Source organism: Ptychodera flava, chromosome 19, assembly GCF_041260155.1.
Source record: "Ptychodera flava strain L36383 chromosome 19, AS_Pfla_20210202, whole genome shotgun sequence".
In the NCBI taxonomy this organism is placed as follows: domain Eukaryota; kingdom Metazoa; phylum Hemichordata; class Enteropneusta; family Ptychoderidae; genus Ptychodera; species Ptychodera flava.
Genome location: NC_091946.1, coordinates 10,895,598 through 10,965,831, shown reverse-complemented (window position 1 = coordinate 10,965,831; position 70,234 = coordinate 10,895,598). Strand labels below are relative to the sequence as shown.

The window sequence follows — 70,234 nt, the reverse complement described above, 5'->3', positions numbered from 1 at the left end:
ACAAGTCTAAGTTGGGTTACCCCTAGGGACCTGTATACCAAATAACAAAGCTGTCTGACCAGCTGTTATGAAGAAGAAGATTTTTTACCAAAAACACCTTTTTTGGCATTAATTTGCCTATTTTCAACAATATCAAAAAATTAAAAAAAACAGTTTCTCAAAATCGTATTTTTCATCTACACAACAAATATCAAATCAGTAAGTACTGCGGTTCTCAAGATATTTGAGTGGACGGACGCCTCACAAACGGACATACATACATACATACATACATACATACATACATACAGACTGACGCCGGACGCCGGACGGATACCCATCCCAATAGCTTCTATAGACTATAGTCTATAGTAGCTAAAACTGTTCTTATGAATATGTAATGTGTCTGTACGCTACTTTTAGGCAACAAATACCTTTGTACATCTTATGACACGACAGCAAAACAAGTGTCTGCAATACCAAATATTTATACAACATACACAAATCCTAACACAAGTACCATACTGAGCAAGCCAACGTTGTGTTCTCTATAACCAAATCATTTTCATGTCTCCAGCCTTCCTGCAAGGCTACAATTTCAATACCAACTCCAATGCCCTCTTTGATCAAATGCACTAAATGTAATGCTTCGCAGGTCACCAGTGAAATGACAATAGCATTCACTGGATTCATTATCACCACTATTGATGGCAGAAAAACAACCTTATCGTTTACGCGATCATCTCTTGCAAGCTACATTGATACAATCGACCACTGTGCTTACAATTTGTCTGGAAAAAACCCTCATCAGGTTCTTTCAGCTGACAATATAACCTCTACAATACTAACACATGATGGCCTGTTCGAGATAGCATATGATAATATCACCAACACGTACGATTTTATCATTTACCACAAACTAATACATAGGATACATGGGTGTTTTATCCCGACAAGTAATCCTGCACTGACCAGTCATATAAGCAGTTATTTCACATTCAACTTCATGGTCTTAAAGTATAATTTGTACTGTCTTTTCACTCTAGAAATCTCAAATTTTCAGAGAGTTCTGTGATTTGGTCACCTTGATTGTGACAATGTCAATTTGTTCACCTGAAGATGTGTGTTACACAACTGTGCACATGACCTGATAATATTCAAAGACAGTCAAAACTAAAGACTAACTAAAACTTTGCTGTCAGAACGCTTACAAAACTGGTTGGAATAAACCAAAGATTAATTGTCGTGGGCCTATATTTGGAATGTATTTTTTACCGTAGAGTTGCTTGTGATTTGCTGCATTTTTATTGTCCATTGTCATCTCACAAAACACAAAAGATTTCAACCTGGCTGATTCTCCACCATCATCCTTGATTTCTTCTCTTGAACAAATTGCTTTGCATTTTTGTATGATAAGTCCTTAACCCACCGTTTACATTTGTTCAAATCATAGTTACTGGTGATTTCACTATTTTTATTCCATGTGCTATTTTCCCATATATATTTTTTTTTGGGGGGGGGATGTGAAAATCTTAAAACTGTTTTTTTATTTGTAACGATGGACCTCTCTAGACCACAAGGTTATGATGTTGCATAGATGGTAAGATATTTTCAAATGTAAGTGTTGTGTCAATTTGAAACAACGTTATAAAAGGGTAATAGTTAAATAGCTTGTTTGATTGATTTGCTGATGTTCTTGTACTTAAGATAATCTAAATCTGAAACAATATGTTCAACCTTTCATTTATCAGAGTTTTCCCACAGTTCCAAAGAAATCAGCCAATAATTTGCATAAATTGTGCAAATATAGACATGTCTTAATTCACATACTTTGAAGTTCCATTAGCTGTAACAAATAATACATAGGATGCATGGGTGTTTATCCTGACAAGTAATCCTGCACTGACCAGTCATATAAGCAGTTATTTCACATTCAACTTCATGGTCTTAAAGTATAATTTGTACTGGTCTTTTCACTCTAGAAATCTCAAATTTTCAGAGAGTTCTGTGATTTGGTCACCTTGATTGTGACAATGTCAATTTGTTCACCTGAAGATGTGTGTTACACAACTGTGCACATGACCTGATAATATTCAAAGACAGTCAAAACTAAAGACTAACTAAAACTTTGCTGTCAGAACGCTTACAAAACTGATTTGGAATAAACCAAAGATTAATTGTCGTGGGCCTATATTTGGAATGTATTTTTTACCATAGAGTTGCTTGTGATTTGCTGCATTTTTTTTGTCCATTGTCATCTCAAAAACACAAAAAGATTTCAGCCTGGCTGATTCTCCATCATCATCCTTGATTTCTTCTCTTGAACAAATTGCTTTGCATTTTTGTATGATAAGTCCTTAACCCACCGTTTACATTTGTTCAAATCATAGTTACTGGTGATTTCACTATTTTTATTCCATGTGCTATTTTCCCATATATATATTTTTTTGGGGGGGATGTGAAAATCTTGAAACTGTTTTTTCATTTGTAACAATGGACCTCTCTAGACCACAAGGTTATGATGTTGCATAGATGGTAAGATATTTTCAAATGTAAGTGTTGTGTCAATTTGAAACAACGTTATAAAAGGGTAATAGTTAAATAGCTTGTTTGATTGATTTGCTGATGTTCTTGTACTTAAGATAATCTAAATCTGAAACAATATGTTCAACCTTTCATTTATCAGAGTTTTCCCACAGTTCCAAAGAAATCAGCCAATAATTTGCATAAATTGTGCAAATATAGGCATGTCTTCACATACTTTGAAGTTCCATTAGCTGTGACAAACTAATACATAGGATGCATGGGTGTTTTATCCTGACAAGTAATCCTGCACTGACCAGTCATATAAGCAGTTATTTCACATTCAACTTCATGGTCTTAAAGTATAATTTGTACTGGTCTTTTCAGTCTAGAAATCTCAAATTTTCAGAGAGTTCTGTGATTTTGGTCACCTTGATTGTGACAATGTCAATTTGTTCACCTGAAGATGTGTGTTACACAACTGTGCACATGACCTGATAATATTCAAAGACAGTCAAAACTAAAGACAAACTAAAACTTTGCTGTCAGAACGCTTACAAAACTGGTTTGGAATAAACCGAAGATTAATTGTCGTGTGCCTATATTTAGAATGTATTTTTTACCATAGAGTTGCTTGTGATTTGCTGCATTTTTTTTGTCCATTGTCATCTCAAAAACACAAAAAGATTTCAGCCTGGCTGATTCTCCATCATCATCCTTGATTTCTTCTCTTGAACAAATTGCTTTGCATTTTTGTATGATAAGTCCTTAACCCACCGTTTACATTTGTTCAAATCATAGTTACTGGTGATTTCACTATTTTTATTCCATGTGCTATTTTCCCATATATATATTTTTTTGGGGGGGATGTGAAAATCTTGAAACTGTTTTTCATTTGTAACGATGGACCTCTCTAGACCACAAGGTTATGATGTTGCATAGATGGTAAGATATTTTCAAATGTAAGTGTTGTGTCAATTTGAAACAACGTTATAAAAGGATAATACCGGTATAAATAGCTTGTTTGATTGATTTGCTGATGTTCTTGTACTTAAGATAATCTAAATCTGAAACAATATGTTCAACCTTTCATTTATCAGAGTTTTCCCACAGTTCCAAAGAAATCAGCCAATAATTTGCATAAATTGTGCAAATATAGACATGTCTTAATTCACATACTTTGAAGTTCCATTAGCTGTAACAAACTAATACATAGGATGCATGGGTGTTTTATCCTGACAAGTAATCCTGCACTGACCAGTCATATAAGCAGTTATTTCACATTCAACTTCATGGTCTTAAAGATCCATTAGCAGTAATTTTTGGTCACCTTTTCTTTTCCATTTTATTTGTTCTGAGTATCATCTTCTGCTTCTGATTTCAATCCTGTGATTTGAATGATTTCAATTTCTTCTCGAACTCCTCAGCAGTCAAAGTGCTTTGCATTTTAGTATGATACGTCCTTAACCCACCGTTTACATTGGTTCAAATCGTAGTTACTGGTGATTTCACTATTTCTATTTCATGTGCTATTTTCCCATTTTTTGGGGGGGTGGAGGTGGAGGGGGGGTTGAAAATCTTGAAAATGTTTTTACATTTGTAACGATGGACTTCTCTAGACCACAAGGTTATGATGTTGCATAGATGGTAACATATTTCAAATGTAAGTGTAGTGTCCATTTGAAACAAATGTTCATGCAAATTTCAGCGGTTGGTGTTACCACTTCTTAAATGCTTTATACTGTGTCAATGTAGATGTCTCATTCAGTTGATATACTGTCTGTGACACTAGGTATTACATTGCTAAATACAGTCAGTGCATAATAACTGACTCAACCACTACTCTGGTCACCTTTCTCATTCAACTGCCTCTAGACTTGTTCTATGCTAAAGAGTAGTAACGTCACCTACGTACTTTTGTGAATCTCACTGTCATTGGGCCATAATAACAAACACTATGGTTGAATTATGTGGCTTATCTTTTATATTTTGGTACTTGTTCTCTTTAATTTTCCTTTTATTATTAGATTTTAACAAATTTCTCAACATGATATTGTGATATACTTAACTAGAATAAAACCACTGCCATGTGCTTGTAAAGTTCCTGTTCAGTAAAAAATTGCTATGTCCACAAATTGCTGGTTACAAATATCACAAGAAATCAAACAATAGTTCACATGGATTTTGACCCATTTTTACTGAGACCAACCTAGTGTCTTCTACTCTGTAAGCACTTTGACCATTAATGTATACTTCACATGTTCTTGTCAGATGAATGTTACCAAATACAAGTCCTATTCTTAAAGGCACAAGCTCTACGATTTTTAAAATTATTTTTGGTCATTTCAGTTTGAACCAAGAAGTATTTATGTTGTTGTGCTAACCAAGTAATGTAAAATGGCCAGTTACTGTACTCATGTTGTAAAGCGAACAGCGTCTTTCAGACATATAAATCTTTTGATAGTTGCAACTTAGAAAATGATGGTAGACTCTCCTTAACCGCCATTGTGTATTTTGAATAGTATTGACTGACCTTAAGGCATGAACTTCAATCATCTGAAAGGCCATCAACTTTTGACATACCAAGCCTAAAACAGTACGAACGCAAGCGCTCACCGTTGAGGGCGATTTTAGACTTGGGTGACGTCACGATATTTGAACTTTTACCCGTGGCAGAGGTCATAGGCACAATCCGGAAACAACGACATGTTTCTCACGATCCGTTGGGATATTTTTCGCAAAACAACCTTCTTACGTGGGGTAAGCACCTCTAGTTTAAAACAAACCGAGAATGATGGAGGTCAGTGTTATTTCTTGCCCGCTGTGACTTTTTATAAATCGGCGGATTATCGAAAATAGAGGTTAATCGTCTTGATTTACCATCAACTTTAGCCGATACATTGAGTATGTGATGGTGTTCTCCAGATATTATTAGATATTTTTGTAGCCCTAGATGTATGCACTATTTGACCGAAGTTTTGCTTCTGGAGATGCCTGTATATAGAAATGTGACACTTCTGAAAAAGACGTACAAACATTGTCTACGCGACAAGGTCGGAAGCGCGTGCAAGGCCTTTACTCGCAGTACTCATTCAGGATGTGAGTGGTATTCATTGTATCACGTCACTCCACAACGGCATTTGACTGTATGTTTGATACTAATATGGCATTATAACGTGAAAAGGCTTGTTGACAGTGTTATCAGAACTAGCATGGACATTACCCAAAAGGTTGGTGAATAAACGGTCCCTCTTCTATCGTGATAGAGGGACCGTGGTGAATGTAATACCGGAAACCAATGCACTGTAAAAGTAGTCTGTATCTTTTCATGTGTTTATTATTCAAAACACAATGGCTACTTCTGTTATTATTCAGTATTAATCTTCCTCTTTGAACTCAGGCCATGTGATGTGAGGACTCAAAAATAAATTGTAACACGTGACTGTGCATAATGATAACAAAAACCATGTGTACTGTCTTGTTATTTGTTTCACCATTGGGCTAAATCCAGGAGTACAGGGAAGATATTTTCCTTGAGCCAGTGTTGACACATATCCAAATTATGTAAGCCCATGAACCTAGCAACACCAGGCAAATTAGCACTGTAAAGTTTTAGGTGAATTCATCAGAAAAATTGCATCATTTTATTGTTGTGTTGGTCAGATAATACAAAAGGGTAACTTCATCACAGACCTTTTACAATGTTTGCACTAAGTAGCCTGTTATATTTTCAGTTTTCATGACAAACAAATATTTTGCTAAATATAAATTTACACACATACACATGAAAATGGAGCCTCGCCTTAAGAATGGTATGATAAGAGGAACATGCAGATAATTAAAAACAGGTCATGAGTCATGATGATAGAGACACTCTTTAACCCTTTCACACCATTTCCCTGTAAAGAGGTCCAACTTTGGAAAACAATGGATTTGGACCAAACCATGGTGGTACAAGGGTGAACCTAGACTCTCCACAGTCGCTGTGCCTTGTTTTGTGCGCGCCGTGATGGGCCTGCATTCGAAGGCTGTGCAGCTGTGAGCACGCGCTGCCAGACACAGCGACTGTCCGTTCTTGCAAGTATATGAATATTCATAAGGGTAGTGACGTTAAAAGAAAAACCTATCTAACTGGGCGGAGAGAATGTATACTAGTAGCTGGTAGACCTATATACGCGGTATGTTTTTATTTTCATTTTTAAGTTTATTTGGCTATGCTACCTGTCATTTTGTTTTGATTAACGGATTTGTGGAGTTCTATAAAGTACCCGGATCAGGCAGAAATCCGACCGGTCGCTTGCAAGAACGTCCAGACCTGGGATTCGCGTCGCGTCTCTGAAGGGCGCGTGCGTGTTCCAACAGGGAAGAACGCGAATCGCAGGGTCTCTGCCAGACTAGGGTGAACCCTACCATAGCTAGGCCTCTCAGTTGACATGCTAATAGTTCAACAAACACAATTGCATCATGTTCCACACCTACAATGTACAGTTTTGTACACTAATTTGAAAGTTGGTTGTATTCAATATCTAAATCCTGTTCCAGTTCATTGTCACTGAAATATGTGTCATTGCAGTCTAAGTATTCAGGTAAATTGTCACTTTGATTGTCGCCTACAAACACTACATTACCAGTTTCATTGTCAATCAAAACATTGAGATCGACATCAGGAATAGTCTGCTCATGCAAGTGTTCATCTTCCTCTATTTCAAGTAGTGTTTGAATATAATCTGTGTTTGTTTCACTAAGTACTTGTGTCTGCAACTCTGAGTGAGTGTTCTCACATTCAAGACATTTACAACCAGGACTACATCTGTTTTTCATCTATAGCATTTGCATCTGTTGTTTATACATTTACTTTTTCTGCAACTACAACCATCTGTCCAAAATTTAATGTTTTTTTGTACCTGTGTTAGGTATTCGGGGGAATCCCACACTACTTTTAAGTTTCCCTTGTCATCCACTGTCCATCCATAGTCTTCCACTGGCGTAAGGTCAACAGTATTTAGATTAGCAGATTGCCATAGTTGAGAAACCCAACAGGTTCTATACCAATGGAATTTCAGGGCTCCATCAGATGGAAGGAAACCGACCTCACTGTCAATACGATCCCAAATTCTGTTTCTTATATCTCCTAACCATTTTGTATGTATTTGCATTACAGAAAGATCAGGGGAAACAAATGAATTGAAATGAACGGCTGGATTATCAAATGAAGCAAATGCAGCTGAATGTTTCTGGAAATACACACAGCCCGCCAGTCGATAAAATGCTAACAATCCATATTCTTTGTTTTCAGGGCTTGTGTCACTCAGCATTCCCCTTGCATAGCTGTCCGTACTTTTGATACCTGTGATAAATTCTGCATTTTTATAAAATGAATCAAAAAATGACTTCTTTCCAGCCAGTCTAAAAAATGAAATATAATCACAGCCAGAGCAAATGAAGAGTGTTTGAATAATTTTGCCCAGGAGTTCTGTAGGTAAAGTAGATAAAGCCATATCATGTTCAATGTCATCTAACAGTCTTGACATATCAAGGTAAAGGTTATCAAATGTTCCTGCCTTCAATTGAATACAAATGTGCTTGTTTGAGAAAGGTCTTATTAACGGTAGTCCTATATTATAAACATCAGAGTCAGGGGAATATATTAATATTTTTGTGTGTTTAGATGTTAGGGCGTGCAACCAAACCCTAGAATCACTCTCCTCATGATTGGAATTGTAGATTTCATATATGGAAATATTACCTTTTGAATCAGTACATTTAGCTTTATCTGTGTACTTTCCATCAAAGCCTCCAGCAGTTACTAAAATCTGACCATTGTTGATATAAACTGTTGAAAGTTGCAAAATAGCTTCGGAGATTAAATTAACAAGCAGACGTTTGTGTTTTCTTACAGACAGGAATTTTCTCCAGTTGCTTGGTAACAGTGATTCGAGGGAAAGAGTATCAAATGAAGCCTCCTGGTCTTTTCCAGTATCTCTCCTTGCCCTCTCAATATCTTTAGGACAAACACCATGTCTCCCAGGATGATCAAATATAATGTGTATTTCTTTTGTTGTATGTTTAATGAAGTGGGGCTTCAACCATCTTCGACAGAGAAAACAAATATAGTCTTTAAATGTTTGATGAAATGCCAAGGGATACATATTGATCAGAAACATTCCTTCCAATACTATGCATTCTGGGACAAAGTTTGAGTACAGATCTGTATGAAATGCATTTGGGTACCTGGCTCTCAGAATTTTTCCAACAGATGCCTTCTGACCACTCTCAGGGTAACCATCAACTGTTGCAATTGCCCGTGGAAGTTCTATAAATTGGCTGAGGTCATCTATTGGAATTCCTGTCATTTGGAGTATGCAATTTTTTACGCAGAATGTAATTGACAAGTTTTTGATCTTGTAGTTGTTTCTTTTGTTTTGCTACAGTTGGCAACTTTGTTGTAAATGTGTTTAAATTCTTTCTTTTTCGAGGTGGCATTTTTGCATTTGGATTATATAGAATAGCACATGATATGTAATTGTGCAATTCTGTTTCACCTATTGACCTGAAATTCATGATGTCTTCCTTTTCATTCCCTTGCAAGTATTTAGAAGAGAATAAGTGGTCCAGTTTATCTGTGATGGTTGCAGTTTCATCAAATAATGTATTTGATTTCATTAGTTTTTCTATGTATGCTCTGATATTTATTTCTGTATGTTTGTTTTCAGCAAGTGACCCTTTGGATTGATTGTTAATGACATCTGCATATATTTGCATTTTCAGGTTTTTGTGTAGTAATGCCCTGTGAGGTAAGAAGAAGGCAAGCTGGGATAAAGCTTCTCTCTCAGTAGATTTCATTGCCTCCTTCACATCTCTGTTTATACACATTTCATGGCACTCATCAATTGCAACACATTTCCAGTTTTGTCCAGAGAGGCTCACAGCAAATCCACCATTCTGGAAATGATTGATGACAGACTTTGGGAAACGTTTCAAATCTGCAAGGTGGTGTGGAATAAGGCGGAGATAGTTTGACCTGTCAAAGCTATGGAATAATGGTGACATAAGCTTTAGTGCACAATTTCTCAAATCAAAATTTCTATTTCGTATAGCCATATAAAGAGTGATATATGCCAGGCCATCTTCATGAATGAAACGATGCCAAAATTTCCAGTTGTTGTTTTTTTCTGTTACTTTGTCTGTGAAATGCTTAAAATCTAATTCTAAACCAGCCAGTTTCTCTTTTAGCTGTTCTCTTTTATCAGAAAGTGTTGTATTGATTGCAGTGCCATGTTCTTCTCTAGATATTGTTGTGAAGATTGCATCAAATATTTCCTCCTTAGATAAATTGCACAAATTTCTGCAGTTTATTGCTGATCTGTTGCTAAGGAAGGCATTCACCTCCATTCTATGCAAAGCTTCCCAAACTTGCATTATAAATCTGTGTGTTCTATCAAAATTTGTTGCCTGAATACTGATGTTGCAGTTTTGCCATGGTGAAATAAATTAATAAGGTCCCTTAAACCAGCATCCAAATAGATTTTCATGATAACTGACTGGAAATTTTTAAGTGTGTGCCAGTCACCTGGAAATGGAAGTAACCAAGCAAGCTCAGGACCATATTGCTTCTTCAGTTTAATAAGATAGTCATATGTCTTTCCATCACCAGAAACAACTAAAAAATTAACAGTCTTTCCAACATCAAATTGTATGTACAATTTATTAAGTACTGATTTCATAGTTTCTATTTTGTCAGCTGGGAGATCCAATATATCAAGGTACACAACATTAGATATCTCTGTGTCTTGGTTATAAAATTGAGATATCCTTGTTTTAAAGTCAGGGCCAAATGTATTTGGTTTCTCTTGATGAGTTGCCAACTTCTCCAAAATATAAATAAAACAGTCTGACTTGAGGTGATTCAAATGATCTGTTTCATCTTGGGAAATCTTGAAGTCTGCAAACTTTAAACTGCCTGTATTAATTTTGCCTGTACCTTCATCATCCAAACCTGACAGAAGACTGTAGTAGTTCTCCATTAATACAGGTGCAATTGTACGCTGATTATTTTTTTTTTGTTTTATGTTTCACAACAGTAAACGGATGCATTAAATCTTCAAAGGGAACAGAATCTTCAGTAGAATTGTTATATACAAACTAGAAAAACTATTTTCATCAATGTATGTCTTGGAATCAAAATACATTTTTGCACTCAAGAGAAGACTGTATGTTGTACTGCCTTGTGATTGTGAAAGAAGTAAACATATTGGTTCTGTGTCACCATAAGCCTCTACACCATAGCTATGCAATTCAACATACTTTCCATTGTTTAAATTATACAGAGTGACAGGGCAAGCAGTGCAATGACAGATAGCTAAAATTTCTGGAATACCACACATATCACCTTTCCTCACTTCATTACATCTTTGCTGAAAGTCAAAGTATTTCTCACCATTATCTTTCATTAAGTATGACTCGTATTTCACATCGTCAACATTCTCAAAGAGAGGCTGATTGAGTTCAAGACAATCCACAACAGTATCCCGTATTTTCTTAGAAAGATTTTCTTCAAGGAATTTATATTCTACAGTGACTGGTTGGCCATTATTATCTCGATCACAATGCCGAAGAGATTTATTACCATACGCAGCAATGGCTCTGAACAGAGAGTGGTTGTCAGGTTCAATTTTGATATGTTTGAGATAGAAATGGTCTGTAGTGCATAAGGAAGATTTTCTGAATGGTGCTAATTCTTCATTAAATAATTTTAGAGATTGAGGTTTAGGTTCCACAGCTTGCACAGAAGTACCATTGAACCCTCTGCCAAGTGTAGATGACTTAACAGAAGCATAAGGACTTAGTTTATCAATGTTATCAATAGAAACAACACAAAATGTTTGATCATTAATTTTAGGACCTGTAGTCATTATCATCTCACTGATACCAACTTTATACCTTTGCAAGGTATCCTTAGAAGCAACAGCACCCAACCTATTCAATATCTGTAAACATTCAGATGATGAATTACTAAATTTATCAATGACATCAGCCAGGATAACCCTTACAAAAATGAGGTCCTTGCAGGAGAGCGACAGGAGAGCTGCCGGAGAGCGACAGGACACTTCTGGGACTAAAGCTGCAGAGTTCCAGGGCAGATTTCTGGCCCGCAGAATCTGCCCCGCTAGCTGGGCAGATCACTTTGTTAGAAATCTGTCCGGCAGAGCGACAGCAAATTACTTGAATGGTGCAGCATCTCTGCAGGAACATTAGTGGCCTAATAATTGTGGCTGATCAGATATATCTAACAACAAATCTGGCCCGTAGAGCGACAGAAAATGATAGGAGTGGAGCAGCATCTCTGCACTTAATGCATTTTGACTATCAGACCATGGAGGTAGCAGAGGACAGATCGACTTACATGTGTTCATAGTTGCACAGTGGCGATCAGTAAGCTTAATATTTGCTGTGGTATTGTCTATCACAAATATAAAAAAATAAAATAAAAATAAATGAAGTATGCAGATGGTATACATAAGCCCCAGCGATGTATGAACGTGAGCGTGGGTTTGCAGTGCTAATAGTTCATTCACAGTGTGATAGTTAATAGACAGTAAAAGGTGCTATGATGTGATTGAGGCGATCGAGCTACAAACTGCTAAAAAGGGTATTCTGATGATTAACAATGCTGTTTCATGAGTACACTATAGGCTGGCACAAAAGATTCCAATGAAAATGTTTTCTTTGCCCATCAGGTTACTTTTTAAGCCAATGATAAATTAATCCGTAAGAAAATTCAATATTAAATTCATGGCAGCAACGAAAATCTCTCGAAAATCGCCCGTAGTCCACGAAGGAAATAATAATTGATAACAATAACATTTCATTGCTTTTATTATAGGGTTTACATCACGTCTGTGACAATATTTGACCTTACAAATTATCTCATCGACAATTATTTCCAAAAACATCATTTTACTTTGATCAGTGCAGTTACTAAATCGCCGACTTTTGAAGTTTTTAAGACAAGGGAATAAATCTTGTAAATCCATTTTCATTATTGTTATTGTGTTCTCAACCCATGGATGCGTGTACGTGCACGTAATACGTGTAACCTCAACTCTCCAGAGAAACACACGCGAACACAAGTTTACACAGTTGAACTGATGCGTTGGTTTTCGTATCTCACTCTGTCGCAAAGAATACAATTTTCATTGAAACTTGGGTCCCGTAAAACCGAAAAGGCACACTATAGATTTAGTAGTAGTACCTTTGTACGATACACAGTTGTAACTTGTAGCACTGCGGCATATGGGAATGCTATACGTAGGGTTTCGCCACTATATTCCTGCTATATTCTGACATCGTGTCGCGACTTAGTCATGGCCACAGGAGCTCTCAATGTACTGTTGCTTGGATAGTCGATCGAACGCTCTAGGTTTTTTCAATGAACTTTCCGTCAGTGTACTTTTTAAACGCTTTCGAAGTCCGCTGTACTTCATGCTAGTTACACTGCAGCGATCGCGAGGACTTTGTACCGGAAGTAATAGTATCACGCATGATGACATCATAGATCATGTGAAGCCTTCGTTATGATTGGTCAGATTGGTAAAACAATCAAAGGTCAAATCTCAGCGGCAAATTTTGGACAGTTACGACCTTTGAATTACTGAGTAAATCGTCGCTGATTTTTCCCTATAAGTTTGACAAAATTTCGCGTAAATTTGCTGTTTGACGACTTCATACACGCTAACTATGTATGTAAAACCTATAGGCAATGTTTACGACGCGTAAAAAAGTCATCGTCGTCATGATCAGCTTGTGGAGATCGATCGGCTCGTCGATTTGAACAATGATCACCCACAGTCCCTCTATATAGAGGGACTGTGGATCACCATAACATCCCCGTGGATCTAGGCGATCGTGTAAACTTCGGTAAGTAAATTTTCGATTTGCCTTCTCTGCGACGTGAAGACGTAGTTTTTTACTGTTTTTGTTCGGCGCAATTCTCGAGTAATACTGTTCAATTGTATGAATTCTAATAAATTGGTATATAAACTCGTGAGGTTGAACGTAGAGTGTACAACGATAGAGGGACCGTGGTACAGTGTACACAAAAAATGGAGTAAATGCCGATACTATTATCTACAATAATATACTTGTCTCTTGCATTGGCAAAGGTAAAAGTTTTGCTCATGTATACAAATTTCCCTCAATGTACGATGTAAAAGGACAGATATAAAACAAAGAAAGAACAATACATGTAGGAATTGTTGTATACGAATTAGTTCTCAAACTCTTGACCGAGTCTGGTACCTGCTACATGTATTCCAAAACGTACTTCTCTATGACATCAATATACATCTGTCTGCTTATAAGATCATTCTGAACGTGTGTCCTTAAAATTGAAGGTTTTTTAAAATTTTTATTAACGTATTTTAGCATTTGTTTATATGTAACCTGTAGATATTTTGCTGGCATATTGTAAGGGGAATCAGTAATTAATTTACAATATTTTATTACAATATTTCATTGAAGTTCCACATGAACTCTTACATCACAAAATATGCATACAATATTCTATTGCATTTAATGCTGCAACCTTTTGATAAGCAACTTAGATATAAGCTCAGTACAAAGACCTACCTTTTTTCTGACTATGTTTCAATTTGGCTTTAGAAAGTTCATGTAGGCATGGAGGTAGTACCTCCATGATGTAGGTATGCAATGAAGTGTACTCAAACCGAGCAAGTTTTACATGGTGAAGTCTACAATTTTAACGGAATTACTGCAGGGAATAAATCATCTGCAAATTAAATTTTGTTTTATGCCAATGATTCTACTACTTTCCTAGTTTGAAGCAAATTGCAAGATGAACAGATTGACTACTGACTACTGCTATAAATCACATTTTGTCATTCACAAGTTGAGGGGACATTTTCTTTATTTTATGAATACATGCAAATTTCACAGTCTTCAATGTTTGATGGCTGTTGAACGAGTCAAAATTTTCAACCCCAACAAGGATTCTAACTTGCATACATAATTTTGTCATAAGTTTGATAAACTTTACATCTGACTTGAACTTTTTTATATTTTTTCCAGCTTACACATAGGACAACTTCAAGATGACAAGTCAAGCAATAACCAAAGCTGTAACAGACAAGTACATGTACATGTACAAGTCTTTCAGAATAATCCCTCGTTGTGACAATATGAAGTTAAGGACTTTACGGACACTTGAACATTTTTTGAACATTAAGTATTTATATCGGTCATGTTGATTGGCTTTAAAAATATGGTGGATTAAATTTTATTCCTACCAAATTTTTAGCCCTTGCATTCGTTTTTTTTCTGGGCAGCAGAGTGTAGGTTGTGAGATGATGGCTTGGTAATGGCTGATTTTCAGCAGCAGTGATAAGTTTCAGGTTGTTGGAGTAAATGTTAGTCAGAGTGCAGAAGGTAGGTTGATTTTTGTATGGCAGAGCAGCAGCTAGCCTGCCTGGCAGAGCAGCAGCTAGCCTGCCTGGCAGAGCAGCAGCTAATCTGCCCGCCAGAGCGGCAGCTAACCTGCCCGGTAGAGCGACAGTTAACCCGCCCAGCAGAGCGACACCTAACCAGCCCGGCAGAGCGGCAGCTATAACCGTCCAGCAGAGCGACGGCTAACCTGTCCTGCAGAGAGACATTAAACTTTCCGGGAGAGATCCAGCAAACCTAATTTGGTTAGCAATGCCACGCTCTCCCGGAAAGATGGTCCTGGAGAGCTCCTGGACCACTGCGGGACCTTTTCTGGAGAGCTCCCGAAAATCTTGTCGGGAAGGCTAAAATTTTCATAAGGGAATATGAAATGGAAAATTGCACTCTGGGTTGTAGGTATAAAGTATACAACCCAAGATATAAAGACGTTTCATTATCCTTCCAACATGAGAACTATCAGATATTTCACGATGGTTTTCAGTGAAGCACTTATCCCATTCCAGGAACTTTGTTTCTCTTTCTTCTCTCTTTGTCAAAGTCAGTTTAAAAATGAAATTCCATAAGAATGGATCAATATCAGAATGAATCAATTCCATGAAATTAAGTGTGGTTAGATCAACTTTACTTCTTCGTTCTTTAGAAATTAGTGTGTCTGCTGTGGCTATTAGCTTAGATCTCAATATTTCAGCAGCAGTACTAAGAATGGATTGATTATCCTTTTTGGGAATAGACATCAAAAGACTTTCATACTGTGTATTAAGTATGGTAAAGTTTTCTTTACAGTCATCCATAAGAGTATTTGTATGATCATGGTCATCAGGAAACATTTCTCCAGATCAGTACCACAACGTCGTAGTAGGGTTCCAGTTCTTTTATTACTTGGATCACTGTAAGTCAAGAGACAACCCCCAAAAACCTCCTTAAGCCGCATAAGTAGCCACTTTGTATTTTTTCTCAAGGCTTCACAGTCATACCTACCATCACTGATCATTTTCCTGTGATTTGATTCCAAGATGTTAGATACACTTTATAAACACTTGACAATAGTACAGCCCTGTCTTCCTGAAATTCTTTGGACAAGTACTGAACTGATGCAGCAAATGCATGATCAACTAAAGACTTTATGTCATCAGTGCACACTACATCTTTATATGGTTGACAGAGGGATAACATGTAATCTTTGGAAGCAAATTTAACTTTGTCAACTTGCAACTCCTTTTGGTAATGGCGAGACAATGCCATTTTACAAGAACCACACAACATACTATCTGCATGATAGTCACAGCCTAGTCAAATTCATTTGTTGAACATATTTCCTTACTGTATCTATGCCAATCTCAACAGCATTGTATTGATATTTCTTGGAAGGCTGTAGAATATTTGTACACACACAACATTTCACACGTAAACTCTTTTTATAGTTATAAAGTTTACAGTAGTGATTGTGGCACACCGGTATATCATCAGGAAGTCTTCAAAGTCTGCAGCTAAATCAAAGCAAGAAAATAAGTCTTCATACTGTCCTATGGTTGCAGCCTGGTGGTCACTTTCTTCAGTGCACTTTTGAAATCTTTGTAATACACACTGTTTTTTCTTTTTCTTTGTCTGTACCTCATCTTCACAACTTAAAAAGAGTCTCTCGAATTTACGATCACAAGCTTTACAAATACAATCTGTTGGATTTATTTCCTTGTCAGAAGTCATACATTGCTCTTTTATAAATTTTACTAAAGGTTGATTTTCTTTCCGACATAAATGAAGATATTTTGTCTTAGATTCACAAGCACACACCACACATGGGCCACATGGTTTGCCAGGATGGATAATCTCAGCAGCTGTTTTGACCCCACCTTTACCACATATGTTCATGACAATGTTTGAATTGATGTCATTTTTAATGATGCTATCTGGAGTTAGCAGTCTACCATTGGATACTAACTTGAAACATTCTGGTGATATACTTGTTTTAATTTAATAAATTCAATCAAAGAAGAAACTGGAACAGAAGAAGTTTTTGAATCATAAGTAATTGTCAATCCACTTGGTGAAAGAATGAAAAACTGTTGTAATGGTGAATCCTGTACTTTTTTCAGGATAATAAGAGAGAAATGACACACACTCCGAGACATAGAAGCACAAAATCTAAATCAGAAAAAATTGAAATGGTGGTGAATTTCAGAAAGTGTAGCAGGTTTTGTCTCTGTTTGAAGGTTATGATGTCCAGTATTTTCATGACCTTGCTTGACATAGCTATTATTTCCTTCATATGTATAGGATTTTTCTTTTCATTCTGATTCATCTGTTGCTTCCTCTCTTTAAATCTATCAACAAGGGAATTAAATATCTGTGTAAGATGAAACGTTTGAGATAAAATAAGAGATTTCCAACAACAGGGTTTCTTCTGACATAGAGATATCAGTTGACTCTGTGCTTTGCTCATTCTTTTGTGTAGTATGAGAAGTGCTTGCATATTCCTACAGCTTTGAAGTTCAGAGTTAATGTTATTCATTTTTCTTGTCAATCTCTGTTGCCATATAGGGGCCAGCCCCTGAAATTTGCACAACATTTGGATTTAAGTTTCAGGCCGCAGTCCCTTCTGTGGTCTGACGTATGCAGGGATATCTTTTCCTCACTGTTTTTAGGAGCTAGACATCTAAAAGTCAGAAAACAAGAGATTGTTTCGGATATACACAGCCCTAGGCTAAAACGGAAACTCCTATCATAGTGAAAATCTATGATATGATCAAATATAGTAATAGACAGGAAATAAACTTCTACCCATGGTTGTAGATTTGAAATCACTGTCATGACATCAATGCAGTGGAACAGTACACAGTTAAACCATGTATACTGCATAGACAGTATTGCAGCTGAGTAAGTATTGCAGAAAGCAAGTAGTAGGCATATCAGTTGTATGCTTATCAAACCAATATCCACTTGTGTAGAAGTGGACGAGTCATAGAAAGGCTTTTTACTGTGTCTTAAAAATGAAATAGCTGGAAATAAGTTGAGAAATAACACATGCAAAATCATATGGACCATCATTACAATGAAGAGTGCCACTATTGGTATGAGGATAGGTAGCAGAAATATAAATAAACACCAAGAGAACGTATACCAAAAAGAAAATATGAGATCAACATCAATGTCCATTTTATATGGATCAGGTTGATCAGGTTCATCATTATACAAATTGACACCAATCTGAAAACAAATATGTTCATCACCATATTCCAAAAACAGACCTATTTCCTCACATAAAGATTTCAGTAATTTCTGCCTTTGATCAAAGTCAGAAAACCTGTACAGTAATCTAATGCGATTGACAGGATCTGATAGAATATACATTAGAGAAGGGAAGGTGGATGTTGATTTTGTAAAATGAAAGCCAGGTATAGTTTGAACATTTTGAGTATTTACTTCTTCAAGTTCTTGAAAATAATGCGATACTGATAGGTCTATCAGAATAGACAGTGAGAAAAGGGATAAACAGAATATAGAAAATACAACTGTGACAAGCTTCATATTCGGTGAAAACTGGAAAATAAAAACTGGACGTTTATGACGTAAACAACCCGCAGACGAGGCTAAGTCAACTACTGAACTGTCGATGGTTACACGTGCACCTCAGTGTGATTTTGTCAGAAAGTTGATGCAAATTGTACACCAACCGGTCAACGAAGTGCAAGTCAGTTCCTAACAACCGTCAACGTACGTAGCTTCTAGACAATAACTTTTTGAGACCGCAGAAGTGTACAGCGCGTAACCTATATTGGCCCTGTACTATAAGCGGTCAAACCAGAACAATAAACTTGAAAACACTTGTACTGAAAATTCCACAAAGACGCCTCTCAGATTGGAGAGATTATCTGTAGAGTGGAATACTATAACAAGCCCACCACAGCAACACCAAGTCTTATAACTTGTAAGGCAGAAAATTTCTAGACAATAACTTTTTGAGACCGCAGAAGTGTACAATACAGCGCGTAACCTATATTGGCCCTGTAGTTAGCGGTCAAACCAGAACGATAAACTTGAAAACACTTGTAGTAATGAAAATTCCACAAAGACACCTCTCAAATTGGAGAGATTATCTGTAGAGTGGAATACTTATACTATAACAAGCCCACCACAGCAACACCAAGTCTTATAACTTGTAAGGCAGAAAAGATTTAAACACCAGAAAAGACCAATGAACTAATCACTAGTGAAGTAGCCTAGACCTTATTTTCCGCCTTTGGCCTCCGTGAGGTTCGTCCACACTCCAAAGGCAAAAAATCTCCGAAGGCAAAGATACCCCGGCGCAAGACTACCACAAGTGAACCGACAGTATAAGCTTACTGTATAGAAAACAATGCATACAATGAAGCGAACTGAAAATCGCCCCGTTCTGACAGAAGGCGAACTGAAAATCGCCCCGTTCTGACAGAAAACAGTATTAATAATCCACGAAACAGGATAATACTGTTAAACGCACTCGAAACTGCACCAGTAAAGAGAAAATGACACAAACGTACGGTAAATGTGACGTTTCGATAAATGTTCGAGGAGCCACGAACACAAGCGTCTGTACGGAGACAAGGCTCAGATCAGACTGATTTTGAATTTGAAATTGCGCAGTGTATCATGGGTGTTCTCCAGATTTTTTCCCCGAAATTCGTAGTTCAGAATTCAAACTTAGCAAATTAATGTCTCATGACCGATGTTCAGCCTGTATATAAAAATGTGACACTTCAGAAAATGCGTAAAATTCATAATTTTCAACTCTGAAAGTGCGCATGTGCCAGATTGCTTGATTAGTCGAAACAGGTTTTTCCGAAATTACTGACAGAAAAATTTGCGGTTAACCGCAAATACAGATAGTAAACCACAAAGGGCGGGTATTTTGGGTAAACTGTTGCAATTTGTTACAACGTTTACGTCATAATCATGAAAGGGCGGGAAATCGTCATGCCTTTGTGCGCCCACTCGTACTGAACATAGACCCGGGACGCGCAAACCTAAAGAATGCGTTCTATAACGGAACATTTGAGCGCTTGCGGTCCCACTGTAAGGTCAAATTTCTTAATGGACAGAAATGATGTTTGAGGAAAATTGGAGGATTTTTTCCAAGCAAAAAAATTTACAAAAAAATGCAGAGCTTGTGCCTTTGAACACAGCACAGTAGCTGTACAACTATAACAAGATCACACAGTAGCATTCCCTGAAAATACAGTGTTCTTGTTCCTGCTAGGGCTGTGTAAAAAATCATTTTATTTCTCACATTTCTAAAACGACGAAATGATAACAATGACAACCAGCATCCTTACATAGTTTTACAAACCCATCTCACATTCATGATGTAACTCTTTATACATTGAGTATCAAACTTTGTAAATTACCCAGAATGCTAATATCACACCTACCCTTCTAAGATCCCTTTGGTGGATATTTGTTTATCTTTTATTCTTGTTGTAAACATGTCTGTAGAGTTGTGTTGACTACAAACATTTACTACAGTTTATTTTTGATTGCCAGTTTAAAATGTCTTTAAAGTTTGCGTTGACTAATAACAAGTCTTATGAAAGTGATTTTGACTTTATTAAATGTGTTTGAAAGTGTTTTTATGACTTGAGACATGTTCAATATGACTTTGTTACAAGTTTGTCATAATTTATGATGACAATAAAACTTTACTTTTTCAATCTTGTCTGCTTGCCTTGAAGTATAGTAACTTTGAAAATACATTCATTACACTTATCATGTATTATACTCATTGGTTGAGCCAGACATTCACATTAACTGAAATATGTCACCATATCTCAAGATGTACTCAAGCAAACATGGTACTTGTGCATAGTATGATTACTTTGTCGCGTGACTGTGCTATTCAAGTTTGGTCAAATTTCACATTCTTTCCCACTGCACCATCTCCTAATACATACTGATGACCCACTCAAGTCTCACTTTGATTCTTTCCTAAAACAACTTTTTCATCATTCTTGCACATAGCACTGTGAAGACAAATATAGTTGGATTCATGTCGTCTCGATTAGAAAAAAACAGTCTCTGTCTGACCTTTGTTTTTGATATCGTGAATACAGGGTATAATTCAATAAAATCATTAATGTTCAACAGTACTGTCAGTACAAAACCTCAACATTATCAGAAATTGTCCCTTTCCTGTATGAAAAGAGGTGATTTTGTGTCTGACATCTACATGAAATGAACTGCTCCATCCAAAGTCTATCTCCTTTGATAAATAAACACTGCCACACGGTGTACTTGGTAGTCATTGTCCTTACATGAAAGGAATCTACACTCTGAGGTCTCTTTGCAAGACCCATTGTTATGTAGGTCATTCCCCCCACACTCATCATGACCTGAGTTCAATTAGTCTAGAACATTCTCAAGGTCACTGCCCTTGATGACCTCACAACCTTGAATTCAATTAGTCATGTTTGGAATGTTCTGGAAAGTTGATTAGTTGTGTAAGGGAGATAATTTTAGAACAGTAATTAGCATGTCAATAAAAGTTCTAGATTGTTCTTATATGCCTTTATAAAAGGGACGTGCACAGCTTCCAGTCAGACTTTTGGGGATCGTGTCTCTTGTGTGTTACTAAACTCCAGCAGTAGTCATTCTCAAGACTTTTCAAGACCTTCACTGTCAACGCTGGATTTATACTGTGGACTTTGTGCAGCTTCAAGCCTGCAAGCCAAAGGACTGTTCATTCATCCGACTGACTGTTACAACTCTGAGACTGGAGCTTTGCCGTCCCAGCTGAGATAAGTAGTCTGTACACTTTTAAAGCTTGTACTCTGTCCCTGACTTAGCAATTAGTTTTGTTTTCGTAATAAATTTTGTTTAAACGTAAACTGCTGAGTTCACCCTTTTGTTCGTTTTCTCTGCACGTAACAAATTGGGGGCTTGTCCGGGATACGAATATTTTGAGCCGTTTGACAACATTTTGCCTACCTTTTCAAAACTACTGTATACTGTGAACTCAGCGAAATTCAATCATGGCGGAATTCAAGCCAGACGAATTTATGGATGACCTTGATCAGGACACATTTAATGCCCTCAGAAAAGACAACCTCATAGCACTGGTCAATTTCCTTAAAGTAGATGTCAAAAGATCTATGCGCAAGCGAGAAATACAGTTCAAGATTGCAAAACATTTAGTTAATTCTGGCCATTTTGAGGAGTCTGCCTTAAAAGATTAGAGCCTGAGTCTTCCTTCGAACTCAAAAAATTAGAATTGGAAATACAGGCAGATTTCGAGCTAAAAAAATTGCATTAGAAAAAGAAAAAGAATTACAAATGAAAGAAAAAGAATTACAAATGGAAAAGGAGAGACAGGCATTAGAAAAAGAAAAAATACAAATGCAGTTAGAAATGGAAGAAAGACAGAAAGAGAGGGAATTGGAAATGAAAGAAAAAGAATTGCAAATGGAAGAAAGACAAAGGGAGAAAGAAAGAGAGGAAAAAGAAAAGGAAAGAGAATTAGCAGAACACCGACTGCAGTTAGAAATAAAACGTTTAGAGCTTGGACAGTCAGGAAAATTCTTCCCTTCAGACAAGTTTGACATCACTAAGCATTTCAGGTTAGTTCCCCCTTTCCAAGAAAAGGATGTTGATAAATATTTCCTTCATTTTGAGAAAATTGCTCAGAGTCTGAACTGGCCTAAGGAGTCCTGGTCTATGCTTTTGCAGAGTGCTTTGGTGGGTAAAGCCAGAGAAATTTACATTCAGTTGTCAGTAGAGCAGGCTTCAAATTATGATTCTGTGAAGGAATTAATTCTCAAGGCTATGAGTTGGTGCCTGAAGCTATCGTCAGAAATTTAGGGATTGTGAGAAGGTGAAGGATCAAACTTATGTTGAATTTGCTCGAACAAAAGAACAACTGTTTGATCGTTGGTGTTCTTCGGAAAGGTCAGTCAGAATTATGACAAATTACGACAACTTGTTTTGATTGAGGAATTTAAAAGGTGCATTCGGAGTGACATCAAGACATTTATCAATGAACAAAAGGCAGATACATTAGAGGTTGCTGCACGTTTGGCCGATGATTATTCATTGACCCACAAATCTTCATTTCTCAGCAAACCATCCCAGTCCTTTTCATACAGAAACAATGCAGGTAAATTTAACTCCTCCTTTTCATCCAAGAATTTTTCAAAGGAGAGTAGGAAATCAAATGACAACAGTTCACAGAGTTCAAGTAACACTCCCACATCATCAGATCCCAAGTCTCAATCTCCTTCTGACAAACAGTTTGGTACACTTTCTTGTAATTATTGTAAGAAAGACGGCCATTTAATGTCAGATTGTTTCAAATTGAAAAGAAAACGTGAAGGTCAAAGTGGTCAAAGTGGATCTAAGCCAACCGGCTTTATTTCTTCATCAACTCAATTAGAGTCTAATAATGTGTGCAACACATTGTCTGAGGTTAAACCCCTCTTATCCCCAATTAATGAGGTCAAGGTCAATTCTTCTCAAGATAGCATTATGGGTATTTTCGAACCATTTATTCATGATGGTTTTATATCACTTTCTAGTGATTTTTCTTCCGCTACCCCTGTCAAAATTTTAAGAGATACCGGGGCTTCCCAGTCTCTTTTGTTGGCAGATACCCTGCCGTTTTCTGAAAAGTCATTTCAGGTTCTAAAGTTCTTATTAAGGGGGTAGATTGCAATGACTACATTCCTGTTCCTCTCCATAATGTCTATTTGTCTTCGGACTTTGTTTCTGGACCTGTGGCTTTAGGTATTAGGCCTTTTTTGCCTTTTGAAGGGATTCACCTTCTTCTTGGAAACGACCTTGCTGGGGACAAGGTCATTACTAATCCACTTGTGACTGATAATCCTAGTTTAGATCAGGATCCAGAGCCAATTGAACAAGAGATACCTGATTTATTTCCTTCGTGTGCAATTACTCGAGCCATGTCAAAGAAACCTTCCGAGAATCAAAATACTCTCAAGAATAATGTCACAGATGTTGACTTAAATGACACCTTTCTCAGTCAGGTGTTTGACACGGATCATTCCGTTATCCCTCGTGGATTTGAAACTTCCAGTAAAACTTCTGCTGACCAAAGTCAGACATTTTCTAGATCAAATCTCATTGCAGAACAACACAAAGACCAGATATTTTGTCTTTGTTTGACAGGGTAGATGATGAAGGTAAAACTTCAGATAGCTCTGTTTCCTATTATACAAAATCTGGTATTCTCATGCGTAAATGGAGACCTCCAGATGTTTTGGTTGATGACGATTGGGCTATAAAAAACATCAAATTGTGATTCCAAAGCCCTATCGTGCTGAAATATTGCGCCTGGCCCATGAAACGCCCTGGGCTGGTCACTTAGGAGTCAGGAAAACTTATCATAAAATTCTCAGTCACTTTTATTGGCCTAATCTCAGGCAGGACGTAGCACATTTCTGTAAAACTTGTCACACATGTCAAATGGTAGGAAAGCCGAATCAGACCATTCCAAAGGCCCCTTTACAGCCAATTCCTGCATTTCAAGAACCATTTAGTAGGATTCTAATAGACTGTGTTGGGCCCCTACCAAAAACAAGATCAGGAAATGAGTACATGCTGACAATAATGTGTACATCAACTCGGTTCCCAGAAGCCATACCACTGAGAAATATAAAGACAAAGACTATAGTGAGAGCTTTAGTCAAATTTTTCACTTTATTTGGCCTCCCTAAATGTGTCCAGTCCGATCAAGGCTCCAACTTTATGTCTGGTATTTTCAACAAGTAATGGATCAGCTAGGCATTAAACAGTATAGGTCATCCGCCTATCATCCAGAAAGTCAGGGTGCTCTTGAGCGATTTCATCAAACTTTGAAAAACATGATTAGGACCTACTGTTTTGACACAGAGAAGCAGTGGGATGAAGGAATTCATTTTTTGCTCTTTGCTGTTAGAGAGTCAATTCAGGAGTCTCTTGGTTTTAGCCCATTTGAGCTTGTATTTGGACATACAGTCCGTGGCCCACTTAAGCTCGTTAAAGAGAAATTCCTATCAGACGATGATGATTGTCTGAATATTTTGCAATATGTGTCAGATTTTCGTACGAAACTCTCTAAAGCATGTGAATTAGCCAGAGAAAATCTTGAGTCATCTCAGCAGTCAATGAAAACCAAATATGATAAAAGCACCTCAAAACGGAAGTTTGAACCAGGTCAAAAAGTTCTTGTTCTACTTCCAATTCCTGGCAAACCACTCCATGCTCGTTACTTTGGGCCATACCTAATTGATAAGAAATTGAGTGATTTAAATTACATCATAATAACACCTGACAGGCGAAAACAAAAACAGCTATGTCACATAAATATGCTTAAGCCATATTTGATAGGGATAATCCTACTATAACTCAGCCTGTCAGTGCAGTCAGTTCAAACCATTATGAAGATAGTGATACTGAAACTGACTTGAGTGAAAATACTCTAAACTCAAAGCTGGGCTCGGTCAAGCTTCAGAACTCAGAAATCCTGGAGAAGCTGGAGTCTACAAAGTTGGCACACCTCCAGCCAGAACAACAACAACAGGTGAAAGAACTGCTCCATGAATATAAACACCTGTTTCAAGATGTTCCAACGAGGACAAACGTCATCTATCACGACGTTGATGTTGGGGACAGTAAGCCTGTAAAACAGCATCCATACAGACTGAATCCAACAAAAGCGAAATATCTCCAGGAAGAAGTCAAATACCTGCTGGACAATGACTTTATTGAACCCAGTAAAAGTAACTGGAGTTCGCCGTGCATACTTGTTCCCAAATCAGATCACAGTTATCGTATGTGCACGGACTTTAGGAAGGTCAACACTTTAACAAAGACAGACACTTTCCAATCCGAGGATTGATGACTGCATCGACCGAGTGGGAAAAGCCAAGTATGTGACGAAATTTGACCTACTGAAGGGATTTTGGCAAGTCCCTCTGACGGATCGTGCTCGTGAAATATCCGCCTTTGTTACACCAGACGGATTGTTCCAGTACAAGGTGATGCCATTCGGAATGAAGAACTCTCCGGCAACGTTCCAACGGATGATCAACGACTCATATCGGGCTAGACGGGTGTGCAGCTTACGTTGACGACGTCGTCCTGTATAGTGACACCTGGGAGGAACACATCAAGCTCATGCGGAAGTTCTTTGAGAGACTGAGCAAAGCAATGTTGACTGTCAACCTTGCCAAATCTGAGTTTGGTTGGGCTAGGGTAACTTACCTCGGACATACTGTAGGACAGGGTGAGGTAAAACCTGTTGATGCCAAAATCAGTGCCATTTCAAGTTTTCCCATACCAAACTGCAAACGACAACTGATGCGCTTTCTCGGTATGGCTGGTTACTACAGAAAATTCTGTCCAAATTTCTCCACAATTACTGAGCCTTTGACTAACTTACTTAAAAAGAAAGTAAAGTTTGTTTGGTCAGAGCAATGCCAACAGGCATTTGATACACTTAAAGCCATACTGCAAAGTGCCCCAGTGTTGTCTGCACCAGATTTCACTTTGCCATTCAAATTAGCTGTAGATGCTAGTGATACGGCTGCTGGTGCTGTTTTATTGCAAGAGGATAGTCATGGTATAGATCATCCTGTTTGCTATTTTTCACGCAAATTTAACAAATCTCAGAGAAACTACTCTACAATTGAAAAAGATGTTTATCTTTGATATTAGCTTTACAGCATTTTGAAGTTTATGTTACTTCTTCAAATCAGCCAATAGTGGTTCTATATTGATCACAACCCCTTGTTTTTCTGCAGAAATTTAAAGGCAAAAATCAGAGATTGCTAAGATGGAGTTTAATGTTACAGGAGTTTAATCTTGACATTAGACATATCAAAGGCAGAGAGACAATTTAATTGCAGACTGTCTCTCTCGTATTTAGAGTTTATTGTTGTTCACTTTCAAGAAATTTTATTGTTGTTCACTTTCAAGAAACTTTACTTTAGAGTAAAACAAAATTTGAGTACTTAAATCCTTTTCAAGATTACATTTGTAAAAGAAAGATTTTTCTTTGAAAAATTTTCTTTTTTTCGAAGAGGGGGTGTGTTATGTAGGTCATTCCCCCCACACTCATCATGACCTGAGTTCAATTAGTCTAGAACATTCTCAAGGTCACTGCCCTTGATGACCTCACAACCTTGAATTCAATTAGTCATGTTTGGAATGTTCTGGAAAGTTGATTAGTTGTGTAAGGGAGATAATTTTAGAACAGTAATTAGCATGTCAATAAAAGTTCTAGATTGTTCTTATATGCCTTTATAAAAGGGACGTGCACAGCTTCCAGTCAGACTTTTGGGATCGTGTCTCTTGTGTGTACTAAACTCCAGCAGTAGTCATTCTCAAGACTTTTCAAGACCTTCACTGTCAACGCTGGATTTATACTGTGGACTTTGTGCAGCTTCAAGCCTGCAAGCCAAAGGACTGTTCATTCATCCGACTGACTGTTACAACTCTGAGACTGGAGCTTTGCCGTCCCAGCTGAGATAAGTAGTCTGTACACTTTTAAAGCTTGTACTCTGTCCCTGACTTAGCAATTAGTTTTGTTTTCGTAATAAATTTTGTTTAAACGTAAACTGCTGAGTTCACCCTTTTGTTCGTTTTCTCTGCACGTAACACCATGTAGTCCACAGCTTGAAATTAAATTTGGAATCTCATGGTCTGTGCAGACTACCATACCTCACATTTAGGTAGTCCACACTTAAGTTTAGTGGTCGATGAATGCAAAGAAAAATTTCTTACTAAAAGTTTATTATGCATATTTATCATATGGTCAAAGTTACTCCAGTATCATCCAAACAGGGTCCATATGAAATTGTATTTCCTATTGCATCTCCGGTCCTCAGACCAGCAGTCTACCACATTTAAAGAGCTTGTCAGGGATTAAACTCTTCAAATGATACAACCACTTACTGATAAGTAGTATTGCAGCTCTTCACAAAATGGAGACACTTAAGTGAAAATTTAATGTAATGTCATGTAATGTACGTGATACAGTTTTTTTTTTGGGGGGGGGGGGCAGTTGTATGGTGACCCAGCAATTTCACCTCTAGTCTAGAGAACAAATATGAATGTCTCATTTGATCCATAAACAGTTTTCAAACTATCCAATACGCAGACAATAAAATTGTTGGTCCAAACGGACAACAAATTTCCTAATTTGGTGGGCAAGAATGGAAAAGTTGGTCCTTTGATGCAAGACCACCATTATTTTGGAGCTCTGTACTCTTTAAGAGGTGATTGCCACTGTATAACACAAATGTAAATTTGTCCAATACTGAATATGAATAAGAGGGTACACTTTTGAATTTTTCAGTCAATGTTTTATCCCTTCTGTTCATTACCAGAGTAGAGGTTTACTTTGCCAATATCTGTGTGTCTCAAGTAGTCAAACAACAGGCACAACTCTTGATATCAGACAAAATTAATTATAAAGAAAAACTTACAAAAGAGACTTGATACAAAGATAAAGTGACAAAGTTAATTGTATTCATGATAACTTCACTTCAAAATTCAATGCAAGTTTTATTGTTGGACATTGATAATGTAACGATAAATGTAGCTGTGTTTGTTATCTGAATAGTAAGGTAGTGCAAAAGGCTACACAAACAGTTAATTACAGTCTTGAAACATTTAAAGTCTATTAGGAATTGAACCTGTCATTCCATGAAAAAACTGCAGGTTTGGGCACCAAGGCATTCCACAGCTACAGCCTATACAACTGTTCTGAAAATGCCAAACTAGGGAGTCTCGTTTTTTACACAATATTCATAATCAGAAATCATTACATAAGTACTCATGACGGGATGCTCGCATCTAAAAACAGTGCACTTTTTGGGCTCTTTCTGCACTGATAATATGCAATCTAAAGTAGTTTATATCAGATATAATCAGACATTACATAACGCTTAGTCAACAACTTCAGATACCAATAGCTTGGCCGGTACTACTTTATGCCAAGGTATTGTACAGTGAAGCGGCACAAACTCAATCTCATGTAAACTTGACAACAGTATTATCATTTCAGGACATCGGAATTTGTTCCTACTTTTATTAATTTGAACTAACATATGGCGTGTGTAGTATATTTATAGGTCCTATTCTGTGAAAATTAGGGTACAATGTTTAAAGAAGTTCAAGGCGAACAATTATCTGTATGAGTGAAGTGTGTAAGGCAGAGATGTCTTCCCTGTACACCCACTTAATCGCTATCTCTAATCACATATTGCAAACAGCTTACGAGATGGCAAATAACTTTAATTAGGAGCTCCATACCCCTTGAAACCCCTATTTCAAGGGGTGAATGTGCATTGAATATGCACTGTTTTTTAGATGGAAACGTCCCCTAATGCTGGATTTATCTCAAACCTGCGAATCTCATCTAACTTGATCTTGTTCACTGTAGTAAGGTACCTTTCGGTCCACTGGGCCTTGTACGTAGTTGTACTGACCTGCACGCAGGGGTAAACTTAACCCCCCCCCCAGCTTTCTACCGAAATGTTTATACCCAAAAAGGCAAATTTTTGAAAGTTTACAAACTCACACCTTCCATATAAAATTCAGACCACCTACAGTTTATGACTTTTCCACTTCATAAAATAACTGAAGTTCACAAAAGGGAGGGGGGTCGTCTCTACCTTCATGACCTCTAGGGACATGCTTCAAAACAGATTTCTATAAAATGGCCATTTTTGGATGTTTAGATTTGAATTTTCTACTGAACCAAACAACATGTACAACAGATCTTTTTCCCCATGAATCTTCTTCATTTTCAGTACATTACATGCATCCAAGCTAGATCCATAGTTCAGAGGTCATTTGTACTTAAAGGTCATTCTACAGTTTGTCTAAACCATCCTTCAAGGCCCAGTCCTTGCCAAACTTTTAAACTTTCCGACGAAGGAATTGTGTCTACCTATATTGTACTGATTCAATGTTTTTGCTGGAATTGTTTATTTTTCTGAAATAGTTGCTTTTTCCATTGTTTGACAAGGTACACAAGCTAAAGCAATGTAAACATATTAAGTATCTTCATGTTAGCTTCTTATTAAATGCAATACATGCATCCAAGCTATATCCATACATCAGGAGTGATAGGTTAAAAGGTTATTCTACAATTACTCATAATGACATAACGTGTCTTGTCATGATAGATTACTTCAACTGCCAAATCGACTTAAAGCTGTTGGGAAAACAGGCAGACTTGCAGAAGTTTTCATATTTCCTGATAATAAGTGTCTCCCTGATTCAATTTTTTCCTATTATTATTGCCCATTTTTCTGGAACAATTTGCTCTGGTCACTGTTGGACATCAATACCAATGTTCAATGAATTTAAATGTATTACCATCTTCATCCATTACATCCGTCCAAACTAGATCCATGAATAATGGGTAAAAGTTATTTTGTAATATGTGTCAACTTCCTTTAAGTCAAACTCCTTGCAAACGTTCTCAAAATTTACTATATAGGATGTTTCTACCTATATTGTGCAGATTGAATTTTTTGCTGCTGTTACTTGACAATTTTCTCAAATAAGTGCTTTTTCATAGTTGGAGAAAGATAACGTGACAACGAATATAATTCTGTTAATGCTATCTTCACTTTGCATGCATCCAAGGAAGATCCATAGGTCACGGGTGATCGGTTAAAGGCCATTTCTAAAATACTGTAAACCATGCCCCAAGACCCTGTCATACCCAAACCTTTGGGCTTTACCGATACAGGTATCTCCCTTATCTTCTATATCCAAGTGGTTTCCTACCAGCATTTGATAATTCTATTCTCTGAAATGAGTCCTATTTTGGCTGTTATTTGACACTGATAACAATGTGAAGACAGCATTGTGTTATGCATTATATGTATTGAGGTCATAGGTCACGAGTCATTGGCCAAAGATCCTTTCAAAATTAGTATAGACTTAAAAGCATCAGTTGAACCTTCGCTAATTGTTCACCTCTGTGTTCATATCAATATCTTAACATCAAGTTTACATACTTGGTACATATAAAAGTCATGAGAGAGAGTTATCGACTTTCCCATTGTAGAATGGGTTGTTTTTTGTGCTTTTTACAATTGTACCGAAAGGTTTATATATTGTAAAGTTTTGTTAAACAGTCTCGCACACTGGTCATATTTGAAATTGAAGTATATCTTCACTTTATTGAAATAAAAGTTCACTATTCAAACTAACATTTTCTTGGTTGTTTAAATATCAATTCCACCCAGAATTTCACTTCTGCCTTCCTGATGTCAAAAGCTAATTGACTAGAAGCATTTTATCAAAAGGGAAATCCCAGATTCACACACACACCATTCAACAACACCATATACAATGTGCAAAAATTACACATAAAAGTACACTTTATAAGCTCAAAGAGAAAATTGCCAAGTTCCAATCAATAACAAACAATTGGTTTGGCTTAAAACTCCAACACTAATCCGAATCTGAAATTTGGCTTATCTCTAAATCTAAACCCAACATTTTCTTTGGTATTTTTTTTGGTCATTCTATCAAATCAGACTTTCATACCGATATCTTCTCAGACAACACTTCTTTATTCCATTATATAGTCCAAATCACTTTCATATCTCAATTGAACCGAAACTGAAGAATCGACTTCTGTTCATGTGATTCCATAATATGCTTTTAACAAGACCCAAAGTGAAGCGAAATCTCAAATGCCATATTTCTACCTTTTACCGGACGAGGGCGCCTTTCAAAATCTATGTCTGCGTAACTCAGTCGGGCTAACAGCAGACGCTCTACGGCTGCCGAATATAAACTGACTGAATGGCCAGCAAGGATCATCACGATGCCCCCATTCTACTGCAAGAGTCCTGATTGCGATATCACTTGTGTTTTATAGCTGCATTGTAACTCGGTGGGACTGTGAATGGGTGTGGTTCCCGTCTGCAGAACCATGCAGGTAGTAAACAAACCCCTTAATATGTTCTTAAATCTGTCGGAGTCTCTTCTCTACTTTCACTCAACTTCAAAATAGATTAGAATATTGTAAACACTGATATCAGACATTATCCGGCAAATTGCCGTTTCGCCACGGCACCAAATAGCGCCATTGCCGATGAGACAACTCGATGTCTAATCACTGCACCACTAACGTCACCTGCTCGATTCATCATACATGGAAAGTTACAACTCCACATCATACATGGAAAGTTACAACTACCACACATAATTTGGTTATCTTATTTTTACAGTTTCTCACAGAAATCCCCATTTCATTTCAGTCTTTCACCGCGCGCCGCTCTACAGCTGTATCGGTCGCTACCGCTGTCCATTGCCTATCGACAGACCATTGTTCACATTTCCTTGCAGACGCAATAAAATCATCCACCCCCACCGGCAGCGGCCCCAAGCGGTGAAATGATGTAAAAACGAAACAATCAAGACATTTCAGAAATCGCCTAATGATACTCAGAATTCAACATTAACACAATTATCAGTAGTTTACAGCTACTAAACATTCCAAACAATGTAAACAGCGGGGACTGTGTCATCTTTCGATGACTTGTTCAAAGTTGGTTCAAGGACATTGACATATGTCATACATATGTACGTCGATTTGTTATGTGATATGATCCAATATGGCCGCTAGGCAGCCATTTTATTACGATGTTTTCATGTACAGAGCCATAACTCAGACATGTTTCAACCGATTTTATTCAAATTTGGTACAAGGAGATTGACTAATGTCACACATATGCATGTCAATTTGTTATGTGATACGATCCAATATGGCTGCCTTGCGGCCATTTTGTTACGATTTTTTCATGTACAGAGCCATAATACTCTCAGGCTCTACTCATTTTTCTTTAGGATGGTGGCCTAAATTGGTTTTATGTTTTTATCACCATGGAACTCATTCTTGGCCATTGAGCGCCATCTGTATCAAAGTATTTTTATCACAGACCTAATTAATGAAGAGGAGTCTATCCTCTCTGATGACATGTAATCAAAGTACCCATTAACAAGTGGGGACTGTGTCATCAACGATGACTTGTTTTTACTAAAGATGCTACAACAGACCAAGCCAAGTGGGTGAAAATACGTCACGTTTTGGCTCAATACCACTTTTTACTGACTTGGCTGATGGGGAAGTGATACTCTCTGGCAGGAAAAGAGTTTATGCTATCAGATGGCTTAACAAACTCAGTATATATAATACATGAATCACATTGTGATTTGTAATTAACTACTGAAAGGAGATCTTTCATATGCTTGAGAATAGATAAATAAGTGATACAAGATCTACCTGGAACAAAGTCATCATGATTGGCAGATATGACATCTGAAACATTTAACCTCTATAGACTTTACTTCAAACACAATTTCTATTAGTAACCAGGTTAAGCAGACTCTCTACCAACTTTAGTCATTGTTTGAATTAGGTGATATAGCAAATGGAAACAACAGTGACACTGACTTTTGTGAATTTTTGCTCTTTTCTCTCTACAGCCAGGCAACAAAATCAATCGTATGTATCTGGTTTGACAGAAGAAGATACTAATATTTTCTCAGGTATTGGCTTTTTTGGGGGGAATTGTGGTAAAAAGGACATTTGAAATGGGTACATGCTTATAACAATATTTAAAATGTTATTCTCTTGTCATGAATGAAATGCAATTAGGTTGTGTGGGATGTGAAGTTATGAAAGTTAGGGTTGGAACCTTATTTGATAACATAGTTACATTGTGTAGCATGATACATTACCGTAGACCCCTTAGGTATTTAAAAACAAAAGTTTGCTATTGTCAAAAGATTTTTGTTTATTTCTTTTTATTTTGATATATGCTATACCAGTGGAACTCAGAAATGTCAAAGAAAGATATGTTCAGAATACATATGACCATGGATCAAAGTTAAATGAAGTCAGTGAATCACTGTTGCTCTCACAAAAGCGGAAAATTATGATAAATTGTAGGTATGACATGTGTTCATACATGTAGGTTACTATCATTGTTACCGATATTGAGTGTAGTTGAGTGAGTGAGTGTATTGTGTGTAGTTGCAAGTCGTTACATACTTCTCTATGGCTGAAGACATAATCAGTGATGTATTATTTTAAAAAATTCTCTCCTGTCAATAACAAATAATTTTTCCATATCCTTTAAAATAGAAATTGCGATGAATAGTGTGCTTTAAAGTACATTTTCTGGTTTATAAAACTAGCGAGCCTATAAATTGTTCACCGATGTGTCAACCATACTTCATAGAAAATACGTGAGAGTATAAATCAAAATGCATCATTGTCTATCTCTATTATTCAACAAGGATTGTGATACTGGTGTCCCTTTTTGAAAGTTTCTCTCAATTCCACAGTAACAAAAAGTGTCCACCAAAGAGACCTTCTATTACTTACCTTATTTCTTTTGACCTTGAAACACTTCACTGATTACATCAATCTCAATCTGGCTGATAGAGGATGGATCAAAATGAAAAGCCCAATAAACAAAAGATGACTCTAAAGTATTCAAGGCATTGCTAAAGTCAGTTGCCAGCAAGATCATGCTCCTCAGTTTAAGTCATATTTTCGTATACAATTTATTACCTTTTTCACAAAGGCAATTAAATCACGCATGAGGAATTATTCTGTTGAGAATATCATCCTTGCACTTGGCAAGTTTACACCATACTCTAATATGGGAATCTTTGATTTTCTTTTATATTATGATGGTCAACAGATAACTGTACGCGTGGCAGTAATTTACAAGAAAGCTGCTCAGGTAAGTTGTATTACAGTGCATTTGTAACATAACATTTCCATGCAAATATTCCAGTGAAGTGGCATGTCAACAAATTTTGTCAGTGTGATCAAGTTCTAAGGCCAATAGCTATTCACTATTGTTTCTTCTTCATACACTCTCTGTTTTTTGTCATCAGCCCCATCTCATCAAGCTGTTTTCACACGAAAAGTGGCAGCATCAGCATTTTGGGCTACAGAGGTAAGAAGTGAGTTACAAGAGCATTCACTACTGCAGGCATGGGCTTTCAACAAACAGAAGACTTTTAAGGATTTCATGGAATACAATGAACATGAAAGAGTTAAAGATCTTTATAAGCATGATAATTGTAGTAAAGAGTGTGAGGCAAGAGGTAAATACATCAGTTTTTGCACTTTTTCATAAGTATTACTACTTGATAAATAACCAAATATTGCTTAGATTGAATCTAGGTTCTACAGTTTTACAAGATAATAACTTTGCTTTGGTATGGTAGATTGTACTATTACTATTTTTATTTACAAAGCTGCATGGTGGTGTCCCAATAACAGTTGCCAAACATTAAATACCGTATTTCTGTAGCCTTTGGATTAGCTCATTATGTTTTTAATTTCAATGTTGAACATTTTATCTTACCTAATGCAGTTTTATTTACAGTAAACTATTAGTTATCTGTTCCCTTTATTTTTGAAGGGTGTGGAAGATTGTTTACAACTGATGGACTGTGGAAGTTAATTTTCTCACACTGCATGTTTAAAGTACCAATGAAGATTGCAGGCTTTCCTACCTACACTTTCCGGATGTTTGCACCAAAGAAACTGAACCTGGGTCAGCATTTTGCCTGCAACACTGTCAACAGCTGAAAGGGAAGAAAGTACCGACAACATTGAGAGGATTTTTGGAATATGCCAGAAAAAGTGGTGGGTAGTTACAAAATTAGTATGCACGTGGTCAAGTACCACTCCTAGAAATCAGAATTTGACTCATAAATTTACAGTAAGTTATTTGTTGCCAAATATTGCCTATTTATGGCCAAATTTGAATTTAATGTTGCCATTTATAGTATTTAAATTTCTTTAAGATTTGCAACGATGGGTTATCTGTTCTTGTTGGTCAACAAAACAGATGGGCAAAAATTTTTCGATCATGCATATCCTGTTACAATTGACCCTTTGCCAAAAAGTAAACCATAAGGTTGCAAATAGAACGAAAGTCGTCCAATAACTCTTTGTCAAACATGGTCAAGGGTAAAGAAATTCAGAAAACTATTCCTGAAGAAAATTTACAATTTTTAACATGGAAGAACGTCACAATGGGCCAGTGCATGGCTAGAGCAGTGGATGCACGATCACAGGATGGTGAGTTTGAGCCCTGGCATGGCTATAGTGTTGTGTCCTTGAGCAAGGCACCTTATTCCTCATTGCTTCTCCCCACCCAGGAGTGATGGGTACCTGGTAGGACAGAGGTTGCAATGTGTGCATTTAGGTCTGTTGCGCTGATTGGCTGCACATGTGAGCTGTTGTTTGCTCCCCAGGGAGTTGAGTAATATCATATTAGGTCCGGTGACCAGGAGTAATAATAATTGTAGAGCGCCTTGATCGCATCTACTTGTGGATATGTGTGCTGTCTAAGAACCCATTATTATTCTTATTATTGTTATTATTATTATATTACAAATTGATTCGGGCTTAGGCACCTACAGATCGCCAACAGATTGCGATCTGAGCATAACATTTCAAAGCTAACCCGTGTAACCTTTAACCCCTGTTACATATACAGCATATGATTGGTTCTTGCCTTAACCCTTATGACATATGTGGTAAGCTATTTGCTCTTGCCTACTATCCTCTATTGAGACATAACCCAGACTGATCAATATGGTTTGAGAGGGCAACATTTAAAGTTGAATGGTTTGTACAGGCATTTTATTGTGTGATGGTAGCGTTATAGATGAAGTCAGTAACAACCATGATTAATGTTCATCACTTTACCTTATTAACAGTGGGTAAATCAACATCTGTAAGAACCAATGCATTGTACAAATTTGAAAGCTTGTGTTGGCATTTGACACTGCTTAAGAATAATGAACAAACAATACCAAGGGAAATCACTTTTAGCTCAATTTAATTTATTTTCTTTTTTTTAAGAGGGTGTCAGTGCTGTTTTTGATGCAATTCAGAGTAATGACACTGAGCTGGTACAAGGTGCTGAAGTTGAAGGTAAGTGACATTTTTACACTCATATCTAAATGTGAATAACTTTTTTCTTTATTGTGCCTGTACACAAATTTATAACCTATACATGACAGCAGAAGTTGTACGAGACATTATGTAAAATCACCCTTGGCTATTTACTAAGGATGCATACCAAATCAATTACTTCTTCCATGTTGAGTGTTTGTGAAATCCTAAAATTACCCCAGGGCCTGTGTTCTTGTCAATCTGCCAATGGTTCCAGAATTGTACCTCAGCATATCTGGTGTTTACGTGGAGATTAAATGAGTTTGGCATGAACACTTCGAAAAATAAGGCAAACATTTGAAAATTACCTTGCAGAAGATATGTAAGGGTACCTCAAACCCCAACTGGGACCGCTAACTGGGACTCCCACTTTGCTCAAAATGCATTTTGCAGCCAACTGAGACCATTCCCAGATTGCATTTTGAGCCAACCGGGAGTCCTAGTTAGCGGTCCCAGTTGAGGGTTTGTCCTACCCTTACATACCTGCTTGCAGGAAAAATGACATGGCTCTTGTTTTCTATTTTACTGTTTCTGTATCAAAACATTTCCTACAACTGCTACTTGATTTGACAAAAAGGCCAACTCAGTCATTTACATTCATGGAAACGTTTAGCCGTTGTCAGTATATACCATATGAAGAATAGGCCATATAAGATATTATTGGCATTAGCTTAGAATTTGGTAAGTAGATGATGCTTAATTGTTAATGGAAGTTACATGTATTTTAACGAAATCATTTACTAAAAGTATGCTAATGATTGGCAAAAGTATATACTTTGCAAAATCCCAATAACTACAAGCCATTATTTTATATGTTGATGATGATTTGTACAGAAACAAAACCAAAGAATTCCAAGTCAATAATGTGCTGTTGTTTGTGATACATATTACTGCTTTATTAATTAGCAAGTATTATTTACATTCAACATAATCATTTCCACTTTAGTTTGTTAGATTGCATCACGAATTCTGATGTACCAGGCTATATGGTGTTGTATATGTTTTTCCTTTTCAAAGGTTGCCAACCCTTGCATACACTGCCTTTGTATTTGATGAAATGTGCGTCGAAATGTGTTAAAATGCATGTGACATTATGAATATTACATGCTAATGAATATATATAGAAAACCTGTTAACAAAAAAAAACATAAGATCCAGAGGGCATCAATGTTGATCTGTTATTGTATAACTACAGAATAGGGCCACTGACGTTTGTGTAGAAATTTCATCTCAGTGGTTGACACCATAACATTTAGGGACTTAAATTACTGTTACCAATGACTTTTTTAATGCCTCCCATCTATCTTAGTTTATTACTCAAATGCCTTTTGTATTATTCTCAACTTGTCCTTTTTCATACATCTATCTGTGAAGGATTGAAGATGACCTCCAATTTTGTCTCTGTCAGCATTTTTGTGACAGGTTGCTTAACCTCAGGAGCATGATATTATCAGTTAAGAAATTCATTAACTTCCTTTCAGGAACAAATAATACTGTTGAGGCTGTGCTTGATAAATTAGCTGCTGGAGCCAGTGATGAAAATACTGTTGCAGAAGAGCAAGGTTGTTAAATTTTATATCGCATATTTAGAGGATTTGCTCAATAAACTGACTTAGCCTTTCCTGTCTGGTGGCCTACAATGTTGTGGTTTGTTTGCTTATAGTACAGTAAATATTAGTTCCTCATTGGAATTCAAAACATAGGGCCAAAGTCCCTGAAGCTACTATAGACATGGATACAAAATTAAGTATTTCCTTACTGTATGAAATTATCTCACTAAGGTCATCCTACGGACAAGTAAACTAAATATTACAGCTGTCTGACCAGCGGTTTTGAAAGAACAAGCAACTCAACAGTTGACAGAGCTCTGTTGAGTTATGTAGAGAATAACCTTTTGTGACACATGTATTGATGAAGAAGGTGGATATCTTTGATTAACATTGTGAGTTCTGTTTAATAAGTTGAGACTGTACATACTCAGAGAAAGCACACTGAAGAGACAAAGGTTTGAAACTTAAGAAGTTCAAGGTCATCAAAAGCATTATAAGGAATCATGTTACACTTTCATTGCACTGTTTACACAGATTGCATAATTGCTATAAATAGCACATGAGGAATCTTTATACAGCCCAGCTTTACCATAAAAACCCTATCACTTTGACACTCTTTTTTTAATTGACCACTCTATTTTTTCCTCAAAAAGTAATTTTATTTAATACAGATTTGCATATTTCATCACAATTTGAACAAGTCTAAGTTGGGTTACCCCTAGGGACCTGTATACCAAATAACAAAGCTGTCTGACCAGCGATTATGAAGAAGATTTTTTACCAAAAACACCTTTTTTGGCATTAATTTGCCTATTTTCAACAATATCAAAAAATTAAAAAAAACAGTTTCTCAAAATCGTATTTTTCATCTACACAACAAATATCAAATCAGTAAGTACTGCAGTTCTCAAGATATTTGAGTGGACGGACGCCTCACAAACGGACATACATACATACATACGTACATACATACATACATACAGACTGACGACAGACGCCGGACGGATACCCATCCCAATAGCTTCTATAGACTATAGTCTATAGTAGCTAAAAAACCCAGACATTAAAACTTTTATACAATGTATAGTTAGACTACTAGCAGTGGCGAAGGACATGGTTTTGTGTAAGAATATGAGAAAAAAACTGACAGGATTTTTCACAAAGTGTTAAAGACTTGGTATATTTGTGTGGGATTTTTTCTCTTTACAAAACCAGCTATGTTTAGTTTTGGAAGAATTAAGTCATGCTTAGACTGTAGACTTCCTAATTGCCTTTGTGGTATTGTTTTCAAAGAATACAGCAATTATTGCTATCCTGGATGAATACTATGATTTTATTTACAAAATCGTCAATTTTACAACTTTGTAAGATGCTGATTCATAGATTTAGACATTAATAACCTACTATTGTTTTGCCACCAGCAACATCTTTGATTCATTTTGTTCATGTTTCTGTCAAAATAATTGTTACATTTATAACACAGGCCAGCATACTTCTCATTATCATTATGGTTTTGCCTCATGCTGTCTTACCCTTGAGCTTTGAAATATATCAATTTTTTCCACAGGTACAAGGATCATACAGGGTGTGTCATACACAACAATCATACAGCCATCTATTGAAAAAGGTCAAAGTCTATTAAACCATGAGGAACCTTGTAAGAAGAATCTTGGCTCCAGTAGACAATTGAGGAAATGGTCTAAAGGTCATCAATTTGTTGTCTCCGGAGGGGGAATGATTTTGACATTCATCCCCCTATACAAGTAAGATGGTCACATTTTTTTTGCTGTTGAAACACAACACTTGCATTATTTCTTCAACAATTTATTTAAACAATATTGATAAAGATATTGGAGGTGCATGTGATCTTAAATTACATTGAATGCAACTGAGAATAGGTTTTGTTCGTAATAGTTTCAACCTGGCAGTGACAATAGATTGTATGTAGCAGAATGTGTTTAACCTTTTCACTCCTAATTCATTTCAAACAGGTCCATTTACACTATTGATAAAAATGTATTTGGCACCATTGTTCTCTGACTGTTTTGTTTTCAATTTTGTCAGTATGTATTTTCAAACATCAATGTCTCAATAGCTATAATGAAAGAGATTCTTGTATTTCTTTTGGCCTATTTTTTCATTAAAAATAGCGTCAATGACACTGTAGCTCCATCCTGGACTATTTAGTGTTTGTTCTCTGGTCAGATATTTGAACATGTGTGAAAGGGATAAAGTGCATGAAGTGAAAATACTTAAATGAAATGTACTGGAGACAGTGAAATATGTTTAATGTAATTATTCAGAATATAAAATGGAAAAAATACAGAATTAGATATATCGAATACTGTGATACAACCATTAACTCAACAAGTCATTTACAATGACATAGTCCCCACTTGTAATAGGAGTATTAGTCTTGATGGGGCAGGAAAATGTGGTCATTAAGAAGTATCACTGGAGTGTATATGTTGAGATCTATGGGCACATAGGTCTATGTCGTTGTTCCCAATTTGAAACACATGAGGCATGTCTAAGTTATGGTTCTAAATCGGGGAAAAAGATCAGACCTCTAGCAGTATTGGCCAGCCAAGAAATACATATGCGCAGTATAAATGAGGTACAAGATGTGACATCTTAAGGTCTAATATCCTATCAAAATTGGAGGGTATAGAACTTGTGGTTACTGAAATATGCATCTATATGTATAATCAAGGTCAAAGGTCATCGAGGTCACATGACATTTTGCAAAAAAAAATTATATTGCTAATTAATCCCTATATGCCAAAAAATCAGATCTCTAGCTCTATTCGCTTGCCCAGAATTAGATGTGTACATAATTAATGAGGTAAAGGTGTGTTGTCATAAGGTCTCCCATCCTACTAAATACAAAGGACATAGCACTTGTGGTTGGTTATTTATTGACATAAACATATATTTTAGGTAAAAGGTCATCGAGGTCACATGACATTTGGTCAAAAAATTTCTCTCCTATAGTTATCCATATATACCAAAAATCAGACATCCTGCTCTATTGGCTCGCTCAGAATGAGATATGCGCATAATTATTGAGGTACAGTATGTGGCGTCATAAGGTGTCCAAACATACCAAACATGAAGGGTGTAGCACTTGTGGTTACTGAGTTATGGACAAATATGTATATTTGAGGTCAAAGGTCACCGAGGTCACGTGACATTTTGTCAAAAAAATTGTATTGCTAAGTTATCCCTATATACCAAAAATCAGACCTCTAGCTCTATTGGCTCGCTCAAAATTAGATATGCGCATAATTAATGAGGTACAATATGTGGCGTCATAAGGTGTCCCATCATACCAAACATGAAGGCTGTAGCACTTGTGGTTACTGAGTTTTGGACAAATATGTATATTTGAGGTCAAAGGTCACCGAGGTCACGTGACATTTTGTCAAAAAAAATTGTTTTGCTAAGTTATCCTTATATACCAAAAATCAGACCTCTAGCTCTATGGCACGCTCAAAATTAGATATGCGCATAATTAATGAGGTACAGTATGTGGCGTCATAAGGTGTCCCATCATACCATACATGAAGGCTGTAGCACTTGTGGTTACTGAGTTATGGACAAATATGTATATTTGAGGTCAAAGGTCACCGAGGTCACGTGACATTTTGTCAAAAAAATTGTTTTGCTAAGTTATCCCTATATACCAAAAATCAGACCTCTAGCTCTATTGGCTCGCTCAAAATTAGATATGTGCATAATTAATGAGGTACAATATGTGGCGTCATAAGGTGTCCCATCATACCATACATGAAGGCTGTAGCACTTGCGGTTACTGAGTTATGGACAAATATGTATATTTGAGGTCAAAGGTCACCGAGGTCACGTGACATTTTGTCAAAAAAATGTTTTGCTAAGTTATCCCTATATACCAAAATCAGACCTCTAGCTCTATTGGCTCGCTCAAAATTAGATATGTGCATAATTAATAAGGTACAATATGTGGCGTCATAAGCTGTCCATCATACCATAATATGGTATGAAGTATGGTAGCACTTGTGGTTACTGAGTTATGGACAAATATGTATATTTGAGGTCAAAGGTCATCAAGGTCACATGACATTTTGTCAAAATATCCGAGATATCTGCGTGAACGGATGGACTCACGGATGGACGAACAGACGGACATGACCCAATCTATAAGCTCACTGGACGTCATCCTAGGGGACTAAAAATTTTGTCACTGCATCCTTTTTGCAATATGAATACGATGAGAAACTAAATTTTTATTTTTCGTGGCCTTATACATGGGAGTCTATGGAGATCTGCCTTATACATGGGAGTCTATGGACGTGTAAACTTAATATATGCAAATTTCACCACGATTTGCCCAAATTTGGGAAAGGTCACTCCTATGCACTTCCATACCAAGTTTCAAATCAATCGGACTTGTGGTTTCAGAGCAGGAGATTTTTTGACCAAAAATGGGAGAAAATTACAAAAAAATTCATGAAAAATAGCAAGTCCAAGATACTGACCCAAGATGAGCACAATCATTTCATGTCAGCCCAAAGTACTTACATGCTAATTTTTCATGTAATCTGCTCAGTGGTTATTGAGTTTTTTCAATTTTGACTGTTTTTACATTTTTTCACTTAATTTGCATATTTTTGGCAATGACAACTTCATTTGAACAAAATCTCATCTACAGCCCATCATCCATATACACACCACATATCAAGATGAAATGTACAGCGGTTTCGGAGTTTTTGATGTTGACGGACAGACATACAGACATACAGACATACAGACGTACAGACATACAGACATACAGACATACATACATACAGACATTTCCCTAGCCTATAAGAATAGCTTCCATTGCCATATATACATAGGCTATGGGAGCTAAAAACAGCACTTGTGTTTCAAACATTGCTTAGAAAATATATATTATTACAAAATAGTTTATGACTTTTTCCTTTTATTTGTTAATGTGTCAATGGTTTGGTGTGGGGGTTTATATCTGACTTCTATCAAAAAATGAATGTGTCTACCGATTCTTTCGGCTTTACAAATGTGTCTCATGATAAAGTGTATAAAACTCTGGCTAGTATAAGTGTGAATAAGGCTACAGGATTAGATAATCTCCCTGCCAAATTTTTAAAAGATGGTGCCAGTGTCATTGCAAGTCCAATTTGTCATATTGTTAATTTATCTTTATCTAAGGGTAGTTTTCCCCATGACCTTAAAGTGGCTAGAGTAGTTCCTCTATTTAAGAAAAAGTGTAAAACTGAAGTTGGTAATTATAGACCAGTATCTGTACTTAACATTATGTCTAAGGTCATGGAACGGCTTGTTTTTGATCAGTTAAATGATTACCTTGTTGAACACAATTTGCTGTATGAGCTGCAGTCTGGATTTCGTCCCATTATTCAACTGACACCTGTTTGATTCATCTCTATGATGTTATCAAGCGTGAGTGTGATCAGGGCAATTATACAGGTATGGTTATGCTTGACCTACAGAAAGCATTTGATACTGTAAATCATGACGTTTTATTACATAAACTCAGAGCAGGGGTCTTGACAGTGTCACAGTAAGTTGGTTTTTAAGTCCTATTTAACTGATCGCAAGCAAGTGGTTGACGTAAATGGAATCATCTCATCTGAAAAGTGTATTTCATGTGGTGTGCCACAAGGGTCAATACTGGGACCGCTTTTGTTTTTAATTTATGTAAATGATATGCCAGCAGCTGTTAAGTGTAAGATTCTATTGTACGCCGATGATTCGGCTTTGTTTGTATCTGGCAAAGACATAAATGAAATACAGGAGGCGTTGAGTATTGAAATGGAGACAATTCAGGAATGGTTGGTTGACAACAAGCTGTCTTTGCATCTCGGTAAAAACGAGTCAATTCTATTTGGAACAAAAAGAAAGTTGAAAAATTCAAACGAACTACAGGTCAAGTGTTGTGGAACTGACATTGAGTCAAAGCGGCAAGTTGCATATTAAGGAGTAAAATTAGATCAGTCGCTGTCGGGTGATCCATCGTAAATGATATTGTCAGTAAATGTTCTAAACAAGCGACCTAGCGGCCGATATAGCTCCGCTGTGTTTATGTAGAGAATAACTATTTTTGACACATGTTGATGAAGAAGGAGGAAATCTTGATAGCTCAATGCAGTGGCCAGAAAAAAGTGGCTAAAATAAGCTGCAAAAATACACAATTGAAGATTTCATCATACTTTGAATATATCACATCGGATCATCCCTAGGAACATGTCAACCAAAGCTATCTGATGAGTAGTGTTTTGAGAATAAAATTTTCTGACCAAAAATGGCAACAATTGCCCCCCCAAAATAAAAATTGCAGATTTCATCATAATTTCAAAAGATCAAATTGAGTTCATCTATAGAAACCTGTATACCAAATTTCAAAGCTGTTAGACCAGTACTTTTTGGAGAAACACATATTTTGACCAAAAATGGGAAAAATTGCCACAAAATTCAAAATTGCAGATTTCATCATTATTTCAATAAATATCATGTAGTTCATCTATGGAAACCTGTATACCAAATTTCAAAGCTATCAGATGAGCAGTTGTTGAAATACACATTTTTTGACCTAAAATTGCAAAAATTGCCCCAAAAATACAAAATTACAGATTTCAGGAGAAATTAAATATATATTACTTAGCTCATCTGTAGGAACCTGTATACCAAATTTCAAAGCTATCAGACCAGTACTTTTTGAGAAACACGTTTTTTGACCAAAAATAGCAAAAATTGCCCCAAAATTACAAAATCGCAGATTTCATCATAATTTCTACAAATATCATTAAGGTGATCTGTAGGAACCTGTATACTAAATTGCAAAGCTATCAGATGAGTACTTTTGGAAATACACATTTTTTGACCAAAAATGGCAAAAATTGCCCCAAAAATACAAAATTGCAGATTTCATCATAATTTCAATACATATCATTTAGTTCATGTGTAGGAACCTCTATACCAAATTTCAAAGCTATCAGATGAGTAGTTTTGGCAATACACATTTTTTGACCAAAAATGGCAAAAATTGCCCAAAAATACAAAATTACAGATTTCATCAGAAATTCAATATATATTACTAAGTGCATCTATAGAAACCTGTATACCAAATTTCAAAACTATCAGACCAGTACTTTTTGAGAAATACATTTTTTGACCAAAAATGGCAAAAATTGCCTTAAAAATGCAAATTTGCATATTTCTTCACAATTTGAACAAATCTTAAATAGATCATCCCTAGGGACATATGTACCAAATTTCAAAGCTATCTGACCGGTAGTTTTGAAGAAGAAGATTTTAAAGATTTTTTTACCAAAAATGACAAAAATTGCCTTAAAAATACAAATATGCAAATTTCACCACGATTTGAAGAAATCTGACTGAAGTCACCATAAGTAAACTGCATATTAAATTTCAAAGCAATCGGACAAGCGGTTTGAGAAAAGAAGATTTTTTTACCAAAAACACCAAAACATGCCCCAAAAATACAAATATGCAAATTTCACCACGATTTGAACAAACTTAAGTGAGGTCACCCCAAGTGAACCGCATATAAAATTTCAAAGCAATTGGACTTGCGGTTTCAGAGGAGAAGGCAATTGTTGACGGACGACGACGACGACGACGGACGACGGAACGGCGGGACGACGACGACGACGACGACGGAAAATCAACCTATTTGATAAGCTCCGCGTCGCTGACAGCGGAGCTAAAAAGTGAAATTTCTTTACAGAAATGCAAGGGATTTTAAGCTTGATATAAAGAAGCTCCTTGTCTCGGCGCTGATTCAATGTCACTTGGATTATGCTTGTTCTGCATGGTACTCTGCACTTACAAAACGATCTAAATCACGGCTACAAGTGGCTCAAAATAAAGTTATCAGATTTCTGTTGAATGTCCCACTTAGAGCTCACATTGGGCCGGGCGAATTCCGTCAAGTAGGTATGTTGCCTGTTGAACAGAGAGTAAACCAACTTAAACTTAATCATATGCATAATATCTTCAAAAACCATGCTCCCGATTACATGAGAAATCAAGTACAAAGATACATAAGCTGTTACAATACAAGAAATAGTGTTGCATCTTTCAAGATTCCAAGGGTAAAAGGTTGTGGCATAAATTCCTTTAATTATACAGGTTCCGTAATTTGGAATAGTTTACCTTTGTCACTAAGACAATGTGAGTCAATCAGTGTATTCAAAAAAGGAGTAAAAGACCACTTAATGTCAAGAATGTTTCTCTGATTTTAATGAATGATATATATCTATCTACACTTTTTAAAACATAATTGTCATGACATTTTCCCCATGTATTCCAATACATCAAGCAGAACAATTGCCGTCTTGTCAAAATCAAATCCGTCATTTTGTATTTTTTAACATCGAGGACCACAATGGAAATAAGCATCAATTGCTTTCTTGTGTTATCCTCGGCAGTAATGTGAAATGTACATTTTATATATTTTATCTTAATTGCCAAATAAATTCAATCAATCAATCAATCAATGGCTTCTATTATCTTTATATACATTTATTTACTCAGGCTGACTTCTGGTGGTGGATATGTACTGTGATATTTTGTAGATCACACAAATGCATGCACTAGATTTATTCACAATGTAATGTAATAAAGGGAAAGTGGCTTCACACATCACTCATCTCGTCTTGTATGTGTTTTGGTGTGTTTAGTGTCTGAAATGTTTTGGCTGTTAGTGTGAAAATTAACAAACGAATCGTTAATTTTAAAATAAGCCATGGCGAGACGTGGGCGTAGTCAGATGTGTCTCTGACAACCTTGACTCTCTTTTTATCCCCACGTTTTGAAACCAGAGCGGTCTCTTCCTCAGTCGCCTAAGATATATGTATATCTTTATTGTTTTATGTCACGTCGATATTGTTGATCTCCTGTTCTTCTAGCAATGAAGCCAGAATATTTGTTTGGATCGTCATGTGTGTCGTTCGTTCATTGACTTGTTCCTAATACAAAACTGCCGTGGACTTTGGCCTGTATCAGTATATCGCTAATGTTTGGATTTCTTTGTATGCGATGATCGGTTGTTGTGGAAATATTTCATTCAGGCTTAGTGTTCGTCCTTGTCTATGTGTTCCCAGTTTTCGCACATTGCTGCTTTTTATAGCTTGTGTTCTTATATATATATATTGTTGCTATAGTTTTCGTTGTGAAGACTAGTGTTTTTTTTTGTTTCTTCGTTTGTTCGCTTGTGTTCTAGGCACTAACATGAAGATTCTTGACAACCATAACTTCCCTATTCACAATGGACCAAGCACAGCAGGCAAGCCTTTTCAATTGATTAATATAAAACAGATCTTACAATAATTTCAATTTGATGTCATCTGTATAATATTCCCTTTTCAGCAATAACAAGTTGTATCATTGGCAGGCCAAAATGTTGTGCAATGCCTTTTTTAAATTTTTAGTTGGTCAGGACGAGAACTGACTTGTTGACAAAAAATAGCGTCAATGATGACACTGTGCTCCTCAGTGCATTTAGCGGTAGGGATGCAAGGAGAGAGGTTTGGGGAATGTTGCTGAGAAAGATGCAAAGAAAGGGTTGAAATGTGAAACTGTAATAAAACCTATTGTTTTTTTAGCAGTGAGCGTCCAGCTTGGTAAACATGCCATCTTGTACATGAAGGCAAAAAACATAATTTTCACATGTCCCAAACTTGGAATTTGCATAGATGTACATAGATCATCCAAATTGATTTATCTGCAAGATTTCGTATGTTCCTTGCTACAAAATTCTGACCCTATTGAATTATAACAGGAAAACATGCACGCATGATTGGACAGTGTGGACTGTGTATTGGATGCACTACATCTGCCGTGATGATGGATTGCCAGATTACCACACTGCATCAAAGAACTGTAGTTTAAAACTGAAATATAATTCTAAACAAGTCATTGACAATGACATAGTAATAGGAGTATTAGTCTTGATGGGGCAGGGAAATGTGGTCATTAAGAAGTATCACTGGATTGATATGTTGAGATCTATGGGCACATAGGTCTATGTTGTTGTTCCCAATTTGAAACACATGAGGCATGTCTAAGTTATGGTTCTAAATTGGGAAAAAAGATCAGACCTGTAGCTGTATTGGCCAGCCAAGAAATACATATGCGCATAATAAATGAGGTACAAGATGTGACATCTTAAGGTCTAATATCCTATCAAAATTGAAGGGTATAGAACTTGTGGTTACTGAGATATATATGTATAATCAAGGTCAAAGGTCATTGAGGTCACGTGACATTTTGAAAAAAAAATGTATTGCTAATAAATCCCTATATGCCACAAATCAGACCTCTACCTCTATTTGCTTGCCCAGAATTAGATATGTGCATAATAAATGAGGTAAAGCGTGTGTTGTCATAAGGTCTCTCATCCTACTAAATATAAAGGATATAGCACTTGTGGGATTTATTTATTGACATAAACGTATATTTTAGGTAAAAAATCAAGTTCACATGACTTTTTGTCAAAAAATTTCTATCCTATAGTTATCCCTATATACGAAAAATCAGACATCTAGCTCTATTGGCTTGCTCAGAATTAGATATGCACATAATTAATGAGGTACAGTATGTGGCGTCATAAGGTCTCCCATAACATCAGATATGAAGGGTGTGGCACTTGTGGTTACTGAGTTATGGACAAATATGTATATTTGAGGTCAAAGGTCATTGAGGTCACGTGACATTTTGTCAAAAAAATTGTATTGCTAAGTTATCCCTATATACCAAAAATCAGACCTCTAGCTCTATTGGCTCGCTCAAAATTAGATATGTGCATAATTAATGAGGTATAATATGTGGCGTCATCCCATCATACCATATATGAAGGTTGTAGCACTTGTGGTTACTGAGTTATGGACAAATACCTATATTTGAGGTCAAAGGTCACCAAGGTCACATGACATTTTGTCAAAATGTCTGAGATATCTGTGTGAAAGGATGGACGAACGGACACAATGACCCGGACACCATGACCCAATCTATAAGCCCCCTGAACTTCATCCGTGGGGACTAAAAACTATGTCACTGCATCCTTTTTGCACTAGAATACGATGAGAAACTAAATTTTTCTTGGCCTTATACATGGGCGTCTACGGAGAACTGACTTATATTATACATGGGAGTCTATGGAGAACTGCCTTTACATGGGAGTCTATGGAAGACTGCCTTATACATGGAAGTCTATGGAGAACTGCCTTATACATGGGAGTCTATGGAGGTGTAAACTAAAAAGTCCTCCAAATCTAACACGGCCAAATTTGATCACATTGTGAAAAAAATCGACGTGCATCTGTATGGGGTAGGGTACTATCCTTGTGCAAAGTTTGAAAGAAATTGACCAGGGCATGTCTGCGCGTGAACGGACGGATGGACGTACGCACGCACACACGGACAGACGGACATGACCCAATCTATAAGTCCCCCCAGACTTCGCCCGGGGGACTGACAAACGTTCTTCGTGTCATTGATGACCTTGATTTTCTTTGGATATTGAATGGACACATTTATTAAAGACGTCACTTTAGCTTGTTAATGACAGTGAAATGATTTTTTGCAGAAACTTGATCGGTCCAGCCAAGTACACATGCTTAATCATAACAGCTGGACTGCGATGATCACAACATTGTTTTGTGATATTCCGATACAAAATTAAAATAATTTTATTAATATGTCGCATTGACTATAAAGTTGCAAATGTTTCCTTGGGTGTTGAAACATTTTAGCATAGCGTACGTGTTACAAATCAACACACCAAACAGCAATGTTCATGTAAGAACAACCTGCTTGATTTCCATGGACTTTCTGGTCCGCCCATCACACTGTTATGTCTGTTTCCCCTCTAGCTTCCGAAAATTCTTAGTAAATTTACAAATTCAGTCTCAAAAGTTTTGAGTAAATTTCAAAATTGATTGTATTAATTAAATTGTCAGTTATTAACAAATTCCTTTCGATGCCAATACAGCTCATCTCAGAACCGGACATACTTATATACACACAAGATTTGGCAACACCCTGACAATTAAATAATCTTCAACAGCACTGATTTACATTTACAAATTATTCTATGTGTAGTAATTCTCCAATTGCAGATACTATGACAAGCATAACATTACACGATGGTTCAGAATGTTCATTGACAAAGTTCACTCAAAATGTACTTTGAAAACGATAGTATTTTGACAGCTGTTACCGCGGCTACTTACTATAAAAAGTCTGTTGAAAAAGAGTACTAAATATCGTTGTTTTTCAGGTCAACAAGTGATTGAATCAAAAACGTGTCATGAAACAGTAAAACAACAACTGATAAATAAGTAACCTTTCTCAAGAGTAACTTGAAACGCCTCGCCTGAAAGAAAATTTTATCCCGTTTCACAGAAACTGACTGCATAGTGCGTATTCGAGCGCCACAGCAATGAACGAACGGTCGGGGAATCCCCACGAAAATCGCTCACACTACGTACTCGTCCAAAACATTGATTGTTCACTTTTTAGCTGCATGATTCACTTGCCAAAAATATTTTTATTTTGTAGATAAATAATTGAATTCCTCAGTTTTTTATTTCGTTTGTCAATGAAAAGTCATTTTAATGTTTTTATATGCTTTAAAAATTTCAAAACCCGCTAAAAAGCGACTTTTTGGCCAAAATTCAAACGAAAAACACGAAAACCAAGCTCGAATCATGGGCTATTTCTGTACGAATACTCTCAGTCTCTACTCTTGCCAATCCATGATTTTTGCACCGAAATTTTTCACTCATTTTCGTTGGTATGACTTTGAAACTCCAGGAAGCAATTGAGAAGAAAGGGTTACCTTGAATTATTGAGTTTTTTGCTGATAATGTGCCAAATTAAATGAGAAAAAACACTACGAAAATTTCCAAACGCTTACACACTGAGTGTTTCAGAGGCCTTTCATGTTCGTGTGGTACAACATGCAGCGTGAATGGTATGCTGTAGTCGTTAGATAACACTGATCACGTGGTGTGACAAAATAGTTTTACGGAAGTTGTTGACGGAAATGACGTCAACTTTGCCTCTCCCAACCCTATAAGCTTCCTCAGTTATGTAACTTCGTCGCTAAAAAGGAGGGGTCAAACTTTGCAATATTTCCGGAAATTTCTGTTGTATACACAATATAAATAAAGTTCCTATTTTCATACCTTTTGTTAGCATTGACGTATTTCTTTTCATTTATGTTCAACAGATCCAGTGTTCTTGAAATCGCCAAGAAAAATAAAAGCTATACCAGTCGAGCCATTCAAAAAACTTAGAGATTATGTGGACTCGGACAACACTGATTTTGAAGGGGTATGTCAAGACCAAAAGGCTTCAATATAGTTTATGAATGTGAACGCAAATGTTTAAATCAGATTTGAGTATTTCTAATTGGAGTTTAAAGGAATCACTGAGCATGCATATTTTGAATGTCATTGCAGTAGTTTACAGAACAAAATACTATTTCCCTTTCCAGTATGCTACTATTTGACCTAGGGCTTCTTGGTTATTGATCAGTTAGGCCATCTATTCATTTACCATGCATCTTCTTAAATGTAACTTTCCATTTTGCTATTCACAAACAAGTAATATCTAGACATCAGACTAGAAGAAAACTTGTTATGGTTTAATTTAAATCCCCATACCTGTTTGAATCCATGGCAAAACACGTCTATTAATTTTCTCCTTTTTGTCATCGATACGAATATAATGAAAAATAATGTGTTTTTTGCTATTTTTAATCTTGAACTTGAAGATATAATTAATAAATTAGATCTTTTTCACCTTTACTAACTTTCCTGTTCAAATGAATAAATTGAATTAGGGGACCCTAAAATTTTGTGATATTAGGGCATTGTAACTGGCATTACCTCCGCTATTTTAGCTTCTTTTGATCGTGGTGTTTTGCTCACCAGAATTTGAAATTGACTGATTGTTACAACCCATGCCCTGCCTGTACATGGACATAACACCTGAATACTTATTCAATTTTTAGTCAATACGAAAAATTGTGCCTAGGTAATATTCACACATTGTGCCATGCACAGGGGATGCGTTTGGTTGTAACAACAAGCAATGTGGCATATTTCAGTGAGAAGAACAATATAACCAATCCATCAAAAGAAACTGAGGTAATCAATCAATGTCTGAAGTGAGCAACTTAACCATGGCACATTAGCAGTAGTGTTTTCTTATTTCATATTCCTTTGGATAAGTTCATGGAAATACACGAAACGTTACATTGCATAGTATGCGTGGGAGAAGTAACTATGCCAGTCTACATATGTCACCTGTGTAATTCTTTGGTAGGGTGCTATGTTTGCATCATCAGATGTAGAAATTGCCCCCAGTGCCGGCATCCTATAGACCTAGAGTCCAGTCCAGTCAGGGGCCTGGAGGAGATGGGAAAATGTTGAAGTTCAAGTTCTCCACAAATAAAGACATTGTGGATGCAGCAGATGATGCACACCAGCCAAGAGAGTCTGTGCCATTTGCTCCACGGAGTTCAATTGTTCTGTCAGATGATTTAAATGACTCTGATACTCCTACCGTATAAACTGATCAGTTTACAAAAAGTGACGAAAATCTTAAACATATAAAGATTTATTTCTCATTCACAGACTCTGCGTCACAGTGATTCCTGAACCTACAAATCCCATTACGCATTTTTCAACTGATCAAGAACATGCATGTGCATCAAAGCTTACCTTAGCACTGGTTTGGTTCTGCTATAGTTTGTAGCTTGCCGTTTTAGTTCCCACTACATGAAGTCCATAAGAGGGACTTCTAGTTTGAATTCTGTCTGTCCGGAGCTGTTTCTCTGACAAATTTAAGCTTGCTTCAATGATTCCTTGTATTTTTATTGTGAAAGTTATAGCACAGCAGTGTATCGAATACAAAATAGTCTGTAAGTCTGTATTTTTAATTGACACTTTTATTGCTGACCAAACTTTCAGTCCAGACATGGAGTTTTCAACACTGACAAATCTAGGTACATGTATAACACTATACAGATTATACTGACAGTCAAATACTTGATGTTTCAATTAAAATGCCACTAGCTGTAACTTCTGGCTATTTTTTTCATGATTTTTGTTTACTGTATATACTGCAATTCCTTGTTTTAATTCCCAAACCATGATAAAATGCCCAGTATTTTCCTTAACAAGTCATTGACAATGACATAGTCACCACTTGTAATAGGAGTATTAGTCTTGATGGGGCAGGGAAATGTGGTCATTAAGAAGTATCACTGTAGTGTATATGTTCAGATCTATTGACACATAGGTCTATGTCATTGTTCCCAATTTGAAACAAGAGGCATGTCTAAGTTATGGTTCTAAATCGGGAAAAAAGATCAGACCTATAGCTGTATTAGCCAGCCAAGAAATACATAGTGGCATAATAAATGAGGTACAAGATGTGACATCTTAAGGTCTATTATCCTATCAAAATTGAAGCGTAAAGAACTTGTGGTTACTGAGTTATGCATATATATGCATAATCAAGTCAAAGGTCATCAAGGTCACGTGACATTTTGAAAAAAAAATTGTATTGCTAATTAATCCATATATGCCAAAATTCAGACCTAAAGCTCTACTGGCTTGCCCACAATTATATATGTGCATAATTAATGAGGTAAAGCATGTGTTGTCATAAGGTCTCCCATCCTACTAAAAATAAAGGACATAGCACTTGTGGTTACTTATTTATTGACATAATCATATATCTAGGTAAAAGGTTATCGAGGTCACATGACATTTTGTCAAATAATTTCTCTCCTATAGTCTATCCCTTTATACCAAAAATCATACATCTAGCTCTATTGGCTTGCTCAAAATTAGATATGCACATAATTAATGAGGTACAATATGTGGCGTAATAAGGTGTCCCATCATACCAAATATGAAGGGTGTACCACTTGTGGTTCCTGCGTTATGGACAAATATGTATATTTGAGGTCAAAGGTCACCGAAGTCACGTGACATTTTGTAAAAAAAATTGTCTTGATAAGTTATCCCTATATACCAAAAATCAGACATCTAGCTCTATTGGCTCGCTCAAAATTAGATATGCACATAATTAATGAGGTACAATATGTGGCGTCATAAGGTGTCCCATCATACCATAAATGAAGGGTGTAGCACTTGTTGTTACTGAGTTATGCACAAATATGTATATTTGAGGTCAAAGGTCACCGAAGTCATGTGACATTTTGTCAAAATAATTGTATTGCTAAGTTATCCCTATATACCTAAAATCAGACATCTAGCTCTATTGGCTCGCTCAAAATTAGATATGTGCATAACTAATGAGGTACAATATGTGGCGTCATAAGGTGTCCCATCATACCATATATGAAGGGTATAGCACTTGTGGTTACAGAGTTATGCACAAATATGTATATTTGAGGTCAAAGGTCACCAAGGTCACATGACATTTTGTCAAAGTGTCTGAGATATCAGCGTGAACGGATGGACTCATGGACGGACATGACCCAATCTATAAGCCCCCTTGACTTTATCTGTGGGGACTAAAAACTGTGTCTCTGCATCCTTTTTGCAATATGAATACGATGAGAAACTAAATTTTTATTTTTCTTGGCCTTATACATGGGAGTCTATGGACTGCCTTATACATGGGAGTCTATGGACTGCCTTATACATGGGAGTCTAAGGACTGCCTTATACATGGGAGTCTATGGACTGCCTTATAAATGGGAGTCTATGGAGGTGAAAACTAAAAAGTCCTCTAAAAAGGCCAAATTTGATCGCATTGTGAAACAAATTGACGTGCATCTGTATGAGGTAGGGTACTATCCTTGTACCAAGTTTGAACGAAATCGCTCCAGGCATCTCTGAGATATCTGCGTGATAGGACGGACGGACGCACACACGGACGCACGGACGGACACAGGGACATGACCAAACCTTTAAGTCCCCCCGGACGGTGTCCGTAGGGACTAACAAGAGCACAGACCAGTATGTGTACAATCAGCATAATTGTTATTGTTGAAAAATCAAGTCCAGATTTTAATTCATTTGTCAACAACAACAATGACGTTACTCCTATACAGGCTATTTTGAGTCCTAGTAAGTATAATACTTGGAATTTTAGCATGTTATAGGGAGCAGAACAAAAAACTAAAATTGACACACAGAACATAAATACCTAAAGAATAGCCTAAAGTTACAAATAGTTTCCCTTTAATGACCTCCTGCTTTTCTTGTAGCCAAGTAGAATTACATGAGTTACCAGCGATATTACAGTAAAACTGCATAATTTCACCATCAATATGTCATTCAATCTAACTTAGAATAAGAACTTCCTTGTCTATTTAAGTTTTAAGTTTGTTGTAATGTTAATAGCCTATAGATTACATTGAAGTCTTGAGGAATTAGGCAAAGAAAACGTGTGTTTCCGGTAACCTGACCTACCCTTAACTAGTTTAACACCCCATCCTAAACTCCTTTTTTGCCATTTGAAAGAAAATCCCGCGAGATATATTCATTAAAAAATTGAAATCAGCGTAATTTTCATTATTTTTAGGCATTTCAACATGATTTCTGCCTCTGTCTCATTGCAACATGTTCTTCATGGCATAATTTATTGTATTTTCTTTCGGTTTCCGACGCTATTTCTGAAGCACATGTTACAGGAAAACGTTTTTTATTTGGCCTTGGGTGGTTTTTACTCTATTAGTTGACTTGCACATGAAAGTTATAATTATGACCCTCATAGCCTATTTTTGACATTCATCTTGACATTCACAAAATCTAATTGCTGTTACCCGTGTTTCAAAAACGAGACAAGTATGATTTTAAGTAACCTTTCCTATTTACAATTTTTACATTTCCATGATGTAATCAATATAAACCTATCCTTCACTTTATAATGTACTGGATTCATACATATATATTTATCATGTGTAAAAGGAAAGTATGTCAGGTTTTTCCATGTATTGACAAGTTGGTCCTGAATATCCTTCACTTTTGAGCATAATTTAAGGCTGGATTGACAAAAGTTATTTCAACTTTCAATATACCGGTAAGCTTTGTCTCTCATTTTTGTAGTGTTATTCACTTACACTGCTATTCCTTTTCATTTTAGCAATAAATAAGTTCTTCACTAGGGCTTATCTGGTTCATGATTAAGAACTTGTACTTGACTGTTGTGGAATGTATGGGTGACACTGTCCCTAAATGGTTAGACTTTTCAAACTTACCTATGCATACACCTGTGCAGTATTAATGTGCAAGTATAACCATCACTACAGTTTGGCAAAGCAAAGAAGATGAGGATGCACTTGTGATGGTCCAATATACTACTAAAATGCTTGCAGGAATATTGGTATTATCCCCAAATTAATGGAAACAGGGGGGAGTAGGGTATGTAAAGCTGTTATGTAACATTATCCAATCTATGTACAAAGATTGCCATAAGTGATGAGGGGGAGTCTTCAAGGTTCAGACAATGTAAAGTCTACAAGCTTCTGACAAAGTTTGCACCAGTTCTAGCCATTACCATGTCAACGTAACGATGAATACCAACCTTGAATACCATTCTAGTAACCTCCTGGTAACAAAGTTGTAAGACAAATAATGTTGCAAACTTGCACCATTATCTTGTCACAACCTGGTAGCTTTCGTACAGGTTTTAACAATAAATTTACCTTTCAAGATGGTTGAATCTATCTAAGACAGCAGCAGCAACATCATCAATAGCAACACAAGGAGCTAGCCTAATCTCTGAACTGTTTGCCATCAGGGCCTTTGACTGCAAAATGAAATGGTAAATTCTAGCTGTGCTACCAAGTTGTACTGCCTTCCCTTTGCTTTCTCTCTATCCTTGGATTCACTCTGCAGCCTGATTTTCCATTCTTTGAACCATATGTAAAATAAATATAGTTGTTATATCCAGTCAATTAGGCAATATGAGTTGAGCAACAATGTTCCTACAAAAAGTGGAGATAAAAACTTAAAATCAGTTTCAGTTGTCCTGATAAAAAATAAAGATAAATGGTTATAGTCTGCACATGAAAAAGTACCTCCTAAATTTTCTTAAACTGCTCCAAGACAAACCAATTTCAGTTTTCAGACAGAGACCAGCATCCTCTGGAATTTCCGGTAGGTATGGTGCCAATTTATGAATATTTTCTCTTTTCCTTTTCCAAAGACTTCAGCTCTGCTTGCAACTGTGGTGCCACCATGGTGCTGGAGCCAACTACTTGAGAACGTGTCTTGTTCATAATGTGTGCCCTCAGTTGCAGTGTTTCCTGTAACACCTCAGTGTTGTGTTTTCTTGGGGCCCTTATAGTCTTCATGTGAAAGGGCTAAAAAAGAAATGAAAGAAAATAGATTAAATTAAGTATTGTTATTATCATTATATATACTCAGTTGTGACCAAAATTGTCAAAGATAAGAGCATACACAACAGTCAATAAAAATACATCACAATAAATCTCTAAAACTGTGTTAAGTAATTATTTAAGAAAATATACTCCACAAAATACACTAAATAAGTCAAAATAATTTCATCAGCTTACTAATTGTATACTCTGTGTTCACTGATTCAAACTCAAATCTTTTTTTGCAAAAATATATTTAAAAAACAATTTACATTAACTCACCTGGCCTTTTGTTTTGAACCTGATTAAATCCTCTCTGTTTTCACTACTTAACTGTATCTTTCGTTTCACAACTTTGGTTGCAACGTCTTCAAATCCTGGCACCTGTTCTATCTGTTCATGATCAAGCAGAACACCAACTGCCTGGACTGGTGTAACAGGTTTTGCCTTTAGTTGGTAGTGTGGTGGATACAGTGGGGTAACTGACAAGTGAAGTCTCCATGTTTGCTTGCAAAGTATAGTTATGTTCGACAAGTACCGGTGGGGGATATCTCCATATGTACATGAAACTGCATGAACTGCCAGGTTGTTCAAAGTGCAGACTTCTCTACAACCTTTCCAATGAAAATCACAAGTTAATTGTCATTCACCCATGATGTTATTAAGGGTTACTGGAACGTTTGTGACAGACATTTCTGTGACTTCAACTCTGCAGAGAGGACAAGATTTTGATGTCCTGAGCCATTCCTTCAAACTACCTGAGCAAAACAAGTGGTTTCCCTCACACAGCAATTGTACTGACTCAGTCAATACCTCTTTTTACATATTTGGCATATGTACTCTACACAAGGAGATAAAATCTATCTGGGTGGAGGGGAACAGCAGTTCTGTACACCGGCCCTGCTTTTCTGGTAGTCAGCTCCAACATTCTACTGTTACTGACATCCTCAGATCTTGTTTCGGAGGTATTTACAATTTTACCAGCTGTTGGGAGATCACTTTTGAAAGTCTCTATCTTCCTGTACTTTGCAAAGCTAACTTTCTTTCCCCTCTTGCTAGAATGTTTGCACGTTTGACAAAAAGCCCTACTGTGCCTTTTCCATTCCACATCCACCTCTCTCACACAGTGCCTTGTGTTATTTGCCGCCACCTTCATATCTCTGTCAAGTGTCCACTTACAGTTTTTGCAAAAATTAGTTGGATGCACATCATTCTCGTCTTTCTCAGTTGATAGATTGAAAAATTCGCTCCATGGTTTTGAAAACTGACAACAGCTATACTTTGTTCCAACAAATTTACCAGCACAAATAAGGCAGTGATTGCGCAAAATGCCAAGGTGATGGTCGTAAGACTTCGCCATGATTGATTTTACCGGCAAATTTAGAATTTGGCGCCCCTACATCAAAACAAAAGCGTAAACAGACCGGTTGCTATGGCACGACACCGGTCAGAGTTTACACAATTGCGACAGAAAACTATTGAGTGTGACGGCAAATAACTTATGGCAATCCGAAAACAACATTTGGACAACTATTCATAATTATTTTTGAAACTTGTGAATTTTAATTTATCAAGATATGCGATGTCAAAGTACAGTGAGAGATAAAAATTCTACGTTATTTTGCCTGAAAACCGCCAACCTGATCCGCCGCTTTGACCGTGCAATCCGACGCCTCGATGGATAGCTCCATGTACGCAACCCGTAGAGAGGTCATTATGGAAGGTGTCCTAATATGGTAGAATCTAGGGGAATCTGGGGGGTCTTGCATTGTTCACTATTCTGATGTTTGACCACACAGTCTGTAATAACCAGAGATGAAGTTTTACTTGAGTGAGGAATAGAATTAGCACTCTGCTGAACATAATTCTGGTGACGGGGTGGAGCTATTATAGCACTTGGGATATTAAGGCTGGATGATCAGGATAGAAGAGTTACTCTGATGATCGTAACACTCAAATGTAGATTTGTGAGTCCATTTCAAGAGAGTTTATCTGTGCAGCATTTAGTTTTGCACATACAGTTGATCCAAACAGCAAAAGCAAAAGCAGGTTAAATTTATATTTCAAATCAGTTTTCAGATCTAGAGCTGTGATTTGTTGTACTTGTTTCCTCAGATCTTCGATCCTGCTGTAACAAACAAAATGGACGAATTCATGAGATTTCAGTAGAGTGATAGAAGGCCAGCGGCAGCAGCGTCCAGAACAGCGGATAACAGCACTGACAGACAAAATCAGACAAAGCCACAAATAAATACTCACAATAAATCACAGGTAAAGAGCAATTTTATTAACAATGTCTGTGTCAAGTAAAAGAGAGACAGGGTTATCCATGCAGTAGATAGTGTATATGGATCATAATCTGCATAAGCATGTGAGCCAGATAGATTTTGGAAAAGAGGTGTGTTCCTCAAAATTTAACGCAAGAGTTGTAAAAGTTTGTTTTGTCGTTTGAAATCATTTTGATTCATAAGAGATTTCTGTGTTTTGCTGTAGAAGTAGGTTTCCAAGGATTCTATGGATCAAAATATGTACAGTGCATTTCACTTCTGAGTGCCACTACTTAGAGTATGACACGGTCACATTGCATGTACAAAACAAACAAACAATTGGCTTGGGTATCACAACACATTTCAAAGTCACCCACTCATTGATTAATTACAGTAAACCAGCATTGGGTAGTTTATGTTGAGACCTATTGCTGATCAGTTGATTACTCTTTATCTACAATGTAGCTGTTTTTAAATTTCAGTTGAAAGCTATACAACAAGAAACTGTTTGGCTTTTCATTTAGTTTCAGCTGAGAAAACCTCTTCAGTGCTTAAACTCTCGGCTGACATTGTAAAAACAGTCACATTGTAGATCAAGTGTAGTCAAATGTTTATCTCTCAGTCCTGGCAGAGCAGCTGCCCCATGCTGGTTTACTGCAGTTGATCAATGAGTCAGTGACTTTGGAATGTGTGGTGATACCAAAGCCAACTGTTTGTTTCGTACATGCAATATGTCTGTCTCATACAGCTGAGCTGTGGCACTGAAGTGAAATTGCACTGTAAATAGCAAACAATTGTAACAGTTGTAATTTCAGAGAACATTTTCACTTTAATGTTTACTGAAATTAGTGTCGCTTAACAGACACTTTGCATGGTTATGAAACTAGTGTTATACGGTACACTGTGAACATGACTTTGCCTGTTTTGTGAGCTACAAGGAAGGCTACAACTTGATATATGTTATAACTGTGCTCTAGCTGGCTCTGGCTGGCTTGCAGCTTGCTTTTTTTATTTTATCTGCCAAACTGTGTTTTTTATCTCATCTTTACCATGAATACATGTGCTTAATTCCACCAACTGTATGAAATTTTCTCTTACAGGTAAATATAAGCGAAAGCCTACAGGTTGACCAGTCCGCTCTGAAAAAATGTTCTACTAGTGACTGTAAGGCTTTTACAAGAGACCTGATGTGTGAAGTGTTGTCAAGGCAAACTATGGCATCATCTTCATTGACTGGAAGACAATCCAAAAAGTGTTTTATAGCCATGTGAAAAGAATCCCTTAAAGAATACTTTAAAACAAGTCATCGTTGATGACACAGTCCCCGCTTGCTAATGGGTACTTTGATTACAGGTCCTGTGATAAAAATACTTTGATACAGATGGCACTCAATGGCCAAGAATGAGTTCCATGGTGATGAAAAACATAAAACCAATGTAGGCCACTATCCTAAAGGTCATTAAATGAGTCAACTGGGAATTAGTTGACAGGATGTTGCAAAACATTTTTTCATACTATCCTAACACTAATAGATTATCACCGGTACCATATTTCATAAAGTTTAATGCAGTATTTACAACACTATGAGATCAACATCTGTATCAAGTTTCATCAAATTTGACGTTGTATTTGTGGATATATCACTCTAATTAGGAAAGTTCATTACATATGCAATTACAAATTAATTAAAATGACACTGATAAATGTCTTTTTCACTGTTAAAGCAATGTGAGCTTAACATCTGTACAAAGTTTCATGAAATTTGATGCAGTATTTCTTGACATATCAGCCTAATTATGAAAGTTCAATAATTGACATGATACTGCTACATGACGTGAAACAAATTGACGAGCATGTATGAAATATGTCAATGTCCTTGTACCAACTTTGAATGATACTACTGGTGGAAATATGTCTGAGTTATGGCTCAGCTAGTACATGAGAAAATCGTAACAAGATAGCCGCCACGCAGCGATATTTGATCTTACTGTTTAAAAAATCAACATGTATATGTATGACATAAGTCAATGTCCAGGTACAAACTTTGAATAAAATCAGTTGAGACTTGCCAGAGTTATGGCTCTGTACATGAAAAAATCGAAACAAAATGGCTGCCTGGCGGCCATATTGGATCGTATCACAAAAAAAAATCAATGTGCATATGTATGACATTGGTCATTGTCCTTGTACCAACTTTGAATACACTCGGTTGAAACATGCCTGAGTTATGGCGCTGTACATGAAAAAATCGTAATAAAATGGCCGTCTGGCGGCCATATTGGATCGTATCGCAAAATAAATCGATGTGCATCTGTACGTCATAGTGCTATGCCTTTGTGCCAAGTTTGAACAAAATTGGTTCAGCAGTGTCTGAGAAACTGTTGATGACGGACGGACGAGACGGACGGACGGACGCACACGGACGGGACCCAATCTATAAGTCCCCGCCGGACTTCGTCCGCGGGGACTAATTATATATCAGAATTTTAATTCTTTGCAACTCTGATCCACTGACATTTAGATTTGTTTACTTGTTTAGACTGTTTTTCCGTTTGTTTATTTCTCAATTATTAACAAACTTCCATAAAGTATGTCTTGAAATCAAATTCAACAGCACTTAGTGTATATTATATGCACATGCATCACACAGCATATTTTCACTGAAAAAAATATGTTTACATAATGGGCTTTAGTATATACTCACTTAAGCTGTGAAAGTCTTACATGTCAAATTTAATTTAAAAATGTCACTTCACATTTTCTTTTGATCTCTACCTAAAACAAGGGAGTGCGATCCTCCCTTCCTGTGCTTGCCTGTTGTCATGAGCCAATTAATTACATTATTATTTATTTATTATTAATTCTTTATTTCGGACAATGAGCATGTCCATATATATAAATGGTTACAGGATTGGCAAAAAAGAATGATACAAAAAAGGTTACATCAAGAAATATTCATTTATGGGTTAGACCATAAAGACATATTTCTGAACACAGATTAGAAGACTGAATTTATCCATCTTCTCCTCAAGTCAGAAGTGAAGTACACAACATCATACACCTTACGTATAATTAGGTTCTCACTCATAGAAACCCTTTTCATCAAACTATTGATTTGCTTTCTAAGCAAAGCATCAAAAGTGTCAATCCTATTATATACAAACATAGTACTAGCACTGCTGCGTCTGTCATATCGTAGAAGTATGCGACCAGCATTATTGTAAGCAACTTTCAATTGTTTCAGGGCGCTTTTATTATAGCTGACCCATAAGTTACCACCATACAATTGATAGCAATATGCTTTAAATAGTTTACATTTAACACTCTGAGAACACATAGAAAATTTTCTCAAAAGCATGTTAGCAGAGATATAAAAAGATCTCCTCTGACGCTCGATATCAGAATTGTCACTGAAGGTATTGCCAACATATAGCCGAGGTGCTTTTTCTTTTCAACAAATCGCAGTTTAACTCCATTGAGATAACAGCCGGAATATGTTCCATCATACATCGCTTGAGAATTATACACATACATACAGTTTTCTCTGTATTGAAAACAATATCATGAATATTGCCATAATTGCTACATATATTTAAAAGTATCTGAGTTCCTTTCACTGACGGGCTTATCAGACATATATCATCTGCATACATCAGATGGTTAACAAAAATACCACCGATGTTGCAACCAACCTTAGAATTGATCAATCTATGGCTAAGATGATCCATATACACATTGAAAAATTTTGGGGACAATACACCACCTTGCTTCACACCGTTTTTAACAGTAAAATGTGTTGAAATACAGGAGCCCCATCGAACAGAGATTTCCTGCGTTCTGTACCAGGTTAAAAGGTATCTCACATAGCAAATAGGAACATTGCGGTTGATCAGCTTCTTGAATAATGACCAGTGATTCACACGATCGAAAGCTTTAGAAGCATCCATAAAAGTAACGATAACATTGCTACCATGACTTCTATAATAGCTAATGACCTCTTTCAGGACAAACATACACATATCAGTAGAATGACAAGTTTTAAAACCAAATTGGTAAGGTGAAGATCCAAGAAACGACTCAATCTTATTCAAAATAACTAATTCAAAAACTTTCGAGGTAATAGTAGACAGAGCAATCGGGCGATAGTTGTTCTTATCGCTTACATTTTTGTTCTTATCCTTAACAATGGGCACTAACAAAACTTCAGAAAATCTAGGAGGACATACATTATGAATAAGCATTGAAGTGAGACACATGCTCAAAAGTACAATTAACTTATTACTAGCATATAAAAAATGCTCAGATGAGAGAGAATCTGGACCAGCAGATTTACCTTGTTGTAACTTGTCAATGGCTTTACGAACATCACTAGGTGATACAAAACTCATTTGATCAAGGTTGCAATCGTCAACCTTATTCAACACGAATTCTTTGTCTCTAACCGAGTGCACCACATTTAAGAGATCACTAAAATGGTTCCGCCACATTTCAGAGATATTGACATCACCACTGCAGCCATCTACAGTGTTGGGTCTAGGCGGAGTCTTTGCATTAATTCTGTTGATGGACTGCCAAAATGCATTACAATTACCAGTAAACAAACTATTCGCAGCCGCATCAGCTTTGATTTGCTCCTCATTACGTCTGCAACTTCTTAAAGCATATTTAAATCTCGCATGCGTACGACGCTTGAATTCAAAAAGGGGCCCATTCCTCGGTTTTCCACTTTCACGCCATAGTTTAAATGCATCCCGAGCAACAGAATGGACGTCTTTGAGGTAATCATTCCACCCTGTCACAGTATGATCAACATTATCACGAATACATGGTGAAATCTGAAGACCTGCTGAATACAAGCTATCAATAATATCATCATAAAACTGAGAAATACACGAGCATGATTTGTGTTGTGGCAATGAACATCCTTACAACAAAGACTATCAGTTGGAATGTGAATCTCAGCAAGAAGCTTGTCAGAGATATTACGATATTCATTACATTGATTACAGTTTACCTTAGACCAATTTACAGATTTCCCAGAGTACTGCTTATTGTTGTTATTAAGATTTTCACATGACGGCAATGTACCAGTATTGAGAACTATGCTGAGTGGGAAATGATCAGAAGATATACATCATATAAAACAGACATCGAATTAATACACTGGTGAGTAGAGAGTGACGAAATACAGTGGTCAAGCCATGAAGTGGTACCATGTACGTCACTGACATAAGTAAATGGATTATCTCTCAGTAAAAGCTTATCAGAGATAAGATAGTCGTACTCATCACAGAAACTTTGCAGAGTTGTACCAAATAGTGAATCCGTATCGGCATTCCAATCACCGATCATCATACAACTATAACAATCACTAGATTGAACAATGGCGTGAGCCTTAGCCAATCGCTCTATAAATTCGTCATGATTTTCACTATTACATGTCGGCATATACACATTAATAATAAGCATTTGACAATTGGCTATATTGAGCTCAATGCCTAAAATTCTGCTATCATTAAAGGAACGGACTTTAACAGCATGACTTATCGATTTGCGCCATAAAAACGCAAGACCGCCATACGGTCTACCTATTAATAAGCTCTCACTAGTATCAACAGCAGATTCACCAAAGTAATCAAAATCCTGGTGAATCTTTTGTAGAAAGGATATGTTATCACTTGTCAACCAGTGTTCCTGTAATAAACAAATGTCGTGACTATCACACAGATCACGAACTGCATTCAACGAGTTCTTGACAGAGCGACAATTATATGATGCTATACGCAGATTCATTGGTTAGTTTCTTGGTTTATAGAACTTTCGAATAAGCACTCCTTCTGGCCAGACATCGGGATTCAGCAGTTTCTGAAAGTTCCGCGCATTAACAGTTACACGAAAAGACGCGTACGATCCATATTTCGTTGCTAACTGTTCACAGTTCATCACGTCAAGTTGAGCTGTATCGGCAATATATCTGACAACTTGGACGGGTTTCGTGTCAGGTTTCAGTCTGCTGACAAACAGTGACTTACTTTGCGAAACAGCTGGAAGACCTGAATGCTTCTTACTGCCAACTATATATTTGCGACGTCCTGTTGATGCTGCAAGTGCAGACTCAGCTGACGATCCGGAAGACACAAGCTTACTGCTAGGTTTTGAGTTATGTGCTTGGTCATCGGGTTTACCCTTGACAACTGCCTCGGCATAACTTGATCGATTACGTTTACGTCGAACGTACGACACCATGGTAAACCCATCATCTGTGTTGACAGCCGCAGCATTATCGATACTGTTTTCGTCACAGTTTTCCCTTGACTCGCACCTTTGAATTGGATTGTCACTGGCATGTACAGCGTCATCTTCACAGAGAGCATTATCAGAGTTCGTATTTGCAACAGGTGGATCATCAACAGGCGTTTCATTACCAGAGCCATTCATATGCAAATTTACATTTCCAACATGAAAGCATTGTCCGCTGTATCTACTGCTTTAGCTTGATGCACTGAATTTCCAGAACAGGATTGCAGACTTTGTCCTTTATTTGCCGAATATCATCAGACGTTCGCAAATAAAGACTGGATATATTATTGACATCTTCTTTGAGTCCATCAAACTCGACTTGCATTCGATTTATCTTTGATAACAAGGTTGATACATCGATGTAATTATAATCAACTGGAGGTAGCTTAGACAGATCTTGAGCCACGAAGACAGGGATATTCTCAGGATCAATTTCTAATAAAAGCGTCACAATGTCTTGAACATTCGATTGCGATTTATTTTGACCCTGTCGTCTCTTCAGGCGTCGAGAGGTAAACTCACCACATACATCATATAGAATTACTTGGCTTGTTCAATTGCGTCGTCATTGTACGCAGATACACACAGTTTCACAATATCATCAACTGGCAAAACGTCCATCTTATTAACAACAAAGCACAAAAGTTCGTTAATGATGACATTACCAGGAAAATGTGACTTCTGATGAGTGTTGAGATGGAAGCTGGAGCTTCGCACCTTCTGATGACCAGTAGTCCCGCTTATTCATTTCATTTCAGAATATGTCTGCGAGAGGTTTGGGTCACCGAGAAAGAGGTACGGAAAATTATACAAGGAAAACTCAACAACGAAGAAAAATTATTAAAAAGAAAAAGTTTGAATATGTCTTTTGAATAATCAACAAAGCAGCATTGTGTTTTTCTTTCATTTTTATTTACATTTTTGTATTTTTAACCTTGCCAAGAACTTTCTTTTTAAGGAATTAAATTTGAAATGAATTTTGATTATGGAACATCTGCTTTGTGTTATGTTTGATTTACTTGTGTGAATGGTGTTAAGAGGAAAGTCCCCTACAAAAGGGGGATTATGGTAAGACTATGCAGATGTGAAAAAGCCACGCTACGGGTAAGACGCACTCGATTTGCTCCGAGATTTCCAGAAATTCGACGGTTGTGAACGGCGTTAATTTCCGTCCAATCTCATACATGACACCTGTGAATGTATAGCGACTGCCTTTATGTCGAAAAAAACGTTGAAAAACACTGTTATTTAATACAGAGAACGCATATTTTCACAAAGTGTGGGTCCAGAATGTCCATTTAACCTCTGTTCTAAATGTTAATGTATGCTGCCAATCATGATTACTCAAATTCAAATTGCGGCCTAGGCGATCTTGATCCCTGCCGAGCACAACAAACAAAGCGTACTGACTTATCACTAAAATCACCGTTATGTACGTACCTAAACACACGCATACACAACCACATACAACGTAAACGATACGACACATGTAATGAACACGCAAGAAACGGCATTTTTTTTTTGGAGTGATTGGTGGTCTTGAAAAAAAACGTTTTGTATGTGTTCCTGTAAAAAGTTATGAACATTGAGAGTCTTCACACGTCGTTTTGAAGGCAATCACAATTTCATTTTTTCCTTCAGGCATCGAAACTGAATCTTTTGGCTCACATTTTGAGGAAGTACCTTTAGCATTGTGACAAGTTTGGTCATGTTTATATCAGTTGATTCAATTCAGTTGAGCTGAGTGGAATTGAAATTTCAGTGTCGATTACATCTTTGCCACTATTGCGTTGTAGATCGATCATACATGATCATCCATACTCGAGTACTCATCGACGACGACCACGGCCCTGCACAGCTGTCCTGGGGGACTCATCAGCGTCATTTACTTTCTTTACCAATGTATTTCAAAATATTTGGCTGACCATTGTCACAGATTACTAGTAGTTTCCTTTTGTTGAAGATTCTGGCTTACATATCGGAACAGCAAGCAGCGTATGTATAGTATGCAAATGTGCAGGCTCATCTATGGAACTACGGCAACTTTTCCACAACGTCTCAGTCACATGTCATTTGCATATTACGAACGGTCGTCGATGTTTTCCGAGGTTACCATCCGAGGTAACCGGATATGCAATCTGCGCTCACTATACTTCGGGTCATGCATACCAAACTCTAAACTGGGGGTCGTAACGTTTTAAATCAGTTTTAACTCGAAATTTCTTCACCCTTTCCTCTGATTTGTTCGAAATGCCAAAATTACACGGAAAATAAGCTTACGAATGATGAAGATTTGTTTTTCAAATTCACAAGTTTTTTTTCCGTTGCAAGCTGCGTGTAACCCGGCCGTGCGAAGTACCAGTGACCGGCTATTATCTACATCACTGCCAACCAAAAAAGCCATAAAGCTACAAACAGTAGAAGGTTCTAACTTACGATTGCTTACGATCACAATCTACTACCGTCCTTAGAGACTATCATCTATTTGCTAGACTTTCCCCTTATTTTTTATATGTCTAGTTTGCGCGCTTGTACCGAACACGAGATGTTCAGGGCTAGATTTAAACTCATACAGTGCCCGAGGAAATTCTCTCCTGAACTAAGTCAAGACCTTCGTTTTCTATCTTCCTTCCGAAACTCGTAATACTCTGTCCATTTCAACTACTGGCTTCAATCACAGCGCCTTCACATTCAAATCACCCGCTGCTGTTGTGAGAAAGTATCCGTTCCGTGTTGATGAAAGCTGGGTTGAAACCAGGGGGTTGAAAACCGGGTCCCATTTGAAATCGCAACGGAATATGCACACATCTACATAGACGCAAAAAGGTTAGCAGAAATTCAGAGATGTATTGAAAGCCATATATCGTTGCTGTTTATTGAGCAAATTGTATGATGGAAATTCGTCTTCGAACACGTCGATACATGAGCGGCCATTCTGTTTCATAACTTCCTATACATGTATTTCTATTGCATACCACAGCGGTCATCGCATCGCTGTCTATCGAACCGCAAAACGACTGTGATTTGAATTCAGTAAATTTTGATTGGATTCGAACTCACAACGTACGGCATACAGTCACCTTAGTAGCGAAGAAATCACAGTCAAGGAAGGTCTCAGGCTGTCGACCAGACCACAGCCCCTCGACCAGTAGGCCTACTCCACCCTAGTTATAATGTAGTCTCGAATTGTGTGAACCCTACACACTTCCGTAATATTCAGGCAGAGGTGATAATCGGTAGTTCCTGGTGTAAAAGATAGTTTATGTTTCTCTGATAAGCAACGACTAAGCAAGTGTTTAACCATCCCGCCCAGTGTTTGCAATCAACCGACGTCACTACGACGTTGCCTATTGTGCGCCCACGGCGCTGGACTTTCCTCTTTAAGTCCCATCCTATATATGAGAGTGATATCTCAGCCTGATTTTGGTGGTTGTGCCCTAACCCCTTCAGAAAGTGTTTTATAGGCATGTGAAAAGAATCCCTTAAAGAATACTTTAAAATTCAAAAGTATCTTTAAGGAATACATTCGCTGACTTATAAGAACACTTTTGAGGCCTTCAGTATTCTTTAAAGAATAATATGAGTAGAGAAATAGTATTTCTTAAACAATACTTTAAATTTTGAAAGCATTCCTTAAGGGATACTATTCGCTGTCTTTTTAAGAAAACTTTCAAAGCCTTCAGTATTCTTTAAAGAATAAGCAGAGAAAAAGTATATTCCTTACGAATACTTTTAAGAATAAAAGTACTCTTTAAGG

The 70,234-nt window shown here is 36.8% G+C and overlaps 1 protein-coding gene and 1 long non-coding RNA gene across 2 annotated transcripts; both read left to right on the top strand.

Moving 5' to 3' along the window:
- The first annotated feature begins 11,548 nt into the window (after positions 1-11,548).
- LOC139118548 (uncharacterized) lies at positions 11,549-14,811 on the top strand. Its single transcript, XR_011548756.1, has 2 exons — positions 11,549-13,419; positions 14,590-14,811. It is a non-coding gene; the product is annotated as an uncharacterized lncRNA (long non-coding RNA).
- Positions 14,812-33,389: 18,578 nt separating this feature from the next.
- On the top strand, positions 33,390-40,623 carry LOC139118959 (uncharacterized). The gene is made up of 7 exons (XM_070682540.1): positions 33,390-33,507; positions 34,671-34,712; positions 34,870-35,082; positions 35,403-35,629; positions 36,857-36,928; positions 38,431-38,511; positions 40,067-40,623. Exons 1-4 carry the CDS (start codon positions 33,390-33,392, stop codon positions 35,570-35,572), a joined length of 543 nt encoding a protein of 180 aa, XP_070538641.1. The 3' UTR covers positions 35,573-35,629; positions 36,857-36,928; positions 38,431-38,511; positions 40,067-40,623.
- Positions 40,624-70,234: the final 29,611 nt, after the last annotated feature.

What these genes read in the sequence shown, in the direction of transcription:
- LOC139118959 (XM_070682540.1), top strand. Translation starts at nt 33,390, where the DNA reads ATGGAAACAACAGTGACACTGACTTTTGTGAATTTTTGCTCTTTTCTC. An exon ending in TTTACAAGAAAGCTGCTCAG is followed by an intron (nt 34,713 to 34,869) that starts GTAAGTTGTATT and finishes TTTTGTCATCAG; the next exon opens with CCCCATCTCATCAAGCTGTT. An exon ending in TAAAGAGTGTGAGGCAAGAG is followed by an intron (nt 35,083 to 35,402) that starts GTAAATACATCA and finishes TTATTTTTGAAG; the next exon opens with GGTGTGGAAGATTGTTTACA.